Raw genomic sequence first — 52,479 nt, forward strand, 5'->3', positions numbered from 1 at the left:
AGACGATTTTTTTTAGACTGAAACCGTACACTTTCCCCTTCAAAGTCATGGCAAAGTCTTCTTCATTCATGAATTGAGTTCCTGCTACACCGCTCTGAAAAGCAGCGATGTGTATGTGTTTTCAGGCTGTCTCTCAAGGTACCCATCTGCAGGGCTCAGCCTGGAGGCGAAGGAATGTGGGACAGCTTTTCCCCATGGGCCATGCAAGATTTTCTTCCAGTGCTTTGGTACATTGAGCTAGGAGTGGAACCATCACCCCTTGAGGCTTCCCACACTGAGTGCCTGGTAGCCATGGGACTGCCACTGCCCCATGGGAGTCCTCAGAGGCACCTTCCATAGGCAGAGAACGGTGGGTTTTTAAGAGTTTGTTTATTTAAAAAAGTTCTCAGCTAGGTGGTGGTGATGGCACACGCCTTTAATCCCAGCACTCAGGAGGCCGAGGCAGGTGGATCTCTGAGTTCAAGTCTAGTCTATCTACAGAGAGGGGGGGGGAGGGGGGGGAGAGAGAGAGAGAGAGAGAGAGAGCGAGAGAGAGAGAGAGAGAGAGAGAGAGAGAGCGCTCCAGGATTGCCAGGGTTATACAGAGAAACCTGTGTTGAAAAAATTTCACAGCAGGGCAGCTGCACATACGAACTCACAGCGACTGTGACAGGATGCACACAGCTGCAAGTTCAACCCGGACCAAATGCCGTCATGAAGACAGGAGGTGGGCACCAAGAGAAGCTCCAGTCCCAGCTGGGAAGCTTTGGGCAATAGAGAGTTGCCAGGAGACAGAAAGGAAGCCAGTGTTGGAAGAGAAAAAAAAGCTCCTGGTCACAAAAACCTCCTACCTGGGCGGAGCTGAGCATCCTGGCTGGGCTGGTTCAGTCATTTTGACTTCAAGACCATTCCTACAAAGGCGGCAGGTTCACCTTAAGCCATGCTGAAGAGGTGGGCAGAATAATTAGTCCTTAATGAGACACTGAGCTTTTCCTTCTGGGAATTCCTGCCCCCAGGACAGCAGCTTACAGACCACAGCCGTGTGTGTGTGTGTGTGTGTGTGTGTGTGTCCCTGCTCCCAATACAACAGTTTACAGACCACAGCGTGTGTATGTGCTTGTGTTTGTGATCAGTTTGCCTGTTTTTCCTTTTCCTTTCTTCTATCTCTTTTCTAGTGCTTTCCTAACACTGGGTTCTCTATTTCCCCAACAGTTTGGGCTTCCTTGTCTTTCTCTAATGTTTCTCTCCCCCCATGTGTCTGCCCTTTACGCTAGGTTAAGGCATGGCTTTTCCCTTCTCTCCACTGGGCAAGGGCTGAGGTTCTACAGCTTGTGTGCCTTGAGGCTTTCCCTTTAAACTCCAATAACAATACCCAAGTGCTAACATTTGAGTCCATCCTTAAGTTTTTTTATTAATGAGACTAACCCCGAAGGGGACCCCTATATTCCCTGTATCACTAGGAGGGCCGGCAACCTCTGCGTGTAAGAAACTGACAAGTCAATGTTTGTAGGATTTCATTTGCGGGAAAAAAATTACACATGTGGAAATAACATTGAAAATAAACCAACAAAAACCCGAACAATAATAACAACTAAAGATGGCAGTGGGTTTCCGGAGGAGCTCAGGGTCAGGCCTTCCACCAACTGCTGTTCTACAGAACTTGGGGGTACTCCACCCTAGCCCTTGTGTCATGGCCTGTTGCTATGGATACCTCAGCAGAACAGCCTTAAAGCATAGCACCCAACCCTCTCTGAGAACATGCATCATGGGAACTTGGGCCACTGCAGGTCCTGAGGACTGAATGGCCAAGTGCTTCTTTTAGTGTCCAGATGTGTGACCCTCACCCTCACCAAGTGTGATTTCACCGTCAAGGACAAGTGATGGGACATTCATTATATTCCACAACTTACCAATATCTGGAGCTGGTGTTTACTGGGGTCCTGGCTCAGCTTTCTGTGTGGAGCGGGGGTACACTCCGGTAGGGAGCCCCTGTCACAAAAGTCAGCAAAAATGTCTTTGTAATGGTTAATATTTTCAACCTGACAGATTCTAGAGTCACCAAGGACATGAGCCTCTGGGCATGTCGCTGAAGAATATTCTAGGTTGGGTTAACTGGAGTAGGAATATCCACTTAAATGTGGGCAGCACCAATTCATGGTCTGCCATCCCAGACTATCTATAAAGGAGAGGCCATCTGGGCATGAGCCAAATGCTTGCCGACTGCCAATGCAATGTGCCCAGCTGCCCCAAGCTCCTGCGGGCATGCCTTCCCTGCCACAGGAGCCAAAAGGAATCCTTCCTTTTCTGTAAGTGTCCTTTGTCAGGTATTGTGTCCCAGCAACACATAAAACAACTGATACAGTCTCCAGTCCTAAGAAATCCGGAGCGACGCAGACTGTCTAGAGGCTTTTGTTAGCAGAATGGAGATTTGGCTGCAAATAATCATTTATGTTATACTTGGGTTTATTTAAATAAAAATTTATTTCAAAGACCAGATACATATAACCAAGACGACAAATGGCCACAGAACAATCATAGTTTGTCTTAATAAATAACAAAATCCCATTTATATCTCTTAAAATCTATATAACACATTATACATTTAAAATAAATAATCCCTGTGGGTCTAGACACAGCCCAGGTGTCTGGGGTAAGAGGGATGGCTGGGTGGGACCCATTGCTCCTAGTACCCAGTGAAGTCCCCTCCCCAGCCTCTGCTCTCTCCATCCTGCAGGGGACCGCAGCACATGCCGGTCGGTGCTTTGGGACTGGCCTTCCTAGTGCCCCTGTCTTGTTGGGGCTTTATTGCTTCACAGTCGTTTACATCTTGATGGGAACGGTGGTTTCCTGGTTGGCTCTGAGCATGGGTCTTTGTGACTGCTGGGGGTGGGGGACTCCATCTCAGTTTCTATCCGTGACTGGGCGCTCTCCTGCTATTCTGCGGCTGTTGGTTCGTGGATGGGACATTTGTGGCGTGTCCTACCCTTTCACCCTGCACATTTGGGAAGCGTGAGAGCAGGATGACCTGGGCTCATAGGCTATAGAACATTCTACACTAGGTACCTGAGAGGGGTTGGGCTGCCTGGGAGCCGCAGCCCAGTTCTGCCTGTCAGCATGCGCGCTAGAGTTCAGTGGTTAGCGGGCATCGTGCACCTGCCAGGCTGGGGCTGGCTGGGCCATTAGGCCTCGGCCCATTAAGGCAGTGGGACACAGCCCAGGCAGGCTCCCCACTGTCATTCTGAGCTCGACATCTATCTATCCAGCGAGTCCCAAGGTAGCTTGTGAGTCGCCCCAGGGGGCATGTGCAAAGGCGGATTTTCCTTCTTAGGACAGGATCCTTCATTTCAGCTTTTCCAAGGACAGTGTGTGTAAGATGGGTCCAGGCACTCCAGAGGGCTTGAGGTCAGTGTTCCTTCAGCCTAAATGCAAGGGATATGGTGACAGAGGGCCACACAGCAGACGCCAAGCACACACAAAATGCACAGACCCTAAGTGGGGACAGCCCTGTGCCCTCCCTGAGATGCTTGCTGTCTGGTGGGCCAACTATGTGCCCTTCCCACAGCTTCTTGGTGGCAGGGAGTGGGGAGGAAGGGAGAACAGTAGCTGGAGAAACTCTCTTGGCTGGGAAGCCACAGCTCAGCAAACACCACCAAGAAGGCAATTTCCTCACAGTCCTCTCACTGGGAGTCTGAGGAGACATTCACGGAATCATACCCACACAGCGGCACTTATTAGACAAGGAAGGAGAGTGACAATGTGGCCCAAACCGGGACAAGGGGTCAGCTCTTTCCTTCCTGTCAGGCTGCCTGGAGTTGCCTTAACTCCAGAGAGGCCACAGTGGACTTACGGAGCCTGGATTCCTGCAGTCGTCCTGGGACAACTCAGTTCCTTGTGTATGAGGCGGATCAGGAACTACACCCAAAACAGAGAAAAGACATTGTCACCATATGAGACAGAAGCAGAGGGCAGGTGTGGCCTTCTGAGGCTTGCTGGACTGCATGGTTCTTCTGAAGCACCCACAGGCTCCTGCCCCATGGAGACACTGTCATCAGAGCAGAGACCATGCTGCCATCTGGCCTGAGGTGAAGGCTGCCTCAGACCTGGATTGTAGCACAGACTTCAAAACCGAGCCAACCACAAGATGCCTCAAATGGAAACAAGACAGAAAATGAAGGGAGATGCCTAGGAAGGGGACAGTGAGTGACCAGCAGAAAGGGGACTGCCCACTCCCAGCTTCTGCCTCCAAGACGCTGGGGGCCTGAGTGGTGTGAGCAGAACAGGAGACTAACAGTCACAAGCCTGACTGTTCCACTACCCAGGCAGCAGGAATGTAGTCCCCTAGCATCTCTGAGGATGTGAGCTCAGGTCCCTGAGCCCTCAGCCCCTGACTGGGAAGGCGGTAAAATTGGCTTATTTTAAGGAAAACAAACAAAACAAAACAAAAAAACCACTGGAAAGAGGAAGGGCCTACCCGAGCTTTAGGGCATTTATTTGCATATGTATAATTTGAGGAATCCTCTCAGGCAGCCAAACTCTAAACAGTTTTCAGTGCCGGGCTGGGCATGAGTTCAGGGTGCATAGGAAAGCCATATCCCCAGTCTAATATAGCCAAGGATGACCTTGACCTTCTGATTCTACTGCCTCTACCTCTCCAGTGCTGGGGCTACAGGTGTGCAGTGCTGGGGTTACAGGTGTGCAGTGCTGGGTTTTACGTGTACAGTGCTGGAGTTACAGGTGTGCAGTGCTGGGGTTACAGGTGTGCAGTGCTGGGTTTTACGTGTACAGTGCTGGGGTTACAGGTGTGCAGTGCTGGGGTTACAGGTGTGCAGTACTGGGTTATACGTGTACAGTGCTGGGGTTACAGGTGTGCAGTGCTGGGGTTACAGGTGTGCAGTGCTGGGTTTTACGTGTACAGTGCTGGAGTTACAGGTGTGCAGTGCTGGGGTTACAGGTGTGCAGTGCTGGGTTATACGTGTACAGTGCTGGGGTTACAGGTGTGCAGTGCTGGGGTTACAGGTGTGCAGTGCTGGGTTATACGTGTACAGTGCTGGAGTTACAGGTGTGCAGTGCTGGGGTTACAGGTGTGCAGTGCTGGGTTATATGTGTACAGTGCTGGAGTTACAGGTGTGCAGTGCTGGGGTTACAGGTGTGCAGTGCTGGGTTATACGTGTACAGTGCTGGGGTTACAGGTGTGCAGTGCTGGGGTTACAGGTGTTCAGTGCTCACCATCTACTTTAGCACCCCAACAGGCCTGTCGCCACTATCATCCCACCATTTTAAAATGTGGGCACGAGGGCTCGAGAGAAGGTTCAGTGGTTAGGAGCCTTGGCTGCTCTCCCAGAGGACCTGGGTTTGGTTCCAAGCACCCACATCAGGAGGCTCACGACCATCTGCAACTTGAGCTTCAGGGGGTCTGATGCCCTCTTCTGGCCTCTGCACCCATTTACATACTCTGCACATGTGTATACTCAGGCATATGCATGTACACATACAATAATAAATAAAACTTTTAAAATGTGAATGTTGCAAGCACAGAGAGGCTCAGTGACCTGTCACGAGCCAGGCAGAACCTCGCCTTTGACTCTCAACAGCCTACAAAAAACAGTTCCACCTGCTTCTGACTTTACTCCCACCACTGGAGACAGGAAAAGCCTCAGTCCATGTGTCCTCAGCGAAGGCAGCATGATGCACATTGCTAGGGACTGCAGGAGTCCACGGGAAGACACTCCGCTAGCGTCTGTCCCACAGCTCCAGCGCTAACTGAAGGTGCATGGGTTAGGAGCAAGGCGACCCACCAGTAAGGCACAGGCATCTGCAAACATCAGCATGTAGAACACGTTGCTCCATCCGGAAGGGGAGATGAGCCCCGCCAGGAGGGGGCCCAAAGCTGCTCCTGAAACAGGCACACAGATGCTGGTTAAGGAAGGCTAACGAAAGGGTAAACAGACTCAGTGCTGAGGAGGGAGCAACAGCTATAAACATCTTCTGAGACCCATTCTAAAAGTAGGTATTGATGTCTGAAACATCCACTCTGTCCGACATGCCATCGTTATAAATGAACTCAGTGTGGTGGCACAAGCCTTTAATCTCAGCACTCGCGAGGAAGAGGCAGGAGGATTTCTTTGAGTTCAAGGCTAGCCTGATTATATAGTAGGTGCTAGGACTACATAGAGACCCTGTCTCAAAGAAACAAAACCAAACAATAAGTACATGGACTTATGTAAAGAAGTCTGAACCCAACATACAACTGCAGTCACCCCCACGCTCAGAAAATGTCACTGAATAAATGTGTCAGAAACACAGGACTTAGACCCTGCTGATGTCAACCAACTGATTTTGATCACAAGTCAGGGAACTTCCCGTATTTGAGGGGGCTGCTGACCAGTTATTTGCAGAGGGCAGCGTGCAAAGCGTGTGTGTGTATAAGTGTGCACTTGCATGTGTGTAAGTTTGTGTGAGTGCATGTGTGTGCATGCATCTGTGAAATGAGGTGTGGGATAAAGAAAACTCAGATCCTGTGAACTCTTTCTACATTATATTTGTGGTTTTTTTTTTACAAGTCTAAAATTATGTTAAATAAACTTTGAAAGCTATACAAACAAAAGCCATCGGCAGAAGAATGTTTGCTGCAGGGTCTGGTATTTCCCTCGCAGGGGGTGGGTGAATCTGACATGAAGAGGGCTTGTCCAGCAGCTGCGCGCTAAGGAGCTTGGGGGATGGCCTCTGGGTTACTGACTACAGTGTAGCATCTGAGAGCTGAGGTGATTCACCCACACTGGCTAGTCTAGGGTGTGCGAGCACACACATTACTCTGTGATCTGGGAGGCTATGTGATAGACTTTCTCCACGTCTCAGCAAAGGGTCAGGCAAACGCCAGCTGCTCATGTGAGTTTACTCTGCACTCCCCCAAGACCACGGAGTGAACCACAGCTGAGAGTTCAAAAACTGTAAGTCCACAAAGTCGAGGGCAGATGAGAGGAACACATTTTTGTTGTGTTTTTAAAAGACAACAATGGGTACAACCTGGGGACTTCTCCCCACAGCTAGGCTGGCCAAGAACCTGACACGGAGGAGCGGCTGCAGCAGGCAAGGGCCATCATCTGTTCCCTCCACTACCTCAGAATCCAGGTCCCTTCTCATCAGTGTCTCAGTAGCATCCCACAAAAGAGCAGTATCTTAACCTCTGGGGACAGCAGGCACTAACTAGGAAGAGTATGGAGAACAGGAACCCAGTGTAAAGATCAGCCTTCAAGCAGTTACCCATGCTCCAGCAATGGCAAGAACACCAGCACTGAGCACTTTATGGACAGCAAGATTCCTGCAGATTCTAGGCTGATCTGTGAAGAGCTGGGGGTGCTCTCCAAGAGAAAGGACTCCATGCTCACACTAGTGTAGTGGTTTATTCTTACTAAGATACAAAGGGGCTTAGAGGATCCATAGCTGAGGAAGACCCAGATGCGAACACATCCAAATTGTGAGGAAGGAAACCCAGGGACAGTTAAACCAGAAAAACCAGTTAAACCATCTGGGCAGTGGTGGCTCACAGAGGCAGGAGGATCTCTGTGAGTTCAAGGCCAGCCTGGTTCCAGGACAGCTAGAGCTGTTGCACAGAGAAATCCTGTCTTGAACCACCACCCCTCCCCGCCCCACCCAAAAGAGAAAAGAAAATCCCCAGGCACAGGTAATACTGTCCGAGTGCACGTGGAAAACTAACTGGAATCTTATACAATTCTCATTTTTGTAGCTGAAGATCAGTTGTCAGCAATGAATTTTCACCTAACACAGTGTCTGCGGCACTAAAAGGGCATTGTAAAAAAAAAAAAATTAACGAGTGTTGAAAATATGACAGCTAAAATAAGAACACAAAGGTTGAAAGAGAAAGTCAAGGACACCTGAGAGAGGGAACAAGAGAGGCAGGAAGGACAAACGTAGGAAGAAAGAAGCACCAAGGAACAATCTGGAGACCTGATGTTTCACTGCTGTTTTGCAGAAAACAAGATAGAAAATGGTAGCCAAACTCAGCAAAGAAACAACGGTGCCCATCCCCCAAGATGCAGGATCTGCTTCTACATGGAAGCCTGCCAGGGGCAGCATGGTGGGTGGAGGGTGGGTAAGAGGGTAACCTGAAGACCCAGAGCAGGAAAGCCAGGTCAGCGTGGAGAGCAAAGTGTGACAGCTGATGTCTGCTGCCGGCGATGGAACCTGAGAGACACTGGGGTTCTGGAGGGGATCTGGTGTTAAGTGAAGATGGACCCCCAACACCACAGCCTGGCTAGCTCCAGGAGTCTCAGGAAGCTACTGATGTCTCACCCATAGAAAAGCAGAGACCAAGAATCTAGCCCACAGGGCTCTGATGTAAGAGGGAGGAGGAGGCAGTGCGGGGGACGGAGAGGAAGCAGTCTATGTGGCTTGGTGGGCAGCTGTGTGGCCCGTCACCAGGCTGCTAGATGTTTGAACGTGGCAGTAAGAAAGGGATTGAGAAGGTGGCAGCGTCAGGGCAGGGACAATCAGGACAGAAACAAACAAGAAACAAACGGGGGCAGTTACGTCAGGGAGAGGGATGCCAGGTCTGAGGATCCACAGGGCTGTCTTCCTAGCAGAGCCAGTGTGATGGGGGAGCGGGGGAGAGTCCAGGGCAGAGAGTGTGGGAAGAGTCATGTTTAGTTTTCTCGGGTAGCAGATATGAGATGGGGTCTAGACTAATAAGGGCAGGAAGTTCACGTATACAGTGAGCCCAGCAGCAGCTGGGAGGGCTGGGCAGGCAGAGCCAGGCCTGTCACATTGTGTCATAAGAGCTCTTAGGACTATCTAGCGCCTGGGGCTACATTACATATGACTTGATAAAATAAGAGCTTGAAAATACCCATGACTCTATGTAACTGTTCTGCACACACAGGTCATGAGGATAGCCTTTGGTCCCACTGTGGTGTCACTATGGACCCTGCACACACGTGAGCCATAAAGCACTCCCAGCATGGAAGAAGGTGCTGGCTGGTTTGGGATTGGTTAAGCTGTGACTGCCTATACCAGCACTGACTAATGGGCGTGAACAATTGACAAGCACTCGGGGCAAACACTTCCCCATGTAACGCTTCTGCTAAAGTGGCATGCCATCCCTCGAGCCTACTCTTGCTTCGTCTTGCGGGGAGCGTGTACAAGAGACACAAAGCTGGGACTCAGTGGAGGACCAGTGTTCATGCTGTTTCCATGGTGACTGGCTACTGGAGTCCCTGTGCTCTTGAGCAATCAGGGAAGCATGGGGGCTGGGGTCCAGGAGTTCAGCCAGTTGGATTTCAGTGGCAACGCCGTAGAAAACCCGGGCGGGCACGGGCTTTGAGGGAGGCAGCGCACGGTGTGGAGGGTGGAGAAGGCTCATTGACTGGCCTGCTGCCCTTCTATTTTGAACACGGTGCATTCCTCCTCCACAACCCAGCATGTGGCAGCGAGGTTCACCTCTTCGCTCAGGCAGCCTCTCTCCCCTTAGCCTAGTATTTGAGGCGAACATCAAGAGAGAAGTGGATTTTCCACCTCCTTCCTGATTTTTCTTTCTCCTCTGATCCTCTGCTTTATTGTAGTGCCCAGGCTGTTGACAGGGCTCCATGTTAGCTTTAAGCATGGTGTCCTGGGAATAGCAGACTCTGTGGGACAGAGTGAGGAGGGGAGACTTGGGGGCAGGCGTGTATCTAAAGTTGTGTGAAGTCTCTCTTGGGCTGGGTGAACTGGGAGAATGGTGGACCACTCCTCACAGGAAGGGTTGTGCTGCTTCTGAGACCCATCACCAAGGCACAGCAACCCAGCCCACCCTCCCCCATGTCCCAGACATGCTCGCTGCAGGGGTCAAGAGGGGCCCTGAAAGGCATCAGACGAGTGACCACACATGTCACCCGAGACACCTGTATCATCTCCAGATCCAGAAAAATGAAGGAACCCATGCCAAGGACTAGCTGAGTCTGACCTTGGTGGCCAGTTAAGCTGAAGCCTGGCTTTGTTGACAACAGTGACCTCCCCCATGCCTCACCAAACTCTCACAGGAAGAAGCCCTGGAAGAAGCAATGGGGGGTACAAAACAGATATGAGGTTCCTGTGACTTGGGCTGGTAGTCCAACCCTGATGAACCTCTCTGCCACAGCCCTGATCCTGGGGGACCCAGATCTGTGAAGCCCCGCCTCCTGAACAGGAGACCTGTGAGTCCTTGCCTGTGACTATAGCTGCCTTGGACCAGAGTCAATGCAGCTCAAGGACGATGCCACCCAGGTGGGAGCCTTAACTCCCACCTACAGAAGGGCAGTGAAGGGTCTCTGCCTTCTATAGGCTCAGGTTGTACTTGGTGGGGTATGGTCCAAAGGAGAAGGCTCCTGGGAGCTCCAGGCTTGGTGTTTTACCAGATCCTAGCTGTCTGTGCCCTGAACAGGACCAGTTAGGTACTGCAATGCTCCCAAAGGGGCCATGTGCTAAAGACTTGGTCACCAGCTTCTGGTGCTGCTAAGAGTTGGTGGCACATTCGGGGCACAGCCTAGTGGAAGGAAGCTGGGACACTGAGCATGTGCCCACCCCTCCTCTCTCTCTGCCATGGGGGGAGTGGTATGGTGCACCCATAATACTGCTTTCCTTCCCACAGGCACAAACAATGGGCCAACTGGCCACGAAATACAATCTTCAAAACTGTGAGCCAACACAATCCTTCCCTCTATTGAAGCTGATCGTCTGTGGTATCTTGATATAGCCATGCAAAACTGACTAACACAGGGATGAGTCGAACACACTGCCACCTTTTGTCACACCAGAATGTGCTAACGTGTCTCTTCAGAGACCTCAGCAAGGTGGGTGTGTCAGAATCGTTTCCTATAACATAAATCAAAACAAGATCCTGTCTTTTCTGGAGAGACAGAGATGACAAGTCAGAGCCTAAAGTCTGCCAACCCCTGGGTCAAGTTAGAGCCTGATGGTACATTCGCCCCCACCAAGGAAACAGATCCAGCCACCCACAGCTGTCTCCTCTGAAGTCATGTGCTACAGCCTCCACAGCCGACTCCCCTGAGCATCCAGGAGCAGTCGGTCCTGACGCTGGCATCAGAGCCTTGGGTCCCCGCTAGTTAGGAACAAGGGCTTCCCTCCTTCCCCCATGCGGGTCTCGGGGAGGGGAGAGGACGTTCTCTGCTTCCCCCATGCAGATCTCAGGGAGGGAGGGGACGTTCTCTGCGTACCTACAGACCCAGTGCCGTCGATGATGGCCGTCACAGTAGACAGGGCATGGGAGTTCCCTTTCAGACTGTTGTGAGTCCCCTGGGAGAGTGGAGGAAAAGGATGTGAAACAAACACAGATACGGAGTGTGAAATAAACTCGTTCCTGATACATGCGCCCATTAGATAGGACACTCCTTAGGAAGTCTACACCCTACCCACCCTTCACCCAGGGCTTCAAAGAGAGAAACCCTTCACCATACCTGACTGAGTATGTTTAGTTATTTGAGACTCTTTTATTCAGTCTAAAAAATACAGTTAGAATCCCCCCTCTGCTTCTTGCCCTTGTGTGATGATCATTTTGTTCAGTCTGGTATGAATCCTTCCAGAATATTTCACGGTACTTAGCCGAGTCTGCACACTCATGCCCACCCAAGGGATAAGCTTCCTATGCACTGATTGAGAAACACATGTAAGACCGGGCCCAGGCAGGGCCAGCCTGCTGCTGGGACAGATGACACAGGGTGCAGAGAGGTGGAGAGAGGGTCAAAGCTCCACTCCTGGGCCTCTTCGCTGGTCACTCTCTGTGGGCCACTCAGGGGCAGGATTTACACCTCCCGCGGGAGGAAGAACCCTAAGAGAGGGTGCCAAGGGGCAGCCGCTAGAAAGCTCTCAAGATGCATGCTATCCTGGCACGTCCGTGAACGAAGCTTTGATCACTGCGGCAGTGTTGGGCCTGAGTAGGGCGGGCAGCTGTGACTTACCAGGTCTGCGGAGACGGCGGTGGTAATCAGCGCATAGGGCCCGCTGACTAGGGCACCACTGAGGAGCAGCATGGCTGTGGAAAACAGAGGGGGCTCAGAACAGAGCCTGACTGGCCCAGCAGTCCACTGGTGAGGGCAGGGGCCCATCCCCCCGGGGGCAATCTCCAGGGCGCAGCACAAATGGATCCTGTACCCATGCCTGGGGATGCATTGCCATGCTTCCCAGAGCCTCAGAGTCCCCCCTGTTCGGAGGACCTAAGACTCAAGTTCCCTGGTCTTCATGGACAGCTGCTGATGATGGTACTGGGCACGGGGGTAAGAGCTTGAGTGGACCAAGGTCAGGCCTGCGCCAGGTCTATGCCACAGCCTTCTCAGCCACACAGGGGACTGCCTCTCTTCACCACAGACAGAGATGCTGAACTACATGGCCCCTCCCTTCAACGGCATGAACTCATTTTCCTGACGAGACTCTGGGTCCATGGGAAACCCCACGTTCACGGGCAGAGTGCTTTCTGGTCACTTGCGATAGGACCTTCCTCTACTCCGTCCAGTCTCCACGGCCAGCTCTCCACTTTATACATGGCTTCCAAGGCTGTCCAGGGCTGTGGCTAATGGCCCACCCCCAGGCTGAACAGGCTCCCTTGAGCATCTCCTCCTCTTGACATCCAGAGCAGAGCACTGCTGGACCAGGTGCCTTAATTATCCATACTGTCACACGTATGTGCACTGTTCAGGTCCACGTCCAGAAGCTGGAGCCTGGCTCTCCCCATGAGGGACATGGGGACACACTGCTCAGTCACCTCGGCTTGATGTCTCTAGATTGGCTTTCACAAGGTCGTGTGGACAGACACACGTGAGAGGATTAGTGTCAAAGTCTCATGTTACTCACCTATGGTGGCTTCTAGTCCCATTTTGCTGACAGAGGAGAAGACGTAGAGCTGTAGGGATTAAGAACGAGAAGATGGCTCAGCACAGGCAGCTGCAGGGCTGCTGGAAGCCTCCATGCTGAACACTTAGCTCTGGGCCTTAGGGAATTCACCCAACATGACCAGGGCTGGCGGGCAGGACACCGAATAGTTCCCAGCTCCTCCTCTGAGGTTTGAAGCTACCTGTCCGAGCACTGTACCCTGGGAGGCAGTGCTTCCAGCAATGGGGCCATGCTGGTTGGAATGTCTTTTGTTTGTTTGTTTGTTTCAGACACGGTTTCTCTGTGTAACAGTCCTGGCCATCCTGGAACACACTTTGTAAACCAGGCTGGCCTTGAACTCACTGAGATTCACCTGCTCTGCTTCCCAAGTGCTGGGATTAAAGACGTGTGCTACCACTGCCCAGTTCACAATGTCTTAAGGATTGCTTTATAGAGCCCGAGGCCTCAGAATTCAGTCCCGCTCCAGGGACAGAGACAGCATTGGGGAGAGAGGCAATGTGGCAACAGAAAAGCCCCTCAATCACAAACGGCAATGGCAGGCCAGTACCACACCGGCTCTGCACATCCAAGTCACCTGCCCAAGGTCACGAGCTTCTCAATGCTTAAAGAAGGATGAGCCTGCCACAATGGGCTCACTGAGCCTAGAAGGGAGGGACGGCACACAGATTCTAAAGGACAGGCAAGAGTGTGACTGGGAAGAGGAACAGCAATGGGTGTGAGTGATGCCCCAAAGATATGAGCAGCCCATGAGAAACTCGGGGTGAGGGAGAAGCGCTGTGTGCACAGCCCAGGAGTTGAGGCAGGCCAGCCTGAAGGAAGCCCTGTGTTTCCAGTCAGGGACAAGCTGAACTGCTAGGGATACGGCGCTCAGGCCGGGGCAGTGGTGGCTGGTGGAGAACGTGAAAGCGACTGCCTGCTGACAGCGGGCAGAGTCGGGGCTCACCGTGGGCGCCGCTAGCAACAGCATCAGGCCGCAGGTGGAAGCTCGTTTTTCCAGGCGGTCGGAAATCACGCCTGCTAGGATCCCACCTGTAACAGAGAGGGAATGGCCTCAGCAGCTGATGCCTGGCACGTGTTCTCCGGAGAAGACCCAAGTCACAGGGACAAGAACAACAGCAACTGGGCAGCAGAGAGCGGCCGCTTGGGGCCTGCCTAACAGGACTCATTGTGTAAGGGCTATGGAGTCACAGGGTGGTTTAGGGTCAGGCTTTAGGGCAGCCCCAAAGCCCCTTTACCTGGCATGCACTAATGCCACCACCTCCAGGGTGTGTGCATGTCACTTCTGAGGGCAGCTGGCTCAAGATCACTGTGTCACACGGTGCCCTCCCAACAGCAACACTAACTTGAACATGGATGGATAGATTGTTTTTTTTGAGACAGGGTCTTACTGTGTAGGCCAGGCTAGCCTCAAACTTGCCCTTCTGCTGCCACAGCCTCAGGGTACTAAACCACAGGAGTGTGCCACTCACCCAGCTTTGTTGTTAGGTTTTATGTGTGTGTGTCTATGTAGTTTATTTATATTTTATGTGCATTGGCATTTTGCCTGCACATATGTCTGTGTGAGGGTGTCAGATCTTGGAGTTAGAGACAGCTGTGAGTAGCTACGTGGCTGCTGGGAATCGAACCCAGGTTCTCTGGGAGAAAAGCCGGTGCTCTTAACCTCTCAGTTATCTCTCCAGCCCACTCTTGTTAGGTTCTTAACAGAGTGGAGCAAATGGTCGGGAACTCACCAAAGATCCCGCCCACGTCAAACAGTGTGGACAGCTCCCCGGCTTTCTTGGCGTCCAGGTGATCTGTTGAATGACCAGCATATGGCCTAATGAGGACACATCCTCAGGGATTATCCCAGAGGGACCCACGCAGGACTCTCTTCCACAAGTGCTTTCACACCACAAGAAATCACCTGAACTCAGATTTAAAAAGGAGATTGGCTGACGCATCTCGCCCCAGCCTGGCACAGCCTGGCACTCCCTGGCCATCCTTGAATCCTTCGCTTGCCCACCACGGGGGCATTGGTTTAGGAAGCTCTCCGGTGTGCAGGTGGTTCAAGGTCATGGGTAGAGCTCCCCCAGGGCAATGGCCAGTTGCATGAGGTACCCCTGCGCTACCCGATCCCAGGGGGGGACTAGAGTCTTCGGGTGCTTCGGCGGCAGGGTACCCTCCACGTCCCTTTCGCTTCCAGTTGATGGATACTGACCAGTAAGAGGAGACAGCTGGGAAGACAGCCCTTGACTCCTCAGGCCCATCCCCCTCAGCCTGAATGCCACCTGCAGGGAACTGGGTTTGGCTCAAACCCAGATGCAGACTGGGCATCCAGGAAATTCAACACTCCAGCTGAGACTCCCTCCTAGACTGTATTCTGTATTTGAGATGAAGCAGGGGTAGTGAAGCAGGGCTCTGGGCCCTGAGGACGCTCCCTGAAGCCTGATCACTCACCCCATTTCCTTCTGCAGCTTGTCTTTGTTAGCCACGTCCCCCAGAAGGTCCCCCGGCTGCCTCCCCAGCTTCCCTGGCTGAGGTGACACTCCTTCCAACTCTGAGCTCTGGTCAACCTTCTTATGGCCTTATGACACCCTTGAAATTTGACTCCCCCATTCTCAAAGACCCCCTTCCTGTACTGTCCCCAGAGTCCAAGGCCCAGACTGTATCTACAAAACCCTGTTGCTTTTCCTCCCTCTCCTGGTTCACCACACTCTGTGACCCCCGCCCTATCAGTACAGAACTTGCAACAGCCCTTACTGGTCCCCGGGAACTACTGATCTCCTGTCACGCTACACACAGCTATCTAGTACTATTTTCCTGGAACATTCTATCGGATCTACAGCTTCAGATGTTCCTGGACTCTGGGAACTTAAGACAGGCTGTCAGCCCTCACACAAATCAGAACACACCCCCAGAAACAGTTTCTAGGTCAGATTTCTCAGGCAGTCTTATCTCAATTCCCAGAGGCCACACTCCTGCTTGCTGGCTGCTGTGCTTCAAAGCCCAACATGGCCCAGACTGAAAAGCAGGCAGCTTCTGAGAACTGAAAAGGGGTCTGGATGTACCCGGTGAGCCCAGTGAAGGTTTAAAGAGCCACAAAGTGTGTGGCTGAGCCACGCTGTCCCTCTCCGCTCGCCCCGTGTGGTCCCTGGGCGATCAGTGCGGGGATCGCAACCTCACTTCCAGCCAGCACTCACCTACGTTGGTGATGTACAGCGGGAGCCAGAAGAGGAAGGTATAGCTGACCAGCTTGGCAAAGAGCAGGCACAGAGAGAACTCGATCACGCCCTGGAAGAGGGAGGGTACCAACTGTCAGCTCCAAGCGTGGGATTGGCAGTGTGTGTCCAGGTGTGACTGGGTACAAATGAGTATGCTCCTGCAGGCGTGCTGTGCTTCTACAGGCCTGGCACAGGGGAGGACATGATGGGGAAGCAAGCCCTGGGAGACCCGAGGCTCACACTTGCCTAGCTGCCTGGAAGGCAGAAACCTGATGTCCACATCCAACAAGAGTCAATGAGAGAATACGCTGATAAGCTAGTCATGCCAAATGATGGCCAGTGATTTCCTCCTGGGGGGAGGAGGGATGCTCATTTAGGCTTGGGAACTGGGCCGGGGAGATGGCTGAGTGTGTAAGAGCACTAGCCGTGCAAGCACACCCGAGTTCAAATCCCCAGCGCCCACGTTTAAAAAGCCAGGCACAGTTGTGCCTGGACAGTGGAGGTAGAGGGAGGCAGATCCCGGGGACTCATGGGTCAGCAATCTAGCCAAACCGGTAAGTTCAGGGAGAGACCCTGCTTCAAAGTAGTAAGGTGGGGGACAACAGGTGAAGACATCCGACATCTTCCTCTGGCCTCTGCAATGGGTGTGTGCACCTGCGTACTCCTGCGTAAGCATCACACACACGCATGCACACCCACACACTCGCACACTGAACCCCATCACCACCACCCTTAGCGTTTTCCAGTTGTTAGCATGGCATGAGGAAGGGAGCATGTGGTCCACCATTAGCCTGCTACATGCCTGGCATGCTCTGCACTGGGATGACCTCATCTCACTTCATCCTTAGATCAACAGATGGCATTGCATCAGGGAGGAGCCCAGTGACGGGCAGACAGAAGCTCGGTGGGGATGCTCAGGCCGACCAGTTGGGCAGGAGCAGGGGGAGCGTGAAAGCTGGACTAGGCCTCCAGAGTCAATCCTGCCCACACTGCCCCATGTCTGGCATTTGCATGCTGGTCTGCTCCCCAGCTGATGCCAGCAGAAATCTATGGGCAGCATCCTACAGCAGTAAGGTCCCACAGAAGGGCTGCTAGCCAGTAGTAAGAACACAGTCTTAGAAACGAGGTTCATTTAAAACTGCCATCTTCCACTGGATGACCGTGAGGCCTGTTCAGGAAGCCGGTGCCCATGCTTGCTCCCGAGCTGTGGAGAATGGCCAGGGCTCACAACTATAAATTCTGAGATTGTTAACTCAGGGCATTGTGGGAGCCAGCTGACACTAAGGGCCAGAGGATAATCAGACCCAGCCACTTAGGACCCTAGCGCATTGTGGGATATTCTTCTGTATCCGCTACTCCCTCATGTCTGGGCCTCCTGTGGCCACATGCCACACTGGGCACTTAGACCCTCACTGTGCTGGGAAACAGAGCAGACTCAGTAGAACCGCAGAACAGTGAGCACAGGGCACTACACGGGAGGCACCCTCCGCCCTCAGAGCCAGAAGGCAAATGACCGGGAGGATGGAGAGTCAAGAGGGACAGAAACATCATGGGCACAAGTCCAGAGCAGCCAGCTTTCCGTTTTCCAAGGGAAAACATTTGTCAAATTTAATCTGTCTATGAAATTTCAGAGTGGAAAAATTAATTTCAAAATGATGGGAATAGTAGAAAACAAAGAGATCACACACACAGCCACATTCACCCCGGAGTGACCAGCCACACTGCTAACACAGAACGGGAGGGCCTGACCCACGAACTACACAGGCACACCCTTTACAGTCAAACCCGCGGTATGTTCTCCCCCAGCATGCAGACTCACCGGGATCCTCAGAGCTCCTGTGAAGCTGATGGCTGCCATGCTGCCACTGCTGTCCCCAGGGAGGACGACGATGTGATTTGGGTGGAGGGAGCTCTTCCCATCAGACAGCAGTAAACACTGCAGCTCTGGGTCCTGGACACAAAAGCCAAAGGAACAGACGTCACCAGGGGTGTCTGGCTGAAGCGAGGCTAGAATTCTAAGCAAGTCACTTGGTTTCCTGCTAAAAGCCTTAGGGACACATATGGGTGACAAGGTCGACCCATGGTCACATAATCTGTTAGTATCCACTTGGCTAATGAAATACCATTAACTCATAAAACTCTTTGGTTCAGAGATAGTAAAAAGAACAGAGAAATGAACCCCACATGTGGAGAAAGATCAGTTGGTTAAAGCACACCCATTTGGATGATGTATCTTGTGCCCAAACATATGGAAGATTCTGGTAACAGAAAATTCTCAGCATCTCTTAACATAATTAGATTATATTTTCATTGTGATCTAATCAGGTATGTCCGGCCTGCTGACATGTGTCCAAAGATAACTCAGGAATGCACCCAAACACAAAATTATAAACATACTTAAAACAGTAAGCTTTTTTTAAGTGTGTGTGTTTGTGTGGTTTTGTTGTTTGTTTAACTCGATCACACAGTTCTCTGCATGAACCTTGCAGATGACAACATGGCTGAATATGCCTGAAGGGATGGTTTACATATTCATCTCCGTCTACAGGATGTTTTCTGGAAAGAGAGAAGCTGAACTCTGAACCGGCAATGTGGTCACTGAGCTGTAGAACGAGGTGATTTCATGGCTTTGCTAGTAAGGAATTCATCACAGGACCCTGGACCTCGCAAGGAGTTCACAAAGTTCACAGTGGACAAACACTGCCGGAAGTGATGATACTCTAAAATGTACAATCCAGTTCTGAGATTTGTGCCTTCTGATACTGGAGACATTCCTAAGGGACAGAATTCATGCCCACTGGAGTATAGCAGAGAGATCCCAGCTCTGCATGGGGTTTTAAGTCAGAGCAAGGGCCACATAAAAAGGCTTTTCCTGTATGATCCGTGAGTCCTAGGGGCTTAAAAAGGAGTGTTCCTGTGTACTTCGGATGAGCGTGGGATCCAACAGCCACTGATACATTTTATTTGCCTTACTGTAACACATGTAAGGTGAATTCAAACTACAGTAGATTTAGAAAAGAGAAAAAGAAAGACAGGAAGGCAGGCAGGCAGACAGACAGACAGACAGACAGACAGACAGATGGGGCTGGAGAGATGACTCAGCAGGTAAGAGCACTTGCTGCTTTAGCGGAGGACTCAGGCTCAATTTCCTGCATTCAAATGCCTGTGACTCTAGCTCTAGGGATCCAGTGCCCCCTTCTGGCCTCTGTGGGAACTGCACACAGATTTCACATAAACAAGCAGGCACTCAGGCGCACTTATTAGATAAGAGATAAAAGCTAGGTGGCAGGTTTGACATGCGGACACTCAGCATTGTGTGTGAGCTTGAGACGGACACATCAACCAGGCCAGGTTCACTGACCAGGAGGGCGTTTTCACACTGAACCTGTGTTCGATACTTGAGAAGGAAGATAAAAAGTACGGGTGCGAAGGGTCACGTTCCACTCCTTACAGACACGGGGGACAGAGCGTTGGCAGTCACTCTCATGAATCAAGTCTGGTGCTTAGCTTGGGATACTCTCCACTAGTTCTCTATCACACTTAACACTGGTTCCTGTGAGACCTCAATCCTGAACTGGCTGAGCCTCAGAATAGCTCCAGGCTTCAGGCTTCAGGCTAGTTCCTGGGGACCAAGCCGAGACCTGCAGGACCTTTCAAACGGAAAGAGGCCTGGCCAGGGGTAAGATGCAGCAAGTCCACCTGGCCAGGAGAGGGGCCGTCTGTGACCTGGAGAGCAAGAACAGTTCGACCACAGAAAGCCCACCTACAGGGAATGCCTGGGAGTGTAAAGTGTCCTGTGGCGCCACCTGCTGGGCTGACTTAAAAGCTGCAAACTCAGACTGCTCTGGAAGCAGGCACCAGTCTACACTCAGGTAGACTTTGCTGGGAGGAAGAACTGTAAAAGTAAGGTAGTGGTACGTCTTCCAAAGCAAGCAAAAGGAACTGCTATTTCCTTTCAGAGTGAACAAGGGGCTACCGGCTAACAAGAGACAAATCCTGGGGGAAGGGGAGGCGGGGGCGGGGCTCCTGCCTCAAACACCCAGGAAGCAGGCTCCATGTGTGCTCCATTCAGCCTAAGAGGCTGCAGGATGAATGAGGATTCCTCAGCTGGAACCCTGCTCTTGGCCTATGCTGCCCAAGGGCAAAGGTTGTTCCTGCTCAACACACACACACACACACACACGCACGCATGCACGCACGCACGCACGCACGCACGCACAGAGGCTACTGCTGTCACTGAAATACCTCAGTTGGATGTGCCTATAGTCACACTGTGGGAATCCTGTCCTTGGTGAGGTCTGGGCAAGGAAAGCACAGGCGAATGGCTTGCCATTCTGATGCTCACATGGGGTCTCGGTAGTGTCTGAGCCCCGGCCAGTCAGAGGCACCAAGGAGGGCAAGTGGCTAAGGGGATGGGAATTATGGCCACCTCTAGGCAACCATCGTCAGCCCGCAAAGCCCACGGGCTCCCTGTCCCGTGCAGCCCCACGTGGCCTCTGCATTAAGCCTGGTGCCTGGCATGAGCAGCAGTGAGCAGCACGTGGAGTCAGGCTAGACCACCCTGGGACAGGGGACAACCAGGGGCTCCTGTCAAGCTCAGGGGACACCCCACTACGCATCCTAACCCGCGGCAGGGGCTTGCTCAAGACACCACGTGAGCAGGGCCAGTCCCCACCCCAGTCAGCTTAAGTAAGGCTACCGAGCTGCCGTGGTGGCTTCCTGGTGGCAGTGAACAGACTAACAGAGGGGAGACAGAAGCCACACACTGAAGCCAGGGCGAGCCCTTCCAGGTTAGTCACCACAAAGAGCAAAATGTCAGCCTTCACAGTCACCGCGGAGGAGTGTCACAGAGGTGTGAACCTTAATCAAGATGTGATACTGGAAAATGAAACTCAAGCGAGCCGAAATTCCTGCAGGCACACCTAACCTCTCGACACTGAGACACAGCACAGTCAGCTACAAAGCCCATATTCAAGAACCGTGCATCGGGCTGCATTCATGGCTACGCTGGGGTATGGTGCATGCATGTGGCCCCTGGGGGGCAGGGTGGACAGGTCTGTAAGCATTTTGGTTAACCAGTCGGAGCCCACATGCTCCTTAAAGTGCAAAGACCAGGGTGTATGGAATAGCATGTGTCTTCCTTCTCCCACTTCAAACACCATAAACTTCTCTGAGCGATAAACAAAGTGATAGCTTACTTAGTGCATCGATCCTTCAAGCAACCTGACTTCAAAATGAAAAGAAAACGACTATAATTTCAATGACTAAGGTCGAGTCTAAAATACTCCAGAAGGCTCAGTCAGCGAACCGTCTGAGGAAGTGAATCCAGAAGTGCATGAGGGGAGGGCAGGGAGAAGGACCGGGTGTGGGCAGAAGCTGGGGTATGAATCAGGAACTTAGCATCTTCATGACCTAGCGTCTTCATCTAGAAAGCGGGGGAAAGGTAAGAGATGATGACCTTTTATGACATTGGTCACCTTTTCTTGGGCCTGTGACATGAACTCTTTACATCACATTGTACCCCTGCCCACTGTGTGCGCCCTCCTGCCCTGTGCTTCAGGACCTGCAAGACCCACCTGCCATACAGCTATGTTGCAGTGACACCTGCTGGGGCCAGCTGGAACAGCACCTGTCTGCCCGCCTCTCCACCTGGGGTACCATGTGGCCAGGCCTCTCTCTGCTCACTTCCCACCTGCACCTAACTTTTCAGCTCTAATGACCTTGAGCCGTGGGCTCCTTGGGCTACAAACAGCTACTGGACGAGTGAATGGCTTTCAGAGTTGACTGAAGGCACGGAAGTTTAGCTGACTATCCAGAGAAAGCCAGCAAAGGTACCTCAAAGGCCCTTCAGGAATACAAGCAGATTCGGTGGCTGTCTGAGACGTGACTAAGGCTCAGGGCCAGTCATTTGGCCCACTGGGCAGGGAGACTGGTCCTGAGTCCCTGCGGTCGTCCCAGCAGGCAGAAGCCATGTGTTACTCACCAGAGGTCCGTTCTTTTCGCTGTGTGTGCTTTGCTTCTGCAATCTAAACCTGTTTACGCCGTTCTCCGAGACTCTGGAATGCTGGGAGAAAAACATCTCATCAGAGAGTTCATTAAGAATGTTTGTACTGGGGCTGAAGGGAAGGCTCAGCAGTTAAGGGCACTGGCTGCTCTTCCAGAGGACTTGGGTTCTATTCCCAGCGCCCACATGGCAGCTGACAACCTTAGTAACTCCAGTTCCAGGGATTTGATGTACTCGTCTGTTTCCATGGGCAGCGCACGCACATGGTGCATATACATACATGCAGACAGATGCTTACGCACTAAAAACTAATACTTTTTTTTTTTTAAAGGAACACTTCAATCACCACAGAAAAATTATGAGGGAAAAAATGTGGCAAAAGCCCAGAAATATGCTGCTGTTTCATGATGTCTGGGACAACTCCAAACACCCACATGGCACCGCGTCACGTAAAGCTCGCGGTTCAGTGTTCCGGGAGTCAGAGCCTTGATTCCAACACTGACCTCAATCTCAGAACACCTCCTCACCTTTAGAGACAGGAGGCTGTCACTCTGTGCCCTCCCCACCACCAACCCACTGACTCATTTGTCCCCACAGAGGTATCCTCTTCTGAACGCTTCAGGCAGCAGACTGTCTGCTTCACTAACGACTTAGCAGTGACCTCCTTGTCTATTCCAGATGCAGGTCCCTCCCCCAACACAACCTGCAAGCATTTCCTCCCATTCTGTGCAACTGCCTCACTTGGGATGGTACCATCTGAAACACAAAAGTCTTGAATTCTGATGAAGCCTAATTGACATTTTCCCCCTTTAGTTCTGCTACGTTATGGCTGATCACCCCCATGACTTCGTGTGTTAAAGCTGAGCCCCGCCGTGAAACATTAAGAGGGTGGAAATACCAGCTGTTCTGTTCATGGTTCCTGCCCAGCCTGCCGGAGAACGCTCAGGACAGCTGAGCTCTGTGAGACCCCGGGGACTGGCTCAGAGATGAGAGGTTTGAAAAGGAGATTAAAAATTCATTGTGGCCTTTTGGTCAAACTCATGCTTATGGGGAGAATCAGGCAGACTCGGCCAGCCCTCAATCACACACAGACACCAGAAGGTTGGGCCTGGCCGGGTCCCTGTGTCTGGAGCTGGCTGTGAGGAAGAAGCCCCTTCTAGGGTCTAGGACGGCTCGCTTCCTCAGGTGTGGCCACAGCTGTTCGAGGGGACAGATGTTTCCACATGGAAGCAAGTGTCCAGATTCTACTGCATCTAGAGGTTGTCGCCGCCTGCCGGCCTCCAGGTCGCAACGGAAACATTGCGGCTTGGTAAGCTTAGATTGGCTTTGAGAGCACTTTCAAATATCAACCCTAGCTACTCTGCCAGAATACAGCTGTCTTCTTTGCTTACTTTCGTTTTGGTTTATAAAGTACCAGAACGCCCCCGCCCCCATCCACCCACCCCCAGCCCACGGCTGTTGAGCCTCAACAGGAAAGGGCTCTGGCGCCCTCTGCTGCACGGTTCAGGCACTGCCCCCAGAGCTGAGAACGTAGGGCTGCTGGCTCCACAGAAAGGTCCTAACATTCCACAGGGCAAAGGGGACACAGGTTAACGGGGATTGTATGTTGACAGAAATGGGGGCCACTGAGGGATGTCAGGCCAGGCTGTGGTGACATGTTTCAGGGAGCCTCTGCAGGTGGAGCTGAGGCCTTGGGAGCTAGCTGGTCAGCCGGAAGGGTTTGGTGGGTGGTGACGTGAGCTGAGAGAGATTCTTGTCATGTGTGGGTTGCAAAGAGGACTAGGCTGTTCTGGAAGGGTAACAGGAGACGGAGGAGCTCTTACCGTGGGCAGGGTGGAGGAACACTTGATGTCCTTTGGATCTGAAAGAACAAAGAGGGAGACAGTGGCTGAGCATGGCCGCCCACAGCAAATGAACCCACCCGGGGCCCTCGGCAGTCCTTAGGGCGTTGTTGGCAATGGAACCACTCTACACTTGGTGTTCCTGCTAGGTGAGTGGGTTCAGCGTCTCTCCCAGAAACAAAAGAGGGGACTATGTGAGCAGACGGGTGTATTTCACGACTGTAACTTTTATTAGCCGTGCGCCCTTGAATGTATGTAATAAGGCTCATTTGAAGAGAACAAGACCCCGTCATTTAGAGCTGCTCTCACTAAGTAAATGGAAGTTTACGGAAGAAAAACAGCCCAGGCCAAGGGTCTGGCCGGGTTCCACTCCACTCTTCCGCTGATTTCTGATGGGAATCAGCATGTGGCAGCCCACTCCAGGAAGTGCCAGGCCATGGGTGTGGTGGACAGGACTTTGAATATGGTGTGGTAAGTCAGTCTGAGCCAAGGACACGGTGGACCCACGGTGCGGTTAGACGAAACATCGAAGCCTGAGGCTGATGGCAGAACACTGTCAGAATAGCATCTGGAATGGGTGATGAACTTCTAAGAAATAAAAGTGTGTGAACCAGATGCTTCCCAGGAGAAAACAGAATGCCAGCGTCACGGAAAGGAAGAGAGGGGTCACGAGAAGGTCCTGCTGTCCTGTCACCTGAAACCCATCCAGTGGCCTCCTGGGCCTTGGGTGGTCACTCAGCTCCCCAAGCAAGCAGCAGCTTGTTCCTGAACTCTGCATACTTTAGAGAGTATGTGTGAGAACAGCCCTGGGGCCTGACACGGTATCTGGGATGCAGACAGCACTCCATGTGGAACATTCTCTGCCTGCCACCCAGGGGAATGTCCCAGTTATGACAGATGAAGACACAGGGGGCAAGAGGGTCTCAACTTCAAGGCAGGGAGCAGGGCCAAGCTCAGGTCTTTTTGTAAAAGGGTAGGAGGTGGAGGTGACCTCAGGACTGGTTGGCACAGCACAGGGGAGCCGTCCTTATGAGGAGCACAGCCATGTCCAGACTGAAGTGGCACAGTTGAACACCAGACCCTGAGACAGTCTTGTGTTGGACAGGGAAGGGGAAGGGGCCACCAAAGCACCATGACCAGGCCCGTGACCTAGGATGTGTATGGGGACAAGCCACTTCAGTGAAGTGCCCAAGAGAGGCAGGAGCAGGAGCAGGAGCAGGGGTGGGAGGTGGCTGATGAGGCAAACTAGCTGGTGTCAACTGGCACCCACATCAGGAGGGCACAGCATGGAAGGATGAGGAGAGACAAGGAGGCAAGCAGCACAGTGAGTTTTTAAAATAGATAATAGTTGGTTTTCCCTGCACTTGGCTGGAAAATATATCAAAGGCTGATATATTACATATAAACAACCCCAGGAACTGGGGAGGTGTGCCCACTACAGAGGCCAATCCTGAGGCTCAGCGCCCCAGCTTTGTCTCTCTTGCCCTGGCACTAGGATACCCCACCACCAGCAGCAAACTACCTTCCTGTTCCGAGCCTAGAAGGACTGGGTAGGTAGGAGGCACAGACCAGCTCGGAGGAATGGTCCTGACCACATTGGCTCTAGCCAAACTTCCCAGAGATACAGGCAACACTAGGCCTGTGGTTTCTGGTCCAGTCAGCCTTCTGCCAGGCTGGGTTGGCCTGAGGAGTGGAGCTTGTCTGCCCCGGGGATGAGGAAGAATGTCACCAAGGTCATGGCAGTAACAGGCAAGGACAGTAGGTCACCTGGGATGGGGCACAGGATCCATGCAACCTGAAGGACAGTCCTCTTGGTACCAGCTTGTCCATTATTAGCAGGAGTGGGCGCTCGTAAGAACGAGGCTCTGGGTTGGTGAAAACAGGAGTTCACTGTTCTGGATAAGTCTGTCCGAGGTGGGGATAATGCCCTGTCCCTGATGGAGCTGAATGGCAACACCTAACCTATCTAGCCGCTGCCACGCCCTCTGGGCTTCCTCCCATCCTCCTTACCCAGAACGAGCTCTGCCATCGGTTAAAGAAGAGAACACACACCCCGGGGACCTCTAAAGTGGGACAGGGCAGATGCAGGGCCTGGAGCCTCAGTGAGCACCAACTGGCACTCTCCAGGTAGCTGGTAGAAGATGACCCCCTGCCAGGGGGAGGGGAGGGGACAAGGCCCAGGAAGACAGGTGGCACCGTGGCCTTTCCAAGAACTCCAGTGACTTGCCAGTTAGTTAACCGGTTGCCTTGGGACAGCAGCCAGAAGGCCCTGCCTATGCCACAGTGCACTTGCTGGGGCTGGTCTGCCAGCCTGCCAGCCTGCCACTTCCTGGGACTCTGGAGGACACTGTGAAATGGGACAAAAGCAGTGTCCCACATCATCCGTTCTGCTCACAGACCTCACATCTAAGTTCCAGGTCTGAATGTTCCTTTCTGTTTCCACCTACCCAGAGGGCGGGCCGAGAGGGCCACATCTCCCGAGCTCGGCAAGATGGAGGTCACTAAAAAAACTAACAAGACAGGTTTGAGCAGTGAGGGGGAAAAAGAAGTGAGAACCTGAACCCACAAATGCAAGTTCACTTCTTGGGTGAGAGCACAGCGTGGAAGCCAGGGTGGGGGCGAGGTCAGTGTGTGCAGACTACGGGGACTGGAGCCCTGGAGATGAGGTCAGGGCACAGGCTGGGGACCACATGATGCTCCACAGCCGTGTGTGCTCATCTTGCTTCAAGCAGTAATCTAAGAACTAAATGGCCAGCCTACCACATGAGACCAGAGCCAAGACGAGGGTCAGAACAGCCTGGCTCCTCGACCACAGCAAGCCTGCCCAAATCTTTCATACGCTGGTTCTCGGCTTTAAATGTTACTTTTAAAATTTGTTAAATCAGAAGTCCAGGTCTGACCGGAATTAGAACGTGGACGTCGTTTTCCTTGAGACACTTTACCTAATAAGATACGGCTTTAAGCCACACCATGGTTTTATGACATTGCCTAAGATGTGGTTTATCGCGGAGTATACAAGCCGGTAAAGTCCATGTCAACAGGTGGGGGTGGCTGGAGGGAGCAGGTGCAGCCACGTTGGCTGGGCCTGGGCCCTCAGGTGTATGTTGGAGGAGGACCTGAGACTCCCTGGTGATGCGGATACATGGGTGCCGAGGACGGGGCCAGCGAGATGGAGGGAAAGGAATGCCCATGGGGGCGACTCAAGAAACTGGGAAAGAGCAGAAAAACTGAGCAAGGCTAGGAGAGAATGGGCTTCTGGGAAAGTCTGTGCAGGGCCGGGGTGAAGACAGGCACTGCAGTCCACACTAACTCACCCTGAGGACTAAAAAACCCAAGGGGCCATTCCTAGGGCCGTATATACTTACGTTCAATGAGAAAGAGAAAGCACACTATCCCCATGGCTGCCACGATGGCCCCGGGCACGATAAATGACAGTCCCCAGCATGTGGACACCCAGTAGCCGGCAATCAAGGACCCCAGAATGTTGCCCACGGAGGTGTGGGAGTTCCAAATCCCCATGATCAGGCCTCGCCTACAACATGGCATAACGGGACAGTGAGTGGTACAGTTGTGTCAAAATGGGATCTACACACAAAACTGGAGCAAGAGTGAGGTAGCATGAGGGCTGGGGCCCAGAGGAGCCAGCATGGCCCCACAGGGGCTCTGTCTATAGGGGCACAGAGGAGCCAGCATGGCCCCACAGGGGCTCCGTCTATAGGCGCCAGACTGCAGTTGCTCCAGCATGAGGGCTGGGGCACAGAGGAGCCAGCATGGCCCCACAGGGGCTCCGTCTATAGGGGCCCAGAGGAGCCAGCATGGCCCTACAGGGGCTCCGTCTATAGGGGCACAGAGGAGCCAGCATGGCCCCACGGAGGCTCCGTCTATAGGCGCCAGACTGCGGCTGCTTCTTAGAGACCTGTGCTTTCATTCTGCCTCAGGCTGCATCAGCCTGTAGTCCACCTTCGCTCAGAAATCTTGAGTCTATGATTCAAAGAGGGAAGGGGGGCTTTTCCTACAATTCCTGGAAGGCTCGGAATTTAAATCTGGGCCTCCATAAACATGGTAGTCAGTTGGCTATCACGGTGACAGAAGCTCACACTGGTGCACATGCCAAATAACTAAAACAGGCTTTCTAAATTGGGCCTCTGAGTCCATCTCCCGTTTTAGCTTCTCCATCTTGGGTGGCGTCTCTATGGTTACTTCACCCCAGCTACGCTAGGCAGGGACCACAAGTGACTACACTTTAGTCAGATCACTAGAGCTGGGCCAGACCTGCTAATTATGGACTGGGTGACCTTGCCGACTGCACGGCCAGATGCAGACTCCAATTTAAGAGGCCTGAAGGCCCAGGCACTCTATGTCACTCAAGTGTGAGGGAAGCTGAGGCCAAGGGCCACACAGCTCTCAGGTGTGGAGTCCGGGTCACACTACCTGCCTAAGTGGCCAGGGGGGGAGGCTGTGCTCTGTAGGTACATGGGTTCTGAAGGCTGCAGACCCATGGGGACTGTAAAGCCCCCATCTGAGAGCTTTCAGTACATTGCGTCCAAGAGGAGCCTCATTAAGGTTCCTGAAATAGACTGAAAAAAAAAAAGCCTTGAGGCTTGAAGATAATGTGGTCCAGTTTCTATCAGAATCTAAAAAAGAAAGAAAGGAAGGAAGGAAGGAAGGAAGGAAGGAAGGAAGGAAGGAAGGAAGGGAAAAAGCTGCTGAAGAAGGGGCCATGTTTTCCTCACCTTCCTTTTCCAAACCAGTTGCTGAGGCAGGTGACGACGCTGGGCCAGCCTGTGGTCTGCACCAGTCCGTTAATGATCTGTAGGTGGGAAGGAAGGCTCACTGAGGGGAGATGCTGGTCCCTCCCCATCCTCCCTGTGCTGGGACTCACACAGAAGTGACAGCACTCTATGTCAGTCTCCACCACCAACGGTGAGAAGGAAGTTTTATATTTACATACAGATGAGCTATGAAGTTTAAAATACATATGTAGTTCATATACATAAAAGATACAGAAACACGGATCTATTATAAAGTATATATATATATATATATACATATATATATATATATATATGCCAGAAATGGTGGAGCATGGCTGCCATCCTAGCTGCTAAGAAGGCTGATTGATGCAGGAGGACCGTTCAAGGAGGGTGACATCTGCCTGGGTAACATAAGACTCCATTCCAAATATAAAATCACACACACACACACACACACACACACACACACACACACACACAAGAACAGCAAAAGATAATCAACTCAAGCCTTACATGGTGGCTCAAACCTATAACTCTAGTCCTTAGGAAGAATGCTGTGAGTTTGAGGCCAGCCTGGGCTACATATGAGACATGGCCTAAAAAAAAAATGAAAAATAAAGCCAGGAACACCCTGACAAGTCGGGCTCAAGCGTTCAAGACTCCTTGGAATCTAAACATTCTGTAAAGCAAGAACTTTTCTCTTCACAGACTGGTTTATAACGGTAGCAAATGCAGCCTAGAAATGGTACATCTTCCCTGACTGCCCACGAAGAAGGTTCCTTCTCAGAAACCAACGCAGCCTCGATCCAGCTCTGGCAAGGTTTCCTGCTCTCTCCAAGCAAGTGTTGGACCAATACCAGGAGGCTCACATTGGTGTCATCAGAAGTGAGGCCATAGCAAAAAGCCCAGCCCGGTGCAGGCTGTCTCACTGGTCTCTGGACAGTGGATTCTCCAGGAGGCACAGAGAGGGCAGCAAGCCTGCCCACCCCCCCGCTGCTGCTTCTGAATTGACAGCTGGGCCTTTGCTAGAGGAGCATGCTGCAACCCCAGGGTCTTACTTTCCTTCCCTACTAATTCTGTATGTCATAGTCTGAGGCTTCTGCATCCAAGGAGTCAAAGCAGAAGGATCAAATGCATTGTCGGGCCTACAGTGGCACATCCATACCAGACGAATGTTCTCTAACCAGTGTAGCAGCCAAAGACACAACACTTGCACTGTTAGAGATTATAAATGATCTAGAGACAAATCATCTACAGGAAGATGTGCACGGGATCCATGCGAGCGCTATGCCGCTTAAGACACAGGACTTGAGCAGCCGTGGGCTTTGCAAGCACAGGAGTCCTAGAGATGATTTCTCCAAGGATGCCAGGGGTAGCCAAGCGCAGGCAAGAACAAAGCATGCTTGTCATAAAGTGGCTAGGCTTTCTCAAGCTTGATGGCATGGTCATGAAAAGCCAAACTAAACAAGAGCTGCTTTGGTTTTCTATCGCACCTCCCCGCCCTTTGCCATCTGGAGAAATCGGGCAGCCCCATTTCCTTTGCTAGTCAATATTTACCCATGGGACTGTGGGAGAGGACAGAAGCCAAGAGGTCCCATAAAGGCTGGGCTCTCAAGGAGGGCAAGCTGCGCTTCTGGTCCCACCCCTGCGTGCCTTCAGCACCTCTGCCCCAGCCCTGCAGCTGAAGGTCTCAGAGTTGTGTTCTGCTGGCAATGACTCCAACCCTGGCTACCTCATGGCCACTTTGGAGTAATCATTAAAGCTTCACACCACATTGACCTGCCACGCTGACAGCTCCTGAAACAGGAAGTAGCAGTCCAGGTGCCAAGGGAGGAGGGCATTCCTAAGCCAGCAGCTGGAGACGTGACCTTGGATGGGCACTGCTCTGCCCCTCACCAGCATCTGCCTTGGGACCCGAACTGTCCCGTTCCTCACAGTGAACCTGGAGCAGGCCCTTACCTGGGTCACCACGTAGAATCCCAGACTGTGGATGTTATAGAAATAGCCCAAGCCGAACAGGGCTGTGAAGGCACCGCTGGCCAGCATCCCGAAAGTCAGGTAATACCTAATCGGCAGGCGTTCCCCTATTATGCCGCTGAGGGAACAAGGAAAGAGGCAGGCATGAGGAAACAGCACAGCACACGGCCAACAGCTACAGCCACGTCTCCCGGATGTCATGTGCCATGCTCTGTGCGTCTGGACCTCGGAGTCTGGAGACTGGACAGAATGCTTCTCTGTGGAGCTCCCTCCCTCCCATGGGATCCCTTAGAGCCACCTGTCATAAAAATCACCAACCGTCAAACAATACAAAGCACCCACTTGGGGTTCGCACGAACACTGCCTCACAAAGCAGGGCTTGCCCTGCTTGTTAAGCCTCCTTTTATAGCAAAAACATGCGGCCGGTGTACAGAGCTATTTAAGATGTCAATCATTAAGCTGCAAAAGGGGACTTGAAAAGGGGACCCCGAGCAAGCCGCCCATCCAATGGGTGGTAACCAAGAAACCTGTGTGAACACACCCACTGGGTGGGTCAGCGAGGACCAAGACTCCCCTGCCTGGCCAACCACTTCCTGCCACAGCTGCTGCTGCCTGACTGAAAGACAGGTTTTCTTATTTGGTGCACAAGGCCCATCAAGAGGGGCAGAGCCCCAATGCTAAGAGCGACAAAGAGGCCCAGTGAGCTGACTTTCTGGAGTCTCACCTTCCTGGGCTGTTTGAGTGGAAAGTGAGTTACATCCACATGTTAGGTTGGCTCTGAAACTGTCACAGTGATGAGCAGACAAGGCTCCAGATTCATAACCGGGCAGACACACAGGACGGGTCACCATCACCATGACACCACGCTCTACCGCCTCACCCAGAGCACCACCAAGGACACACACGATTCCAGCAGATATAAAAGACCCTTTGTGATCTTTTAAAACTCCATGTGGGCTGGAGAGATGGCTCTATGTTCTGGAGGACCGGGGATTTGTTTTCCAGCACCCATGTCAGGAGGCTCACAACTGCCTGTAACTCCAGCTCCAGGGGATCAGATGCCCTCTTCTGGCTTCCATGGATGCGTGCGCGCGCACACACACACACACCTTCAGAAAATCTAGAAAATCCACAAGCCACACTTCCTTCCACATAAGCAGTCCAGGACTCCAACAAGCAGAGAACATGGGCAGACACCTGCCTGCCTGAAAGCAGCACCTTGGAGTACGTGCTATTGTTCCCAGGTCCTCTCCAGAACCTGCTTGCCAGTAAGCTTTCCCTCCTGCCCTCACCAAACAGGAGCCATGCAAATGACTTTTACACAGGCGCAGTGACAGTACTCCCAGCTAACATGTTCAGCTGAGCAGAACTTAACCACAGGGACTGGAGAGCATTCTAGAGCTCGGGTTTATCTGCTGCGCCTTGCTCACTTCAGGGGTCAGGAGACATCTCAGAGGCTGCTAACTTTGCCGAGGCACAGGACAAGGGGCTGAATCGTGTGAGCTCCCAAGAGTGTTTGCCACTGACTACCACTGAGAGGTGTCCTCTAGTATGGCCGCCTGGTGCCACCACCCGGCACCTCCTCTCTGTGGATTTAAGGAGCAATTCTGATGGAATGGACACCATCCCACATCATGTCTGACTCACAGAGGATTCACACCCACGCTGCACCACTTGCTGATCCTGCCAGGCAAGACCTGGGTATACCCATCTCCATATTTCTAGTCCAGCTAGAGTCACGTGACACCCACTGTCAAGACCTCAACTGCACAATGGGGTTGTGCCGTCATGCCTGCTTGTCGTGGCACAAAGCCTAGCAGTGAAGTGGCAGGTGTCCTTGCCTCCCTTCTGAGATTTCTGTATGGACCTCACGTCTAACAGAACCCCATTTCAATAAACTCACTGATGAGAGGCATGAGAAACCACCTTTGTTGATAAAAATGCAACAAGAAACCCACTTTATTTACTAAGCTGGGTTTCCTGGGCTGGGCATCTTTGGAGTGAGGGCAGTGCTACGTCCTGGGGTGTTTAGCAGAGTCTTTCATAGCTGCCCACAAGATGATGCTAGATTCCCCTCCCTTAGCTGTGACAGCTGCAGATGTTCCAGACACTGCTGTGTTCTCTAGGGGATAAAACTGGCCCCAGCCTAGAGTCACGTTTAAGCATCACTTTCTAGTAACTGAGAAACCCCCTAGCATTCTGCACACTGCAGAGTATTTGGGTACAGTAAGATAGACCAGGAGCATCTGCCCCCCAGGAGAGTGTGTGATTGGCAGACTGGTGGAGACTAGGCCCACACCTTATTGCTCTTTGGCCAGGCATACCTCATACCAGGGCACTTCAGCATCCTCTGCCACCATACACACAAGCTGAGCTTTATGTGGCAGGCATCTGATAAAGGGGGTTATATTTACCATTGGCAGGAATGACTTGTCCTATGCCACCCACCACAGGGTCCCTGGGCTGGAAAGGGTCTTGATTCCACATGTTGGGAGGCTCTCAGAGAAGCAGTTAAACACTTATAGGGATTCCCTGAGACTCCAGGGCTCTGGGTTGTCTAAATAAAGTCTCTTGAAATGAAGGCTGTTAAGCCTCTATGGTGCTTTTCCTTAATTCCCCCCAATTTGGGGCTTGAACCCAGGTTCCCTTGCATCCTGTGCATGCCAGGCAAACACCCTACCACCAAGTGATCTCTCTACAACGTTATTTTAAAATATGGTGGGAATGACAACGTCAACCAGCTCTTAGCCAGTCACTCATTCACTCACTGACCCTGGAAACCTCTGCTACTTCCTTCCTAGGTCCGTCCACTGACAGGAAAGAACAGTTTTTGTACTGAAGGGCCCAGAAGACTGGGAGGGTTCAGAGCACGGGCGTCCCTACCTCAGATACATCCCAATGGCATAGGCGCAGAGAAAGGAGTAATCCAGGGCTCCAAGAAGCTGCTGGTAGTTGTTCTTATCTGTGTAGGTTTGAGAAGCAACGGAAGGGCTCAGAATTATTTAGTAGGTTCTAGAGTTGGGCTATAAAATACAAATCTTATATTCTGGAAGTCCCTCCGAATGGGAGGCACTCTAATTAAAAACAAAACAAAAAAAATGGCAGCCCACCTGCTGGTCAGCTTCTTGTGAAAGAAAATAAAGCCACCTTTTTTTTCTCTCAAAATTGTCCTTGAATGTATCCTTCAGACTGGACATAAACCATACTGGCTGTGGTGGGCTTGACTTTGCATTTCAATGTCACCTGGCTGGCCCGTGGCACCCTCATCAGAGTTTGCGTGGCAAGCCCTAACCGCCAAGTATGACACACTTCAGGCTCTCTTCTAGAGATTTACCCAGCACAGACATGCTTATTTAAGGGGTGGCTCCTTTGTAACGTAGGCATTGAAGACCTGGTGGTTGCCAAGTAATGTTTGCTAGGGGACAGTTGTCACCGAAACACATACTTGAGGACAGCGGCACTGTCCTGAGACCAGCCAGGCTGTAGGAGCCTGGATGGATGGCTGTCAAGATTCCTAGGCATTTGACTAAACTCACCAAACGGGGCCCAGCCACAGTCGGTCTGGGTCGTGTTGTTCAGGAGCCAGTGGGTGGGGCCATGTCTGGTACTGCTGCTTGGACCATTGAATCTGGGCTCAGCTTCATCCCCGGCAGCACACTGCTTATGGAGTTCGCCCTACAGCAGACAGGGACGGTGGGGCAGATAAAGAATTTATTGGGATGTCTCAACCAGGTAAGGTGGCTTCCCCTCCTCACAGAGCAATGGTTTGTTGATCAGGAGGCCTTAGGTGCCTCCAGTGGCATTTTGCAATAACTCCAGTTCCCACCCACACAGCCAACCCAAGCACCATCTGGCCTCTAGAGGCCTAACAGTAGAGACAGCATCTGGCAAGAAAGCTCCAAGCTGAGGACCAACTGCCATTCATCCTTGACGGGCTGCCCCAGGGAAAGGAAGGGATTAAGTGCTGATGCCGACACCCGAATACTGCAGAGGAAGGAAAGAATGAGTTTTTAGGAACTGCTGGAATAGGACCGAGTCTCCAAACACGGCACTTGAAAAATAGTCAGTGGAACACAGGCTACGTGACTTTATCTCCATGAGTTCAAGCACAGATGAGAGGCACTCTCGTGGATGAATCTTATGGCTACTTAGAAGGGGATGATAGGGTCTGGCATAGGGGGCTGGAAATGCTCCACCTTAATTTAGGTGCTGGGTACTCAGGTGTAGAGGCAAAGACAGGTCAAACCAGATGCTTAAGATGAATGTATTTTATTGTGCACAGATCATTCATACATATATGTGTGTGTGTATATATATATATCACACATATACATATACATCATATATATGATATGTATATATAATACATATACATGCACACATGTATATGCATATTTACATAAATACATACATATATCAGCAAGTCAGGTGGCAAACAGTCCATCTTACCAGGACCAGCAAGCTGTATTAGGATGGAGGTGCTTGACAGGTAGCGGAGACAGGAAGGGAATGACGCAGCCGGCAAGTGTGAGGAGAGACTCTGAGGACAAGTCACACAGTGTCCTGCGTTGGTTTCCCCACCTGCACATGAGGCTGCGGCTCACTTAAGGAACTGAGATTGTGAAACCGAATACCACACTTACTACACAGTGTGTGGGATGGGGCTGCCCAGAGAAGAAAGCCACACTTGCAGCAGGAGTAGGCCAGGACCATCTCCTGGGGGAAACTGAGGAGTAGGGAACTCACTTTTTCATCTGTGAACTCACACTTGTCTTCTGCACTAGATTTCATAAAGGACCCATGTCACACAAAGCTCAGATGAAGCAGCCCACGAGGTATGGGTGAAGGTGGCAAAGATGACCTTCTGGTCAGGGGGAATGTCCCTCAGGAGACAAGGAATTCTTCTAGTGTCCTGGAGCTGGATCCTGAGAGTCATAGGGGCCTGGAGGCTGGTACAGAAAGTTGGTCTTGCTGTAGCATCAGGCAAGGAGTCACTTGGCCACCATGCAGGCGGCAGGCTCGTCCATCTCCATCAGGACAGAGTGGCTATCGTGAGGCAGGTTATCTGAAAGGCTTCCTTGGTCATCCTGGCTGGGCACAAGGCACAGCATGGCACATCGACAAAGCTTTGTGCATAGCTCTGTGCTGTTAAATGCTGACTTAAATGTCACCCCAAAGCTCACCACTTTATAAACTGATTATCTTCTCCCAAGCTTCCACTGGCAGTACTGACAGCCAAAGAGGCTCTGACATCTCTGTCATGTCGAACAGAATTTGGTCACTTGGACCTTCCCCCACTCAAGCTCCTGGCTGACACTGCCAGGGCTGCTGAGTGTGAGTGTGTGTGTGTGTGTGTGTGTGTGAGTGTGTGTGTGTGTGTGTGTGTGTGTGTGTGTGTGTGTGTATCCCAATTCTACCACCAAGACCTCAGTTTTCTGGCTACTTCATAGGCTACTTCCTGACTTCCCTACTATGTTCTTTCTCAAGGACACCACACCCAAGGGGGCTTCTCCATTATTGCTGCTCATTGAGGACAGTCGCAGGCCAGGAGGGTCACCTGCAGGACTAAGCGAGCATGCTAGCCTTGCATGGAAGTGAGAAACATGCATTCTATAGGCCATACTCAGAACAGTATTCTGGGACTTAACCTGCCCGGGGAACACCATCCATGGAAACCAGCACAGATTAGAAATGATCCAAAATCTTCCATAAGCCATAGGAGAAGTTTTCCGGTCCTGCCCAGGGTGAGCAGCACCCAGTACCCAGTACCCTGGTTAGTTAGGGTCACAGGCTCTGGGTCATAGACAGATATGGGCTGGGACCATAGACTACTGCTTGTAACTGACTGATCTCAGTCACACCCCCTGACCACCAGCGCTGAAGCCAATATGACAATGGCTGGAGTCCCAGGGTGGCTGAAGGATGGACTTCACACAGAGAGCGCCGCCCAGGTCCTTGCCTGCCCCTGGTGCTGGCATCTGGAGACTGATTTGCAGGGTGCCAGGGCACAGCTCCAGCAGCTAACCTCCAGTCTCACTGAACACCATATTCTCACACCCCCTCCCCAGCCTTTCATGTCAGAGATGCCATCTTTGCCTCTCCTGTAGCCCCGCTGGGAGGCTGCCTCCAAAGGATGAAGGACTCCGAGGCTATTTAAATAAGCAATTAGTTTTCAGTAACATTGCTCTATTTTAATATTGCAACAACATCTGTTCTGAAAACCAGGTGTTCGATGGGGGGGCATGGCAATTAAGCAAAATGAAGCCACGTTGAGCAAATTCTTATACTGGGCTGTAGGGAAACATACTGGGCTCCCACGGGCTAAGTGCCAAAGAGGCATTTTGGGGAGGGGATGCGTCCATTGAGGAACACGGTTTATGTCAAAGCAGTCCTTTGCAAACATTTACAGGATTATCTTTCAACAAGCTACACAGAAAAAAAAAAAATCTATCAGCTTGTTACGGCAATTGGTTAATAAGAACTGATCAGGGCTAGGAGATTAGCCTCGTCAGTTAAAGTATCTGCCTTGTGAGCCTGAGAGCCTCAATTAGAAGTCTGGAACCCATGGGGGAGGGGCTGGGTATGGTAGTGAGTGCTTTTAATCCTAGCACTGGGGAGGCAGAGACAGACACATCTCTAAGCATGGATAGCTAGCCAGATTAGCCAACTTGGTGAGTTCTAGGTCAGCAAGAGACTCAGACTCCAAACAGCGTAAAACACGACATAAGAATGACACCTGAAATTGATCTCTGGTTTTCTGCATACATGTTCATTCCTATGTGTGCAGCTAGATACACATGAACATGTATGCTCACACATGCATGCTCACATACTCTTTCTCACACACAGAAAAGAACTGACCAGTCAAAAGAGTGTTGTCAGGGCTGGTGCAAACGGCTCAGCAGGCAAGGGTGCTTGCTACAAGCCTGAGGAACCAGGCAGAAGGAGACCCAACTCCCACACGACATCTTTTGACCTCCCAGTGCACACTCCCCACACATAAAGAAATAAATGTACTTAAAAAGTTAAAAAGACAAAAAGCACAGTGGATCCTAGCTATAGGTGTCCTAACTTTTTACTAAAATGTTCCCTGGGAATCTTTGCATCACCAGCACTTGGGAGGCAGAGGCAGATCTCTGAGAGTTCGAAGCCAGTGTGCTCTACTTGGTGAGTCCCAGGCCAGCAAGGGGCACATCCTGAGACCTTGTCTATAAAGGAAACTTCAGAAAACAGCTTCCTCGACAGCTCTGGCCCTTCTGACTTCTGTTTACTGTTTGCCCTGGGGTTCCTACCATTTTCAATTCTGTGCACAAAGAGAACTGTCTACACACACTCCAGGGACCCTGCAAAAGTAATTCTCTGAGAAACCATCTATTTACAGGTTCTGATCTGGCCCAGCCTGGAGAAGAACCCCCCCAAAGTTCCCCTCCTTGGGGACATAGACCCCATCTGTCTACCAGCCAGGGAAGACATCTGCCTCAAATAAAGATGGCTACAGGTGGAGGATCATGGGAAGGGACAACATTATCCTCCCAGCTCTAGGTTTATCATTGTGTTTTTAAAGGCACTTTTTTTTTTTTAAATCGGAGAAAAATAAAAGTAGTCAGTGATGATTCAGGACAAGTGTAACCCTGATTGACCCAGCAACACTTGAAGTGAGTCATGATCACTGGCGAAACCCAGCTCAGTCTCAGCCGCCAGGTCCAAGTCCAGTAAGCAAATGTATTCCAGCTTTGTTAACAACCTTCTGGGAAATACAGACTGCAGATGGTGACTCATTGGGTGCCTGATAGAATCATTCCCATCCGTGGGGCCATTTGTGTCATTTACAGTGGGAGCTGCAGCGAGTGCATGCTTCCCAAAGTTCAGTAACGTCTACATCATACATGCAGACAGTCTTGTCTGTATCAAGAGGCAAAGTAGCCTGCAGGACTTGGCATAAGGCTAATCCATACACAAGGTACACTGGAAAGTCTGGGTGGTAAAGGGAACCACACTAGATGCTGACGATATGCAAGTAATCAGTTGTCTTGGAGACTCCAGGCCAGCACTGTCAGTAGCAGAGACCCAGGGCTAGAGAGATGGCTCAACAGCTAAGAGCACAGACTGTTCTTGCATAGGGCCCTGGCATGGTTCCCAGCACCCACATGTGAACCATGGTGGTTCAAAATTGTTCATAATTCCAGTTTCAGGATATCTGACATCCTCTTCTGACCTCTGAGGGCGCCGGGCATGCGTACAATACACATACATACTGTTAAGTCTGGAGAGTAGCCTCCAGCCCCTGGTATCCATCCCAGCCCCCCTGGCCTGGGAGTTACATTAGTCTGTAGTCCAAACCCCAGCATACCACTCCCACAGGGTATTTAAGTAGGCTCCCAGAGGAGAAACATGTGGTTCCTTGTTTGCACGTGCTCCCCGCATTCCTGTCTCCCCGCCATGCGCTCGGCCACCTGAGAGCATTGTATTTAATAAAATGATGGGCATCTTAATTCGGTTTGATCTGATCTAATTGGATTTCTTTGTGCCAGGGGAGTCACCCTTTCTTAGGATTTTTTCCTAACACATACATGTAGGCAAAACATTTATACATAAAAATAAAAATAGATAGACCTTAAAAAATAATAGAGACGGGGGCTGGAGAGATGGCTCAGAGGTTAAGAGCACTGACTGCTCTTCCAGAGGTCCTGAGTTCAATTCCCAGCAACCACATGATGGCTCACAACCATCTGTAATGAGATCTGGTGCCCTCTTCTGGCCTGCAGGTATACATGCAGGCAGAACACTGTATACATAATAAATAAGTAAATCTTTAAAAAAATTAATAGAGACCCTGGGGCCAGAGGACCAATGTAAAAGACACTAACATGAGCTCACTTACTCCCCATGACACCCAAGGGCTGCTGTGAGGTCCGCATTAGACAATTAACACAATAGACCATTGGTTATGGAAGTCTGGCTCAAACCAAGACCCCTCTTTAAGAAACTCAGAGGCTCCAACGGTGACTTCCGCACACCTGAGGCAAGGAGAGTGTGACCTTGGACCACATTCACACCCTTCCTGGCAAAACTCCTCCTGCTCAGCAGGCAGAGTCCAAGGGTCAGATCCTGCCCCAGAGACCCTACAGTGACCACTCCCAGAACACTCACCAAACCAGTCCCACAGGCAAGTGACTCTTTGGTGACACCCCACCATCAACCTGGTAATGGAAGTGGTCCCTCCCTCACCGTGCAGGCCCAATCTTTCCAGCTGGGTCCCAGAAGCCCCTGGAAGGCTCCCTGACCTTGTTTGACCCCAGGTCTTCGGTGCTCACCCAGGCCCCTGTCTGGGGCCACTCAGGAATTTCTCTAAGCAGGAAGAGTCACAGAGACAGCATTCAAATTTCCAGGGCTGGTCACTGGGCCCACGTCAGAGCCCTTGTCACATGTCATACCCGGGAGCTTTTAATGCCACTGACTGCTTTCCTACCCCCTCAGGTCTCTTTGAAACCTCTCTTAAAGGTTTCCGAGTGTTTTATTTCCACGGCAAACTCCTGGCTACCAGGAGCCAAGGAAAAACTCTGGAACCTTCTTAGTAAATAAACACGCCGGAGAAGGTGCCCAGGCGCCCAGGGGCAGCAGGCCCCTACCTTTTCTCCAATGCTGGGAGCCCTTCAAGGGCAGCTAGCCCTGCTCAGCTGGGAAGGTCACAGTAGCAGAGTCCTGGACCAGGTCCCTACTGGCAGATGGAAGGCAAGTGCGTCACAGAGCCATAAATAGGTGGGTCTTGGCCCCAGGAAGCAGCCTTGTTTCTTCTACGTTAGTCAAAAGCGATTCACTCTTGTGACTGGCCCACAGGTAAGGTGGGGTGAGAAAACACCCGCTTCCTCCCTAGTTCTGATGTCAATAGAGAGGACTTGAGGTCCAATGAGACACCTGTCCTCGGCCCATCCCCTGCTCTCCCGTGTACACTCAGTGTGTGAGCCGCAGAGAGGGCCACGGAACCAGGCAAGGGGTCAAACTGCACCAAGCGTTGGAGCCGCTTGGGGAAGCGTTTAAGACGAGATGAGCCAGGAAAGAAAACCAGACAATATAAATTTTAATTAAGTTTGGGGATTCTGGAGCTGTAGTCAGATGGAGGTGTGCCCCTGAGGGGATAAAGCATGAAACACTGTAAAGATTTGAGTTTCTGAAAATGGAAAATAAAGCAAACCATGGCAAAAGACCCTGAAAGGAAGATGCTGGAATAAGCAGTCTCCAACAATCTCCTGCCCTCATCCTTCTGCCCTCCGGCTCCCAGAGTCCCCAGTCTTCAGGTCGATTACCGGAGAGCCCTGTGTGTGATCTCTTACCTTCACGATGCTGATGGGCTTTCGGGACAAGTGGAAGCTTGTGTACAGCAGGAATGTCAGCAGGAAGATGAAGGCCCGGTACCTGGAACACACGTAGCAGACGGGGCATGAGAGGTGTCTGTGCAATTAGCCATGCACCAACCCCAATCAAATCTCACGACAGTCTCAGGACATAAAAACACTGCTATCCCTGATTGTGCGAACCGAGACCACCGAAGCCCTGCAGGAGCTGGGGATGCCGACCTCTTGGGTCCCAGCCTCTCTGCTCTATCACTCGGTCATAACAACAAACAGTTCTTGAGTGGATTCCACTTGGGGGCATGTTTGATGGCCGTCTACCCAGTAACAGTGTCACACACCGTGGGTTGAGGGTTCGATCCCCTACATGGCTCCCACAGGCCCTATCTCCTGTTCAGTTCATTTGCTTGAGTGACTCTCTGCACCAGAGAAACCCTTTCTTGCATCTGCCATTTACTTCAAAGCCCATGGAGCCAACCTGCTTGACAAGAACGAAGACACGCTGGGGCGGGGGGGGGGGGGGGGGACAAGTCTCTCCCCCTCTCTGACTACAAGATTTCTGAAACCATGAACCCCAAGAAGTGAGTCTCCCTAGGATGCTCATGCCTGGAGAAGGGAAGGGCTAAAGCCTGGGCCAGTCAGGAGAAGAGATCGGCAAGGAGAGCGGGTGGCTCAGGGAACGAAGCTGCTTGCTACCCAGCCTGATGACCTGAATTTGAAGCCCAGAACGAAGAAGGAGAGAATCTATTCCTGCAAGCTGTACTCTGACCTTCCACAACCCACCATTACAGGAGCAAACCCACGCCCGTACACACATAAACAAAAGCAATAAACAGATGCTTGCTTTTTTTTTAAAAAAAAAAAATAGAGGCTAAAATTAGCATTTCCAGACTTAAACAAAGGCCCTGGTTGACGTGGAGGAAGGAGGGTGGTCGCTCTGTGGGAAAGAACCCTCATGTAGAAACCGGCTTCAGAATATAGAATCGTCTGAACCCTCTTCTCCCTGGGGAAACCGAGTGGAAAGTCCACGGGACACTTGTCCCAGCCCACAAGGTGACAAGGAGAAGGTAAACCTGTGGAGTGCAAACCGCACTCAGGAGACAGAGCTGGGGCTGCCCCAGCAAGGGATAAGCTGCAAGTCTGTCTGTGAGAGCCTGCCTGGGGCAGAACAGGTTCTCTTCATTCTTTGGCCAAAGCTGCTAACGTGGCCCTTGCGCTGAGCCTGAGGCTGGTTGTGAGCCGCACACTGACCTCCCCAGCGCCATTTCCAGCTCCCAGCCAGGCTCTAGCTCCTCCCCAGACACAAGGCAGGGGCAGCCTGGGCATGGGTTTCCCTTCAGAGGCTCTCATTTGGACTCAGGAGCCTGGACACCTTCCAGCAATGACTGCTTAGGGCTGCCCCCCGACTAAGGCTCAACAGGAGTAGAGGGAAGGATGACTCAGTGGCCTCAGGCTTTCTGTCAACCCCTTGCCGGAATTGAAACTCTCCTATCCTGATGATGAGGGATGCGGAGGGCCGGGCCCTGACAGACCACATTCCTCAGTCCTCACTAGGTTTCAGTCAAGATGAGGAGGACAGGCTGCGCTTTCCATCAGGCTCCTTTTCAGGTGGCTGGGGAAGGTGGTACAAAGCGTGCAGGCAAAGGGCCTCTTCCGGACAGCCCACGCTCCTGCTGGTGAAGCCATAAATGGACTCTTCACAGAGAGAGAGCCTCCTGGAGGCAGGGCTCACAAGCCTCCTCCAGAGGGTTGGAGTCAAAGGCCAATGAAGAAGAACAGGCAGGATTTCCCAAAGGCAGAAAAGGAAGCCTTTATCTACAAGTGCCATGCTGCCCAGCCTACTTCCCCAACTTCCAAAGTCACCCTTCTTCCTTAGGCATCAGCTTCCTAGAGGACCTGGGGTGTGGGAAAGGCAGTAGTTGCAGACTTCCAGGAGGGTCTACAAGTAATAATCGCTCTCAGCTAGTGGTCATCCATCCCTGCTTGGTCACGGAAGAACAATCCTGGTCTATGAGGACTGAGGTCCCTCAGGAGTCCTTGTTCTGCCTGGTCCTTTATTGTCATCCTTCGTTTGTTTGTTTGTTTGTTTTTGTCTTTCGAGACAGGGTTTCTCTGTAGCTTTGAAGCCTGTCCTAGAACTAGCTCTTGTAGACCAGGCTGGCCTCGAATTCACAGAGATCCGCCTGCCTCTGCCTCCCGAGTGCTGGGATTAAAGGCGTGCGCCACCACCACCTCCCATGGCTTATCGTTATCCTCTTCACCATTAACAAAGCTGAGCCATTTTGCGTGGACAGGAGCAGGGCTTCTGAGCATCAGTTCATCCAGAAATAACGTCCTGATGATGTCATGAGTTAGAATGAGGTCTTGTCAGGTTCGGATGGCCCTGACCCAAGGACTAGTTGTCTTTAAGAGACAAGCCACACCCACTCCCTCCCCCATCCGCTGAGGCAGGCTGATCTTCAGCTTCCAGCCTGAGCTCACTCTCTTCCTCTTGGAGAGGCAGCTTCCCTACTGCCTCTCTCCCCACTTCTCCTCCCTCCCTTTCTCTCTCTCTGTCCTCTTCTTCTCCCCCCATTTCTCCTCTAAGTAATAAATATCCAATTCTATTCTGTACAATGTGTCTGTCCACGTGTCTCCCACCTGCTCGCCGCTGGGAGCCTGCACCTTCCGGGGACTCATTGTCGCCTGCCCAGCGGCTCGCGGTATGGCTGGGCCCTGCCCGGGGCTGGCGGCTCTCCCAGTCAGGGAACCTCACTGTCGCCGGGACCAGCCTGCCCTGCCACAAGCTGCTCAGGACCTGCTGGCAAAAATCATAACACTAGTGTCCTCTTAAGAAAAGAAGATGCTGGAAATGGGGGTGCAGGCCTTCAATCCCAGAATTTAAGAGACAGAGACGGGTGTGAGTTTGAGGCCAGCCTGGGCTACATAGAGAGACCCTGTCTCAAAAAAGGAAAAAGGACACAGAGACAAAGAGGAGGGCATATGGAGAGAGAGAGAGAGAGAGAGAGAGAGAGAGAGAGAGAGAGAGAGACAGACAGACAGACAGAGACAGACAGAGAGAGACAGAGAGAGAGCAGTGTGATGTAACTGGCTGGTTGGCAATGCAGTAGCACAAAGATCGGAGACATCCCTGGAACTATCAGACGGCCATGACCCTGCTGCCTTTCGAACTGCATGGGACTTGCTTCTGTGTTTTGAGAACTGGGTTCATGGTGTTTTGTTTCGGGAGAGGAGCACAACTTTGGTTTTATGTGATGCTATGGTAGACCTGGGGAGATGAAGTAAACAAAGAGAAGCCGGGACAGCCTCAGAGTTTTCTCTCCAGTGCCCGCTCCGCTTAAGCAGTAACGACAAATAGTACATGTCAATACAAGAATCGAGCCTAGGTTAACCCTGAGTTTCTAGCAAAAAAATGAACATCCTATCAATGCCAGCTCAGGGTCCGGATGCACTTCCAGACTCTCCTCAGGGGTATCTGCTATGGTTCAGACATGCCCAACTATTTGACATTATAACACTGTCATCTATTTTACTTAAGAACCATGCAGTAAAATTACAATAACCAAAATTTACACACACACACACACACACACACACCACACTCCACCACCACAAAACAAACAGACAAAAAAAAAAAACCTCATGGTTTAAGACAATTTATGGTTTTGTGTTGGACTGTATCCATTGCTATCCTTGACTGCCAATCCTATGTATGGATGACTACTAGCTGGTGGTGCTGCTTTGGAAGGTGGTTAAACCTTTTGGGGAGGGGTCTTAGAAATTGATGTGTGGGGACTGGGCCTCGAGGCTTACAGACTGGCCCTACTTCCTGTACCACGGAGATGAAGAGCAAATCAGCCTTGTGTTTCTGTCACAGCAGCCCACAGCAGCTTCCCTCGCTACACGGAGGGACTGCACCTTCAGACACGCACAAGAAGACCTTCTTCCCTTAAGCTGCTTTTTTTTGTGGGTCACAGAGATGAGACAAGTAATTAATACAGTGTCCTTGAGTGTCATGATCCTCGGAGAAGCAGCGGCAGCCACTGCGGCATCATCTGGTCTTGGTTGGCTGTTGCTTGCCTCAGCCACATAGGGACTCAACAAGTGCTTTTTTTGAGAATTAGTCATCAGTGTGGCTGGTTTAGAAATGAATCCTAACCCTTTCTGAACTCAGAAACCATGCAACCAGATACAGAAGGAAGGCCATGACTTCGTCAGCGCCTGGATCAGGAGACAGATGTCGCTGAGATTGACACTGGTCATTTAAGACACCGCCTGCCTTGGCCACAGGGCCGTTTTCCACACTAAGTAGAGACTAAGAATCTCGTGGGAGCATGCACGAGATGACGGAGATGGTCCTGTCCTGTGGTTCACAGGGGGACATCTGTGAGGATGCATCAGGTACTTTTCTCAGTCGGCGGGCCACCATCTGCTCCTAGGATCAATTATTTGAAGTCTCAAGTTGTCCTAGATCTTGTCAGCAAGCAACAGTGCCTTGGTGTCTTACTCATGGCTTTGTTTCCTGGCATCGCATGGAATTCCTGCCCAACTTCTGCTGCTCCTGCCAGCCGAGGCATAAGTGTGTCTCTGAGGCCCTGGTTCCCGTCAGTGGGAAGAGGCACACACACACAGAAGACCCCGAGCTGGGTATGCAGACCAGCCGCACACAGAAGGGGACCCAGAGCTAGGTGTGCATACCTGCTCTGGGCCTCTGGGGGGTCCCTTCTCATTCCACCTCCTGCAGCGTGAATTCGAATTGGTCTTAATTATAAGAACCTGAGTCAGATCTCGGGGTAAGTGCTGAAAGATCAGAGAAGTAAAGGAGCCAGCCATTAGAGACATCTTTTACCTCTACTGTATTCTCAGGTTGAAGTGGGCAAGATCCTGTGTCCACAAATCCTCAGGCTGAATGGCATGAGCTCCCGTCTCCTCCTGCCTTATATTCCTCTCTCTGCCCAGCCATATATATCCCTTCCTGTCTCCACCTCCCTAGTGCTGGGATTAAAGGTGTGAGCTATCACCGCTTGGCTCTGTTTCTCTTTTAGACTGGATCAATCTCGTGTGGTCCAGAGACCCTACTGCCAAGGCCTCAAGAGTGCTGGGATTAGGTGTGTGCTGCTACTGTCTGGCCTCTATGGCTAACTAGTAACTCCACACTGTGATCTTCAAGCAAGCTTTATTTGCTAGATCACAAACAAAATATCACCACAACCTCTATACATCTAGTCCCTCCTCCTCCCCCACAGCATCTTCAGCCCCTTTCTTCCCCAGCCCCACCTGCCAGAAGGTGCCATCTGACTTCTAGCCAAGAACACCTGCATATCCAAAATGAAAGACAACCCATAAAACAGGTGTTTGAACCTTTCCATGACTCAAGGTCATAAAAGACAGGTAGGCCATGGGACATTTTTAGACTGAAGGAGGCAAACCCTGCAAGATGGCAAAATGCAACATGCAGATTCTAGATGGAACAGGAACCGTCAAAGATCTTGCTGGACACTGAACATGGTATTTTAACATGACCACTGATTGAAGCCTTAACCCAGGGCCTCATGCTGACCAGCACTCCACCATTGGACAACATGCCCAGCAAAACACAAAATCTGCATAGAAATATCTAAAAAATAAAAACTGTACAGTGCCTACCACACCCATCTACGTAAAAGTAGGAGGAACAGACGAGAAAAACAGCAAACAGTAGCAATCTGTGGACACAAGAGCACACCACAGGTCCACAAGACAAGCTAAACCGTCTCCAAGTACGAGTGTGTGAAGGGTTGTGACTGGATCCCTAGCTGACCTCAAGGGAGAGCTGTCGAGGAAAGCCAGCTGCAGAGGTTCCCAAACCCGCCCTGAGAGCTTCTGGAAGAGCCCAGCGGATCGTTGAGCGGGTGAGTGGACCAGAACAAGACTGTGTAGACAACCGCCATGCTGAGCAGAGGAGAGAGGGAGTTTAGCTTCCCGAGAAAGACCACAGAGAACCTCAGTGGCATGAACTGTCTCCACAGAAGCAACCAGAAAGGCAAGGTGGCTCCTCCACTGGTGATAGGCATTACAGGCTCCTGTTGCCTGTGATCTGAAGGACTTTCTTTTCTTCTTTTCAAAAAGCCTTTGTTTTCCTGCTAAGTGCCCTTTTCCACGTCTCCTATTAGAGATGATAATAAGCCCCAGATTCTAAATACACCGTGGGACTCACATGTCTCTCTGAACCTCCATGACTGTACGAGGAAAACCCTTTTTCTTGCTCACTTGTCTTGTCCACTTAACTTGCTAGTGCCCAAGCACTCAAAGTAAAAGGGGAGGAGCAGGGCTGAGGTCTCAGCTCGGTGACAGCATGCTTGTTTAGCGTGCACAAAGCCCTGGGTTTGATATCAACACCAGCGCTGTGGGAAGTCCTTCAGCCAATGGCCTTTGGTATGCTAGTCCACTTTGGGCATAGTCCCGTGTACTATAAATGGAGACATAGGGGCGAGTGGGACCTCCTTGGCTGCTGGATTCCGCTCTAGTTCCCCCGCATATGCAGAGGACTGTGGATCTCTTTCTGTGAGTCTTCCCCCTAATAAATAAACCTGTGTTATACTCCATTCTGGGCTAGTGGGAAACTATTTTATATTGTAACACACACCACAAAAATAAAAAGAGCTGGGCGGTGGTAGCGCAGACCTTTAATCCCAGCCCTTGGGAGGCAGAGGCAGACGGATGATCTCTGTGACTTCGAGGCCAGCCTGGTCTATAAGAGCTAGTTCCAGGACAGGCTCCAAAGCTACAGAGAAACCTTGTCTCAAATAAATAAATAAATAAATAAATAAATAAATAAATAAGAAAGAAGAGAAAAGATGAATTTTTCCTTCCTGACAGATTAGGAGTCCAAATACTGTCTGTGATGTCACCACCAAAGCACTGGACTCTTGAGGGCCACCACGCCAAAGCTATGAGAAAGCCTGACACCCGTGCTCTATAATGAAAGATGGGTGAAAAAGGCACCCAATGCACCCTGCCGCTCTGCCCCACACATCACCATGCCGGAGCTTACCACTGATCCCGGGAGAAGGAGACGATGAAACGAATGCCCACAGGGAGTCGAGCCATTTACGTAGCCCCTGACCTCGGAGCTCCAGTCCCGAAATCAGATGCTTCAGAAGACAGGCTATGGCTCTGTTCTTTTCTTTTCTTTTCTTTTCTTTTCTTTTCTTTTCTTTTCTTTTCTTTTCGACAGCCTTGCAGTTCACACAGCCTGGAGAACAACAGCAAACATGTCCTACTGAGTCATGTCCCCTCTTCTTTCCATCCGATTCGGCCAAGCTCTATGGGAGAAAGACATTAAGAATCTGAGGTCCTGGGTGGTGGCGCACACCTTTAATCCCAGCACTCGGGAGGCAGAGGCAGGCGGATCTCTGTGAGTTCAAGGCCAGCCTGGTCTACAAGAGCTAGTTCCAGAACAGGCACCAAAGCTACACAGAGAAACCCTGTCTCGAAAAACCAACCAACCAACCAAACAAACAAACAAATAAAAAGCAAGCTGTGGTCCTGATGCTCATACCTCTGAAACACTGGTGGGCAGAAGTCATTCCACAGATGGGGAGAAGCCACCGACAGCTGATCAAAGTTACACTTCTGATGCCAGAGGAAGCTCCCACCATGGATGCCCTGGGGCAGAACGCTCAAATGGAGCTCACGGGTGCTCTAATGATTCCTGAGGGGAAGTGGGCACTCAACGCTGCCTTCAGGGCTTCCAGACACGAGTCTGGCCAGTCTGCCCCAAAGCACACATCTATTGTTTAGTCATGTGCACAATTATCAGAGCATGGGGTGGGGGCGGGCACTGGACTAGCTCGTTCCATTACTGCTCACTAGGACTCCTGTGAGCCTCAGCCAGAGAGGATTATGGGCCTGGGCAGAAAGCAGCAGAAGGGATCAATCGTCAGTTGCTTAGGCTGTGGTTCTGCAATTGAGCCTGCCACACCTAACACTGGGGATGAACTTCCCAGCAGCCGTTGTGGATCTCTCTCCCATGCTCACGTCATTGGCTTGGGAAATGAGCTTGCTCTGAAGGCTGGGCTGACGAAGGGCCACGCTAGGTGGGACAGAACAAAGCCAGAGAACAGATAAGGGGCCCGGCGCGCTGGCGGGTCTCCTAGCCTGATTCCCCACACCACCCTCCGGGCATATTTTCCCCAATCATTGTATTTTTCCAAAGTGGAATCTACTTCTCTGCCTCAACGAATATCCTGGCGGTGTAGCTCAGCAGTGAAGTTGCAGGGCAGAGGCTTTGGGTCCCAAACCCCACAGTTCACCTGCAGACAACCAACAACCTTGAAGACAGTTTATTTAGCCCAGAAACCAGAGTCACAACCCTCATGGAGGTGTAGAGGCCCTTTCTACCCCAGCCAGGAGAGCTCCACCTTTCTCAGGGTCCCATGGGGCCTTGGCAAGTGTCACTCATTCCTGACCCTCCACAGACCTACAGTGAAGTGAGCCAGTCTGTTCCTTTAACTTCTCCAGCTCAAAAATGAGGGTGATGACCTAATGGTACCAACACTGTTATACAAAGCCGTGATCTCAGGAAGGCCTTGGCACAGGGCCTGGTACACAGCAGACAGCCCATTAATACCAATGTGGGTGGCTCTGCGGGCTTCCTATATCCTAGTGCAGAACAGGAGCAAGCTGGAGCCAGCCTGGTGACTTATACCTGTAATCCCATCACTCAAGAGGCTGAGACAGGAGGACCATTTTGAGTTGGAGTCCAGTCAGGGTTACCTAGTGAGTACCAGGCCAGCTAGAGCATAGTAGCAAGATCCTGCCTCTGGATTAGATCAAAAGTTGTAGGACTTTGCCTCAGATCTCCTTATGTAAATGATTATCTTTCAAAAAAAGGTTTGCTCAAAAGGAGTTCTTTTTGGGCTTGATCCTATATAGGCTTCTAGTGCACCCGTGAATTAACTGTGATGATAGCTTTGGGTTAAAGGATTTGGTTTCAACTGTACAAGGCTTGAAAATGGATAATCAGGGTCTAATTTTTTCCTCCATCAAAATACTGAAAATTTACCCTTTGCTACCAGCAAAATCTATGTGTGTCATCCAGCAAAACCTGGTCCAACAGCAAAGTTCCAGAAGGTCCAAAGAGGAAAAAAACTCCCGGCTTCCCCTGATGTATGTACATATGTACGTGTGTGTGTGTGTGTGTGCTATCCATACTCACAGGAAGTGTACCTTGGGATGGACAGATGGTGATTCCACATTTGGGGTGCTGAGAACTCAGTTTAACAAAGCCCTTTTTTTGCTGGCCTGGACAACATCCCCAAAATCTGTTCCCTCAAACTCCTGGGTCAGGATGGCTATTGACACACCCTCTTGGAGCCCAAGGCTTAGCTTTCACTCTAAAACAGTGGTCCTCAGCCTGTGGGTGGCAACTCTCGCATATCCGATGTTTACACTGCAATAACGGTAGCAAAATTACAGTTAGGAAGTAGCAACAAAGTAACTTCATGGGGGTCACCACAACATGAGGAACTGTATTAAAGGGTCTCAGAGTTAGGAAGCTTGAGAACCACAGCTCTAAGAGGAGAGACAGCTAGCCCAGCTAGAAGTCTAATCCCAGGCCTTCCATTTGCCTGGGGGCACCTTTCTCAGGCTTAAGTACACTTCCTCCTGCCCATCCCCACACAGAGGGGGGAGCTCCCAGAGGGGGAGCACGTGGCTTGGCTGACTGGCTCTGGTGTGTAGCCTCAACACAGAAAAGTAGTTTTTAAAAGTCACCTCTTAGAAGCACCCAGTGAATTTCAGCCCATTAAAGAAAAGGATAAGAAGGCAGTGTTATCAGACAGGGAAGGGACAACAATTAGGAACTACTGCATTGTGACACCACCCCTGCCAGGCTCAGAAGCTGTGCAGGCCAGCCCTTCCGACAGAGCCTGGCCAAGGGTAGAACAGACACAGCTATGAACTGTCCTTCCAGCCCCAGGGCTCAGAGCCACCTAGAACAAGGTCTGCCCACCCTTCAAGGAGACTCAGAAGTGGCTAGAAGTTAGCAAAAGAAAGAATAATGCCTCAAGGGTTTTCCCCAACACAGGGACAAAAATCATAGCACCCTAAGGCAATGTGTCAAAATGAGGGCATTTAAGGACAAACCTGAGAACCAGACAACTCCCTCTAAGTTTCAAGAGTTTTTGTTTTAAACCAAGACAAATTACAGCCTCTCCAATTAAGCACTTTCTAAGCCTTTAAAGACTCCATTTCCCACAGGAGATAAACAGAAACAGTTATTTTCACTTGTCCTGGGCATAAATACAAGTAGGAGTCAGAATTCTGTCCACCACTGCTCTTAGCCCATTCACAACGAACAACGCAACCCAGGTGTTGCCCAGGAAACTGGACCTGTAAATCTACTCTGGAGACCACAGGGTGCAAACCGGTTCCCCCAAGAGAGGGAATTTCCAGGTATCCTCTAACCAGGTATGAAGAAAGAAATCAATGTGCTAAGCCGATCTATTTACCAACTCGCCCAACTTCACGCAAGTTCGGGGCGGCAGCCGAGCCAGCAGGCAACGGGGAGCCCAGGTGCAGAAAGCTCTGAAGACCAGGAAAAGGCAGTTTAGGAATGCAAACCTAGACAGAGGTGAGGAAGGGTCTACAGTTAAGATGTAAATCTTTACCTGTAAGGTCACCAAGATCCCAGGGTGGACCCCGAGTGCTGGAAGATTGGTGCATACGCCTGGGAGACTTTCCGGTGATTTAAAGCTTTTATTACTGCCAGAAGGTTAGCTGTCACTGCGTTGGTCACTGAGCCCGAGCTCCAGGAAGCAGTTCTTTAGCAAACAAACAACCAGAGAACCCAGGGTGCTGGCTGCGAGCTTTCCTAAGGGCTTTGCGAGCCGGCTCCTCCCCAGTCGTACAGCCTCCTGGCCGGGTGGCGGAGGCTACGGGCACGCCCACGTCCCCAACGCGCGGCTGCAGACAAAGCGCTGGGTCTCCAGCAGCCGACTCCCCACAGCTGTCACTGCGGCCCGGGACTGGGAGGGGACCCGGCAACACAGCTAGGCGATCCCAGCCCCGGGCCTTTGGGGGAGCCTTCTGCTTCCTCTTCCCCGGGAACTCGGTGTCGCCCGGGATCGCCCGGCTCTGTCGTCCAAGGCCACTCTAGGATCCTTTGCTTCAAAGACTTCCCTCTAGGAAAACCACTTGGCTGGTCCCGGGTTCTCCAGCCACAGCATACAGGGACAAACGGCGGTGAGGCCGAAGAGGGGACGCAGGGCGCGGGGCGCGGGCCCGCTGGCAGGTGCGCGGCCGCTGGCAGGTGCGCGCAGCTGGGGAGGGTCCTCTGTCGCCCCCGCGCCTACCTGCGCTCGGCAGCCCGCGCCGCGCGCTTCCTGCACTAGACTTCCTGGAGCGGCCGCCCTTTCACTTTCTCAACCCTGCGGGCGCCGGCCCGAAGCAGCTCCTCCCTCTCCCGCGCGCCCCCTGACCCCAGCCCCGCGCGCGCCCTGGGACCCAGACGGCCCTTGA

General features: G+C 51.6%; 1 protein-coding gene across 2 annotated transcripts; it reads right to left on the minus strand.

Annotated features, from left to right (window-relative positions):
* Positions 1-2,441: 2,441 nt before the first annotated feature.
* Slc37a1 (solute carrier family 37 member 1) lies at positions 2,442-52,154 on the minus strand. Of its 2 annotated transcripts, none has more exons than XM_038342398.1 (20): positions 51,630-52,154; positions 48,011-48,211; positions 40,960-41,041; positions 34,165-34,303; positions 33,512-33,590; positions 30,611-30,746; positions 28,631-28,707; positions 27,263-27,429; positions 23,880-23,917; positions 22,036-22,116; positions 17,872-18,003; positions 16,032-16,122; positions 14,583-14,645; positions 13,796-13,881; positions 12,814-12,862; positions 11,925-11,998; positions 11,184-11,262; positions 5,775-5,872; positions 3,827-3,891; positions 2,442-3,398 (listed from the first exon to the last, which is right to left on the minus strand). In XM_038342398.1, exons 2-20 carry the CDS (start codon positions 48,064-48,066, stop codon positions 3,383-3,385), a joined length of 1,608 nt encoding a protein of 535 aa, XP_038198326.1. In that variant the 5' UTR covers positions 48,067-48,211; positions 51,630-52,154; the 3' UTR covers positions 2,442-3,382. The 2 variants fall into 2 exon arrangements, with proteins under 2 accessions (XP_038198326.1, XP_038198325.1); XM_038342397.1 differs by having other exon boundaries at positions 48,011-48,281.
* Between the last annotated feature and the right edge of the window lie 325 nt (positions 52,155-52,479).

The sequence above is a fragment of the Arvicola amphibius genome, chromosome 9 (genome assembly GCF_903992535.2).
Source record: "Arvicola amphibius chromosome 9, mArvAmp1.2, whole genome shotgun sequence".
Classification (NCBI taxonomy): domain Eukaryota; kingdom Metazoa; phylum Chordata; class Mammalia; order Rodentia; family Cricetidae; genus Arvicola; species Arvicola amphibius.

Coding starts and splice junctions, on each gene's coding strand:
- Slc37a1 (XM_038342398.1), bottom strand. CDS start 48,066: ATGGCTCGACTCCCTGTGGGCATTCGTTTCATCGTCTCCTTCTCCCGG. Junction 22,117..23,879: donor GTTCCTCCACCCTGCCCACG/GTAAGAGCTCCT, acceptor TTTTTCTCCCAG/CATTCCAGAGTCTCGGAGAA. Junction 18,004..22,035: donor GCGAAAAGAACGGACCTCTG/GTGAGTAACACA, acceptor TTTTGTGTCCAG/GACCCAGAGCTGCAGTGTTT.